The sequence below is a fragment of the Strix uralensis genome, chromosome 22, assembly GCF_047716275.1.
Source record: "Strix uralensis isolate ZFMK-TIS-50842 chromosome 22, bStrUra1, whole genome shotgun sequence".
Classification (NCBI taxonomy): Eukaryota; Metazoa; Chordata; class Aves; order Strigiformes; family Strigidae; genus Strix; species Strix uralensis.
In genome coordinates this window covers 9,186,930-9,255,178 of record NC_133993.1, presented here as the reverse complement: position 1 = coordinate 9,255,178, position 68,249 = coordinate 9,186,930, and the positions used below count along the sequence as shown (strand labels likewise).

The 68,249-nt window shown below is 47.2% G+C and overlaps 5 protein-coding genes across 11 annotated transcripts; 2 read left to right on the top strand and 3 right to left on the bottom strand.

Moving 5' to 3' along the window:
- Positions 1-27,329: 27,329 nt before the first annotated feature.
- On the bottom strand, positions 27,330-40,349 carry CALCOCO2 (calcium binding and coiled-coil domain 2). Of its 5 annotated transcripts, none has more exons than XM_074891749.1 (15): positions 39,655-40,349; positions 38,124-38,332; positions 37,169-37,271; positions 36,665-36,798; positions 36,069-36,194; positions 35,463-35,581; positions 35,261-35,351; positions 34,440-34,565; positions 33,842-33,969; positions 33,640-33,730; positions 32,753-32,875; positions 30,669-30,764; positions 29,852-29,969; positions 29,413-29,447; positions 27,330-28,887 (listed from the first exon to the last, which is right to left on the bottom strand). In XM_074891749.1, the coding sequence occupies exons 2-15, from the start codon at positions 38,301-38,303 to the stop codon at positions 28,711-28,713; spliced, it is 1,647 nt and encodes a 548-aa protein (XP_074747850.1). In that variant the 5' UTR covers positions 38,304-38,332; positions 39,655-40,349; the 3' UTR covers positions 27,330-28,710. The 5 variants fall into 5 exon arrangements, with proteins under 5 accessions (XP_074747850.1, XP_074747849.1, XP_074747851.1 ...); XM_074891748.1 differs by having other exon boundaries at positions 38,124-38,312; XM_074891750.1 differs by having other exon boundaries at positions 38,124-38,312; positions 40,039-40,349.
- Positions 40,350-40,539: 190 nt separating this feature from the next.
- On the top strand, positions 40,540-43,118 carry ATP5MC1 (ATP synthase membrane subunit c locus 1). 2 transcript variants are annotated; one of them, XM_074892291.1, is made up of 5 exons: positions 40,540-40,633; positions 41,179-41,227; positions 41,820-41,897; positions 42,154-42,329; positions 42,894-43,118. In XM_074892291.1, exons 2-5 carry the CDS (start codon positions 41,189-41,191, stop codon positions 43,006-43,008), a joined length of 408 nt encoding a protein of 135 aa, XP_074748392.1. In that variant the 5' UTR covers positions 40,540-40,633; positions 41,179-41,188; the 3' UTR covers positions 43,009-43,118. The 2 variants fall into 2 exon arrangements, with proteins under 2 accessions (XP_074748392.1, XP_074748391.1); XM_074892290.1 differs by having other exon boundaries at positions 40,620-40,700.
- Positions 43,119-45,203: 2,085 nt separating this feature from the next.
- On the top strand, positions 45,204-57,274 carry UBE2Z (ubiquitin conjugating enzyme E2 Z). Its single transcript, XM_074891871.1, has 7 exons — positions 45,204-45,592; positions 47,418-47,490; positions 49,283-49,470; positions 51,417-51,528; positions 52,121-52,233; positions 52,776-52,866; positions 54,688-57,274. The coding sequence occupies exons 1-7, from the start codon at positions 45,270-45,272 to the stop codon at positions 54,856-54,858; spliced, it is 1,071 nt and encodes a 356-aa protein (XP_074747972.1). The 5' UTR covers positions 45,204-45,269; the 3' UTR covers positions 54,859-57,274.
- Positions 57,275-57,561: 287 nt separating this feature from the next.
- SNF8 (SNF8 subunit of ESCRT-II) lies at positions 57,562-61,762 on the bottom strand. 2 transcript variants are annotated; one of them, XM_074891872.1, is made up of 8 exons: positions 61,688-61,762; positions 61,151-61,201; positions 60,466-60,604; positions 60,056-60,160; positions 59,264-59,336; positions 58,468-58,609; positions 58,245-58,319; positions 57,562-57,804 (listed from the first exon to the last, which is right to left on the bottom strand). In XM_074891872.1, exons 1-8 carry the CDS (start codon positions 61,739-61,741, stop codon positions 57,667-57,669), a joined length of 777 nt encoding a protein of 258 aa, XP_074747973.1. In that variant the 5' UTR covers positions 61,742-61,762; the 3' UTR covers positions 57,562-57,666. The 2 variants fall into 2 exon arrangements, with proteins under 2 accessions (XP_074747973.1, XP_074747974.1); XM_074891873.1 differs by lacking the exon at positions 58,245-58,319.
- Positions 61,763-62,532: 770 nt separating this feature from the next.
- GIP (gastric inhibitory polypeptide) lies at positions 62,533-67,679 on the bottom strand. The gene is made up of 5 exons (XM_074891874.1): positions 67,606-67,679; positions 66,398-66,544; positions 65,929-66,060; positions 63,671-63,763; positions 62,533-62,684 (listed from the first exon to the last, which is right to left on the bottom strand). The coding sequence occupies exons 1-5, from the start codon at positions 67,677-67,679 to the stop codon at positions 62,675-62,677; spliced, it is 456 nt and encodes a 151-aa protein (XP_074747975.1). The 3' UTR covers positions 62,533-62,674.
- Between the last annotated feature and the right edge of the window lie 570 nt (positions 67,680-68,249).

The following is a 68,249-nucleotide window of genomic DNA, read 5'->3' as shown; positions in this document are numbered from 1 at the left end:
CATGCACCTCACATTTCACATCTCACACACATCTCACATCTCACACACCCCTCCACACACCCCTGTATGTGGTATATGTGCATCGCGCACTGGGGCTGTGCATCCCCTCCATCCCACCCAGCCAGAGCAGCCCTTTCGCCTGAGCACGTTTCCCTGTCGGCGCCGAGCCCGGCAGCGTGCGCCCATCGCTGCACGCACCAGGGACTAACTCTGTGTTCCCCAAGTTCCTGCTCGGCTAAAGCAATTTATTTCAGCTGTTGTGGGAGAAAAGGGGAGTTGCTTTGGGCTTGGCTTTTAAGCCCTGCTTCTGATGTTTAATTCGTTAGGAGCCGTCAGGATCCTTTGCGCTTCCCTGCTGCTCCCTCGGCTGCTGGTGGGAGCCTGCAGTGGGTCGCGCAGGCAGCCTGCGAGGGGGCAGAACTTGACCACGTGCATGGAGGGGCTGGTGGTGAGCCCCATTTTTGGTGCAATCAAAAGGATTTTGAGGCTTGTTCTCAAAAATGTGCCTTGTAGGAGGCGAATCTGGTGGTATCCAGCCAGGGCAGGAGCAGCTCTCCTGTACCAGACATGTCACTGCCGGGTTCCCCGGGGCATGGGGCAGCCTGGAGGTGGGAACCAGAGGAATCCCCCTCCCTCATATCATAAACCTATAGACAAGCCTATAGGCTGGACCGTGCCTCTGCTCCAGCGCAGCTCCGCTGCACTCGATGGGTTATTGCTCTCTTTTCTGGTCTTGCTACTAGATCAGAGATTCCTCCCTCAGGCAGAAATCCAGACATGAGGCCTTTGTTTTTTGGCCCGAGCCATCAATACGGTGATCTCCACTGAGGGCCAGGCCCTGACTCGGGTGCCTGGTGTGATTCATGCCCTATGCTCAGAGGAGTCTCACTGAGCTCAGAATCACGGATCATAAATCGCGGCCAGATGAGCGATGGCTGCTCCTAGTCCCAGGCTGGGCACGGAGGTGCTCAGGCTGGCAGGATGGTGACAAGTCCCCAGGCCTGCAGTGACCACTGCAGGGGGAATGATGCCTCCTGCTCTTCATGGCAAAGCTTTCCCAGGCCCTTGGGGCTAAGGTCTTCAGAACAGGTAAAATAACGGGGATCTGAATCTCCCCAGGACAGCCACGCTGGGGAGATGCCCCATGGAGGTGTCTGGGGAGCAGCATTGCTGCTTTTCCAGCTGAATCTTGTGTGTTTCTCACCTGTACTGCAGGGAGAGATCTGTGTATATCCAAAAAGTGGTCAGAAGTGCTTCATTCAGGCCTCTTCTGCCTTCCTGAGCCTGGTGATGGATCAATAATGCCTGAAGGTGGTTACCGACAGGCACGGGGCTGGGCTCAGCACTGCCCAGGCAGAGCAGAGATCATGGCAAGTGTGTTGGGAGACTTGGGGATCACCAAGAGATGACTACAGCCGCTGGGAGATGGTCCCTGCATTGCCCTCAGCACTGCCATTGCCACTGGCACTGCCAGGCCAGGTCTGGGGAGGTCTCTCCTGCCTCTCCTGCCTCTCCTGCCTCTCCTGCCTCCCCTGCCCACTGCACTGCGGCGTAGGGTGACTCCCAGTGAGAAGAGATGGATGCAGCATGGAAAGATGGATGCAGCATGGAAAGGCACTGAGCATCATGCCCGGATCGTCCCAGAGCTCTGGTGCGCCCTGGGCTGCAGCATCGTTGGGGACAGGGAGAGATATCCCCGTCCTGGTGGGTCTTAATATGTTTTTACACATTTCTACTTATTCTGTAATTCAAGGGTTGAGAGCAGGGTCTCCTCGCTGTCTCACTCTCAGCCCCTGAATCCAGTTTGAGATCCTGGCGTGGGGCGGGAGGAGTGATAGGGACAGACTGAAGCACAACGTGAGATGTGCATCGCTGGAAACCCTCTGAGGCCAAACCGGGTTTGCAGAGATCCTCTTCCCTGACGCTGCCCTGGTTTCCTTCACCTCCCTCGCTCACCCCGTTGGGGGGGTCCAAAGCCCCCCGTAAATCAGACGGGGTGGGCAGCGAAGTCCCCCCCAGCATCCCGGCTGGTGGCTGCACTCCCCCGGCCTCTGCTTCCCTTCGCCATTTGCACCCTGGACCTCGCTCCTCTCCGCAGGGCCCATGGGTGGGTCGAGGAGGGCGGGGAGCCCGGGGGTGACCCCCACTCTGCACGCTCCCCCCCCCCCCGGGTGGCCCTGAGCGCCGGGCCCGCCCCGGCTCTGCCCGCAGGACTCCTGGGTCCCCGCCGGGCTTGGGCGGATGCCCGGGGAGCGGGGGGGGGTTTCAAAGGTCACCCTTTCCCCCCCCTCCGCCACCTTCCTTATTGCAGGGGCGGCGGCCGGGGCCGCCCGGTGCGGCGGGGCGGAGGAGGGTGGGGAGAAAGGCGGGGGGAGGCAGGGAGGGAAGAAGGCGGTCGCGGCGGTGGGGGGACACACACACACACGCAGCCGCCTCCTGCCTCCCTCCCAGGGCTGCAGCCGGGGCTTGGGGGGCTCCGGGGTGTCCAGGGGGGTCCGGAGTCCTAAACAGCTTTTTACCCTTAAATGGAAAGAAACCGAAATCCAAATCCAGGTATTTCCTGGCATTTTCAACGCTGAATTCACAGCTTCCCCGCGACTCGTTCCCGGCGGTTAGGACTAGCCAGCTGATGTCGAATTCATTTGGTTTGGGGAATAAATGCGTTGCCGTGAATCTATTAAATGCCCAAACGTTACTTGCCAGAACGGTGGAAAAAATAACGCCAAGTATTAGCCGATGGGTGAGGGAATTGTTTGTTTACGAGAAGTGCCAGACTGCATCAATCCCACGCGTGAATACAATGGCGGGGTTGTTGGTTTACGAGAAGGACGGGGTCGGATGCTTTATATTCTCCTTTGCCGAAACATAATTCCGTAATTTCCAAAGGGCAAAACACAGGGGAACCACCTTACCCGAGCCCGACGTTTACAGTCGTTTTTCCTCCCATTTTTTGCACCCTAGGAGGGAGGATTGGGGGTCCTCTCCCCACCCCCGCCGGCTGTGGGGGTGCGCGGGGATTTCTCAGGCCGTTTGCACTCAGAGACGGTTCAAAACCCCGCAGGTTTCCGCACACACCGGGGGGAGCTGGGCCAGGAGCTCGGGCAGGGCTGGTGGAAGAAGCAATTCCTGTCGATGCAGAAATAAGTGCTTTGGGACTGAAGAAATCACGTCTGAAGAGTTTAACCGCAGTGGCAGTTAAAGAAAAAGTAGCTGTCCCTTGTCTACACTTCCGATAAATAAATCCAGCCCCGAATCAGGGGGGGTCGAGGCACAGGAGTTCCCATCTCCGTTGCCTCCGAGCCGGATGAAGGCTTTAATAGTCTCTGCTCTTAATACTCTTAGTCTCTGCTCTGCTCCTGATAAATACGGACCGTGGCAGAGCAGTCAGGACGTGGCACGGCTCAGACCTCGTGGCAACATGAGCATCAATGCCCCGAGCTTTTTTCACTCGTTTTCTCCCTAAAAAGCCAGGAAATTCCTTATATTTTCCCTTCGCCGCTGCGCAGCAGAGTGACACCTCAGGCGAGTTGTGTTGCAAACCAGCCGGAACGATTACCATGCCCAGATCGCCATAGATTTTTTTTTTTTTTCTTTTTGACCAAATACCTTTTTCGACCCGGTACCGGATCCACTCACACCGGCCCAGAGACCCCCCGAGCCCGTTCCCCACCCACTTTCCTCTCCCTGCACTGACCGGTTTTCCCGGTGCTGGGGACACGGAGCTTCCCACGGGGGGAACCCACTGCCTTCCACTGGCCCGTGGTATCTTAATTATGGTATCATAATTAAGACCTTCCAATTATAATCAAGACCTGTTATCCCTTTGAGAGCTTCCCTGAGAGGTTTATGTAACTGAAGTGCATTTATCAATATATTATAAGTATACGAATAAATTTTAATACCAATCATTAAATTAGCATTATTAATATTGATACAGTAATAACTATATTGCAAAATATTGTCATATTAATGAATTATATGTATAATAATAATAGTAATTAACAAAACATAATCCCGACAATCTTTTTATTTAACACCTGTACCCGCATACGAACAAAGGAGCGTGCGGAAAGGCGCCGTCAGGGCTCTGAAGGTACCGTGTTACTAAAGTCAAAAATACACTTTTTCTCTGTTGGAATTAACGCAGCGGATCGGAAAAGTTTCTTTCTGTTCCTTCCCTTAGTTGATTAGTGCGTGCCAAAACACACAAAACCCCTAAAACAACAAAAAAACCCCCACCCCAAAACCCGCTGGGGTTTGAACAAAGTACTGAGATAACACTGCAAATCAGAGAAATAATTATAAAATCGGTTAAAATTTTTTTAAAACTTTTTTTTTCTCACTTGGCGCCTGTGTTGCCCGGATTACCCTAATTCCCCCCGAACGGGAGAGGAGGTTTTCCCTTCCTCCCTCTCCGTACTATTCCAGCGTTACCTGTTTTTTAGCTGTCCTGGGAAAACAGTGGATTTTTCCTCTCCCGTTTTGGTGCCACCGACTTTGAGGTTCCCCCCGGGCAACCCCCGCTGGGCTTTGGGGGTTCACTCGCTCCCCAAAAACCCTCCCGCGGGAGGGAAGGTGTCCGCAGCAGGGACTGATCTGCCGGTGCCCGCTAATAACCAACTTCTCTCCTCCCTCGGGGGCTGACAAAGGGATCGAGATCCCGTCCGCGAAGGCAACTGCCTTGTTTTACATTAATTACCCGAATTATTAAAAATGAGCCAAAACTGAAGGTGCCGCCAAGGTGCCCAGAAAGGTGCCAATACAGCCATTAATTTAAGGAGAGTTTTGTTTGTGAACGGCTCAGCTGGGACCACCTCCACGGCTAAATTGTGGTTTATTTTGGTTTCATTTTCTTTATCTTCTTCCCGGTAAATTCACCCTGTGGGGTCCGGGGGTCCTTGAGGGGGACAGACCCTTGCGTCTGGTTGGAAAAACTCGAAACTTTCCCCGGTGAATCATTCGTGTCCTCATGAAACGTTAATGGAAATGGAACAATGCACCTTACAGCAACCTTTCCCAACCCGATTTATACCTTTCCACATCTTCATTTCCAGGCGATCTCTACGGCTTCTTGTCCTCCAGCAAGGAGAATCCATTTTCTTTCTTAATTATCAAACAATCAGGATGTAAAAAATCAAACGGATTACAGCACAATCATAAATTAAAAAATAAAACACACAGGCACAGCGTTAGGAAAGTTATATGCAAACTAGACATTTTTTCTACCATTTATTTCTGTCTGCACCGAAGTTATTTTGCCTTTTTCCCACATTTCTCTCACCCAGAGAACTCTCTGTGTCTTCATGCCAGGTGTTTATGCACTCTCTGGAGTTGTCTACAGATCATGATTTGCCTTTTTTTTCTGACTTTTTTTAGCTTGCACGGTATTTTTAAAAGTCTAGATATTGGAACACACAGCGTCAAAATTTTCAGAGTTGTAGGTTTGACATAGGCAGCTCCCGGCACGCAGCCATACACCCGAGCTCCCCGCAGTGATACCTCACAGCCTCCCTGGGGAACCGGTCTTGAGCATTTTGGTGGTCTCAGACTATATTTTTCCTTCTCATTTTAGTCCAGTCCTTGCTGCTGATCGATGCAGTTGGGGAATAACTCATATTTTCAAAACATAATATAGGGAAAAAAAGATTCACAATGCCAAGGTTATTCACTGCCACACTAGAAAGTCCTTCAAAAAACCATTTTCAGTCATTCCCTTTGGCAAATGTCCTTCCAACATCACCCAGACCAGTTTTTTATAGCAAAAGAGGTTGACCACGTGCATACACTTGCACACCCACACAGCAGGAGACTGTAGCTGGCTAGTCGTTCTCTTCCCATTGCCAAGATAATCTAGACTTTTTGATACCTGTGCCCACATCATTTTATATTCTCCAGGAGAGGCAGATCTGGGTTTTCCCTCCTTGCGGAGTGTGTGCACCACATCGGAGCACTTTCCAAGCACCCGTCTGACAGATGGTTCACAATTAACGTTGCCTTTCTACTGTCATTATGTACAACTTCTCCTGCTGACTAGTCACGTACCACAAGACATCAGGCAGTGCCAGATCATTTTTATGAATGCCAGGACCAATAAATGCTGCTTGCTGGTCCTTGGTGGTTGTGAGCAATGTTACCACCCATGTGACTTCATGTAATCCTGTATTTCTGCACCCAGGCCCCAACTGTTAAAAGCAGGCTGTGTGACATTGCCATCGGTGGCTTCATATTTTCCATTCGTTACCGAACACATGTCAAAACCATTATCGGTTGTTGCTTAAGAAAAGAGATTAAGAAGTAAATATTATTTCTTCATGGCTGGCTTACTGTAATCATCTCTTCGCTTGAGCTCCCCCTTTTTTACTGCTTGTAGAGAAGACATTTTTCTCAGACCATAACAGCTGGTACCCTTTCTAAAGGTAGGAGGGTTTCATCTTGGATATTCTAAAAAATCTGTATTGGCTCCCCCTGATCCCTACACTTCTTGGGTATAACGACCCAAGGATTTCAGACACAATTCCTTTTCTGGCTTTGCTATGGCGAAGGAAATCTAGAATAGTTTCAGCAGAAAGGAGTCAGAGCACTCCACAAGCTACATCCCTCCCTGTCTCTGCTAGAATATAAATCTTCAGATATATGTTGTAATGAAAGAAGCTGTCCCATATGCACTGGAAGTAATTAAATCCCAATCACATGTTCCCAACAGAGGGGATGTGCCTCAGGAGCTGCGCAGCTCCTCCACGCACACAAGCGGAGACTTGCACCTTCCTCCATTGGCTGGTAGGTGGAATTACAGGCCCCTGAAAGATGCTGAGCAAATGTTTTGGCTCCTGACCTGTGTTAAGCCTCCGTTATTCTGGTTTTGCTCCTACTATTACCTAAAGCTGGTGAGGGTATGGCAGGTGTGTCTTCTGCTGCTACGCTCCCATTTCCACTTGTTACGTGGGTATATCCTGAGAGCCCTGCCCTAATCCTGCAGCAGGTTATCCACATTGCTTGTTGAGTTGATGGTTATGATAGGACTGTATTAAAATGGAATTAACTGATGGTCATTTGTAGGATGGAGGAGGACTGACTGGCAGCAGCTGAGCCTTCGCAGACCAGCTGTCTAAGAAGGGGCTCTCTGAACTCAACCCAAAAGGACCAAAATGCCCCCGATGTACCATTTCTGTTGGGGAAGCAGGCAAAATGGAAGCTGAGGTTTGTTGTGCTCTTGAAATGAAGCTATCAGAGGATGAATATTATCTACACCAGCTGAAAAGCAATATGAATGGAAACTGATGCAATTTTCACATGCAGATAAACCCTTTAATCTCATTTTGCATAATTGTATTGTTGCAAAGGGATTATGCACTATTGAAACTACAGATATTCTTTAGCCTGGATCATTTCTCAGAGCCTTTAGTTGACAGTATTGCTGTATATAATAATTATAGCTCATGATCATCTTACTTTTCCCAGCTGTTATTGATATAACTCATCAGCCAGACGTTGTTCTAAAAACATACTACTAATAAATGCCACTGAAACCTGCGTGCATACAAAATATGATGGAGTGCAAAATAATAAACCTGCTACAGTGAATGATCAGAACAAAGCAATAGTCACATTCAATGAGATCTGAAAGCCTTCAAGGCAGAGACATTTACTGGAATTGCTTCCAAAATACACAATTCAAAATGGGCAGAACAAAGGAGGTTTGGTTTATCTCAGCAAGGAGCCAATTTATACCAGAGAAATCAAGGAGATGTTATTTGATATTTGTACACAATAGCATATCTTGGCTGTTTTAGCTGTTTGCAGCTCCTCAGCTCCTGAGTTTAAGTGGCACCAAAGGAGGGGTGACAACGTCTCTGCTTTATAATAGATGAAGCTGCCAGCCTATTCTCGTGGGGACCTTCCCCCCCGAAATACCCCTTTTCCTCGCTACCCTGTAACTCCTCTTGGCTAGCTCCCATTTCATGGGAGTTGAAATGACAAAATGGCATCAGCTTCCTTCTGCCAATCTGACTTTCAAGCGGGAAGCGCTGAAAAGTCAGCACGGTCCTGCCTCCCCCCGGGATGAGCAGCAGGGAAGTGGCACAGGTACAAGTGCAGATATTGTAAAACATTCCTTCCTAGCCAAATGAAGTGAAGACCACTGAACCTGTACTTGCCCTTAGCTGAAGGGCAGTGTCAAAACTTCATTTTCTTTTTGATTAACCCTCAGATTAAGTAATTTAAAGGGAAGGAAAGTGATTCTGCTGAGTGACGCTAATTTCAGTCTGATTCATTTTACAGTGTTGTAAAAACAATTATGTGCCTGGCACCCTCCAGAACATTGAACACTGTTCAATAACCATCAGATCTACTGAGATGAAACTGATACAGCTTGTTAGAGCATAAACTTATTGAAAATGGGCTTTGCAGCCAGACCAAGCGGACAGTGGCTTTTTTTTTTTTTTTTTTTTTTTGTAACATGAGCTTGGCTGGTTTTTCTCAACTTAAACAAAAAGGTGCCGTTGCTATAGTCACTTTTGATCAGATTTTTAAAGGAGTCTAATTCTCATTTGCGCACTGAATTGGATTAATCTGATTTTTCAGAAGTATTAACAATCTGTGGAATTATGTGTTAGGGGCTTGCAAGGGACTAAACTTTTGTAACAGCTTGGAACAGATTTTAAGTATGTAGCAATTATGTAGAAGCCAGAAATGGCCAACTTCCATTTAAGCTGTGAAATAAAGTGCATTCCCAGTACAGTTGCTCCCAAGGATATCCCATCCTGTCCTAACAGCACACCAAAGAACTTTCAAATACCCAGTTCTTCTGAAACTAGCTGCTTTGATTTGCTGTTTCCTACAGCATGACTATATTTACAAATCTGGCCATTTTAATACCTAAACCGATATCACTATTAAACAAAAAAAATGAAAGAATTAGTTCTGTATCCTTCTTCTTTTTCCACAGTGACACAAGACAATGAAGAACTGTACAGCTCAGACTCTTCCTTTTGTAGACATAGATCCTCTTTTACTGAAATTCTGCTATTGAAACAGCTTACTTAGAAAAATAATAGCTCAATGAAATTCACTTTTCCAGAATTAAAAGGTAAAGGGTGATGGATGGCCTGAATATATCCGATAGCACCATGAAGGTTCACTGTCAGCTCTGAGATGGTCAGACCAAGGCTGTAGAAAGGAATGTTATGGGATCTCACACTTTGTCCAAGAGTCAGTAAGAGCTAAAGCCCCTCAGGGTTAGCTTTGCTATCGGCTCCAAGCCTGTGCCATTAGCAGCTGGAGCAGGAACCCAAACCAGGCTGAAACTATCAAAATTACCAACTTCACATTGGAGAGAAGGAGATTTAACTCTGCTCCTCACTCTGTGGGTCACAGAGAAAGTTCCAGAGAAGTCCAGTGACACAGAGGATCATCTCTGCCAACTAGCAACAAGCTCAGTGCCTCAGTTTCCCTACACACAATACTGTTTCATAACCATATTTCCCAAATCCATTAGTGATGCTTTGTACCGACAGTGTTTCTAATATACCATGCTTCATTTCTCTGTGTACATTTGGCTCCAGAACTGAAGGATGAAAGATAAAAGAAAGAAGTACTAATTGCCTTGATTGCTGCCCCTCAACCTTTAGGTATTGTGCTGAAGGAGTGTTTCTACCTTCTCCTTTATACTCAAATGTTCTTCTAGTATTTAGAAGGTCTCTGGAAAAACTGAAATTTCTCCCTCCACTTGCCTTTCAACTCAGAAATCCGTCTACCTTCCACTGTGTGGGTACTCACAGGGCAGCGGATCACTGCGCTGAGAATCTAGCTACCAGGAAAAGAGCAAGGAGGCACTTCAGGACCCCTTGCCAGGCTCACAGGATCCTTCCCACAGCAACCTGATTAACTGCATGTCGTATATGTGGTAGTTTCCAGTGACTTACATCGTATCGTATTTTTACATAGGAACAGTTTTGGAGTGGGTAGCTTAATTTCCACCAAAATTTATATTAAAATATATGAAAAGATTAGTATTTTATTGGTGTCGTGCATTGGAATTATCTTCCTTAATGCAGACACATCTGTCTCACAAGGCTAAATAGCTTGTATCAGGAGCTGATTCAAAATCAGATTGATGGCACGGACTAAATTCATTCTTGGTGCAACATTGCTGAGGTCGGTGAAATGCAGGGCATCAGCTCAGTCTGTGTTAAAAAAATGAGCTAAAAAAATGTGAGGATGAGACACTGGTTACCTTTTAATTTTGTTTCATGTTGGTATTCTGCTGGGGCAGAGGTTTTCATCCTTTGCTCAGTCAGCTGCTCATTCCCCACCTTCCCTCAGTGACTGCCCACTTTGAACTAAAAGAACTGAACAGCGAACAGTTGAACAGAAGACAATGGAACAGTGTCTGTAGCTACCTCTGCAGCAGATCCGGAAAGTGCTTTTGTTAAAAATCACGAAACAACAGCATTTTTCTAGCATAATTTCACAGGTGAAGTTCAAAGTATGAGCGCGTTGTCACAATTAACAGCAGTAGGCTCCGGACACAAGGGTGAAGATCAGGCAGAATGAGGCACTGGATTATATTTGTTCTGTTGCTGGTAGAGGGAAGACGAAGCAATAGCCTCAAATCCTTCTTTTAGCAGATGTTGTGAGTGCTTCAGACAGGGACAGTGCCTCCTTATCTACAGTTTTGTTAATATGTAGTAAATAAATGTACATTTTCTGAAATCGAGCTTGAAAAAGAAATCGCCTTATCCAATGAAGCAATTTGTCAGACACATGAGGTCTCTTTCTGCCTCTAATCAGATGAAAACTAGGCCAAGGAAGGGCATATCTGTGAGTAGTCGAGTGCTCTCTTAACAGGGTTAAGTGCAAAATGAATGACTCTCAATGGAGCAATATAAACAACAAGCCCTGCCAACCCTCCAGACGTACAAGATCACAGTTGGTGTTCCTCATTTTGGCCTCTTCCACCCTTTATTCTTCATGAGCCTGAGAAGTAGTAGAATTACCGTATTAATGTATTTATTTTTATACTCTTTACAGTCTTATGAAGAGTCATAAATGTACAGGTTTGGTTTAAACCTGTCTTGCCTTGTGAATAGCAAATTTTCAAGACGTAGTGCAAGCACTCAGCTGTTCAGCTGAAGTTCAGCACAGAGAACTTTTTTCCTCACTAACTGGATTCCACTAAGCAGATCAGACACCACACGGGCATTCTTAGCAAAGGATTTTCCATTGAGCAAAACAAGAGCTGGCAGCAATCAGTTACCATCATAGCAAGCATATACACATCAAGTTCCACTACAGCAGTTTCACATCAGGACACCCACAAACTCCTGACATTTCTTTTTTAAAGGCAAATTTCAGGGGTCATCTATTGATGGATGTTATGTGCTAGCAAAGCTGGAAGAATGGAAGCAATTGTCAAAGAGTATATTTAAAAAAAGAAACAACAAAATGGTTCTGTCAGTTCCCAGTGAACAATATTGTCTACAGAAGAGGGGATCTCTCTGATTTGTGGAGACAAAGATTTTGGGAATAGAGGTTTGTTTAAGCCCCATAAGAAAGGAAATACAGTAATTAACATATTAATGGTATGTCCACACTACAGGCTGAACCTTTAAATGACTGAACTCACATTCTGGACGTCGTATAGCTAAGGCAGAGCTGCATGTACATTGTCAGTTCTCAGAGAAGTAAGTCAAAGATAGCTCGGATATTGCTTCACAAGGGGGTTCCCAAATTAGCTTGCTCCTCCATGCTACAAACCTGCATGCAGGAAAAGATGTCATTATTTTGGTGGTATTCGCTCAGCATCACCTGTGTGCATTGCTCACAAAGGCATCACAGTTTGAGCCCAGCTACTCCCTACTACCACTAGACGACTGCAGAACAGAGAGATGCTTTGGAAGGAGACTGGTATCGTACAGCGAAAGCAAGCACACCCTTCCACACCAGCTTGTGACAACCCTCCCACAGGTTCAGTTAAACGTGTGCTTGAGACCACTGAACAACTTGCAAAACAGATCCCGAAGATCCTCTGCCTGGCAGTGTATTTGTCCTGCAGCATCTCCAGTAACAACATGACAGTCAAAGTGAAGGCAGCAGAAGCTAGCACCTCCCTTGTCAAGGTTTTCCCTTCTAAATATAACTTCTATCAAGTCAATACTTCATTTCTGAGACAGTTATCATACGCTGAATATTGCTGATTAATCATCTAGCACAGAAAGCAAATTGGTTCCCCTCTTAGCAGTGTTCAATCCTTCCTTCCTAAATCACTTTAAAATTAAAATTAGGAATCTTTTGCTTTTTCAATGTTTTGCCCTAACATCTATAAATGGTATACCGAGGATACAATGCTGAGTTAGAGGAGAAAAATCACCCACTGACTTACATCTCTCCTTACTACACGATGAAGTCAAACCTAGCAAGTGATGGGGCCCACTGACTTGCACCCTCTTCCACTGAATGCAGTTCACTCCTGGCTGGCTAGCACCCACTATTTGCAGAATACTTCTGGAAGGTGATAGTCCTTGGACAGAGAGATATTACCACCTAGTTTCTTCTTCTCCTCTTCTTTTGTCCTCAAATTTATTTGTAGCTTCCACTGTTTGTAACGTAGGTCACACTACGCTACTCCTTGCATCAAATAACTAGTATGCTGCTGCCACAAGACATTTAGTATTCTCATAAGGAGATCAAGATTTTAGAGGACTGGAAGTAGAAAACAGAAAAAAACCCCCAGTTAATATAGTCCTCTGAGTGTTTTTTACTTGCTAATCTGACTCGCTGATCTGTTGCAGGGTGATGACCACACACTGCACGATCTCTTGGGTCTGGATTGGAGTTGTAGCCATCCAGTGGCTCCAAATCTTACTTGATATTTGCTAAAAATCAAACCCAGTCTGGAGCAACAGAGACAATATTGTTCAGCATATCTGAGTTCACAGATGAGCTAAAGAAATGGGTCTATTCCACACCCTAGGGGTTATCTCAAGCCCCCATACTTGCCTGGAGTTAACTGTGCTTGTATTGTGTGGCTCCAGGAAATGCTAAAGGAGAAATTGTGAGCCCAGTCTATCCCTTTGCATGGAACTTTTTTTGCAGAAAGCAGAGCCCACAAACTGGGCCCTCTGTCTGGCCCCGCTGCTTTTATTACTAGAACTGGTAAAATACAATAACTGATGTAAAACCCTTCCTAAAAGATCCCTCATCTACCTGCCTCAAGCTGCATCTAAACTGAATTTCTATGCAGTTTGATGGCTACCTAGAACACAGTACGTATGGTGCATTAGGAAGTTAAATATAGCTTAGAGGTGACAGAGATGTGCGGAGCCAGGCCAGGAGATGCACTGTGCTTGATCCCAGCATCTAAGGTCAGAGGTAACACAGGAAATCTGGAGTTTTGCTGCTGGTTTCAACAAGGATTTGTGAACAAGTCACTTAAGCTGGAAAAAATCTCTTCTTATCCAGCCAGTTCTTGGTATGGTGATGCCAGCTGGTTTTTATATATATTGCACAGAGGGAAAAAAATAAGTAACACACTCAGTTTGAAATTACAGCCTGAGGTTGAATGCAGAGTTGATACCAGTCCGTACGTGCTGGGAGCAGAAGAGGAGGAACTGGCATTAACTTGCTGTGCTCTGAGAACCACCTTCCATTACCCAGTAACTTCCACCGAGGGTAATGGATAACTCTGAAAAACTTATGGATGCAAAGAGATGGAGTGGAGCTGGCCGCAAAGGTGAGGCCTCCTACAGGCAGGCGACGCTCCCCGCATGTGTCCGGGAGCACAAACCCGGTTTTCCCCCCGATTCGGTGTAGTCTGTCCCCCTCTGCCGGCCACCCACCCGCCATCCGGCTCCGGGAGCCCTGCGAAGAGCCAAACCCACCCGAAACTGGGGGCAGGAGCCCTGCAAAGAGCCAAACCCACCCGAAACTGGCGGTAAGAAAGAGGCTGATAATGGCAACCAACAGGCTGGAAAAGAAGAAGAAAAAAAAAAGGCAGTTAATACATGATCATGTTGCAGGATCAAGGAAAGACTTTTATCAGGGTCCTCAAGCAACTGGGGCTTGGATTTGTGATTCAAGATAACATCAAACCCGCGTATTTCAAAGTGAGCACTACCCCGGTGTGGCTGGGGGAGCAGATGTGATAGTTATGCTTCATAATTGCATGTGCTGTCGCCCATATTTTAATAATAACATCTGCTATATGCAGCCACATCTGGCGGGTATCACAGCCACATTTCTGCGTGCAGTTATTCAAAGTGGACAGTTTTCTAGAAAGGGCAGGATACTGGAAACTTTGATAACAAACAGAATGTAACTGAATTTGGCGTATTTCTACCCTGATATTGCAATAGCTCAATCTCTGTACTGCTTCTTTATATCATTATAACTGCACTCATGCCTGGAAACTCTTATTGCTCAGACTAGTACTGAGTTAGAGCAATCCCATTTCCTAGTACAGGAAAGGAGTTAGGAAGCAAAATGTAAAGAAATGTATGCTCCTGGATCACCTCATAAGACTTATGCCTTGCACATCACAGCAGTACAGCTGATTTATTTAAAAAGAAAGAACACAGAAGGAACATTACAGGAGAAATGCTTGCAATAGGAAAAAAAATATTATGTCTAAGTAAACTAATATAAAACTGCCTATCACAGCTGACGAAGATAAATACAGTGAAGGTGTAGAATTGTTATGGCATAGTGATCTAAGGTTTCAAGCAAAATTTGGAAGAAGTGGTAACATCTTATTAGACAAATCAGTGTGCCTAGGAAAAGCAGGCAAGTATTTAATCTCAAGACAAAAATTGAAACAAATTCAATGTATGCTGTCAAGCTGGAGTACAAACTCCCCTTTGTGGAGTTTTCTCCCCAATTTTGGTGTCCAATTCTGTTAGTCATCTGACTTTCTTCACCTGATTTATTCAACAGCAAAATATACAGTGCCTTGGGGAAACTAGAAGACTTACATCAAGCATATGAAGATGTACAAGAAAAGGTAAACACTACCCCCTCTGGGAGTAGCTTAGAAATGTTCTCTCCTTTTTACCTCTTACTTCCAGTGTCTTTTTCTCTGGCAGAATTAACTCTGTTCTTGTTAATGGAATAATTTGTCAGATGCACGCATACATTATCCTGTAAATGAATGAACAAGATGCAGGGTTAGAAAGGTATTAGCCTCCTCCCTTCTTCTCTACATGATCCTGGTCACACTGCATAATGTACAAAGCATCTTAATTAAGTACAGAAGATTTAATGGCACTAAATATGATCAGCCCTATACTGATCCCATTACTCTAAAGAACCCAATAAATGAGGCTCAACAGTTTCAATTTCACTTCACTGCAATCTCATCAGCATTCCAATTCCATCACTTCTGAGAAATCAGCAGTTTCAATGGAAGATAACCCTCTTTCTCAGTCAGGTCCCATTCTACAACCGCTTATTAGTGGAGCTAATTCTGTGTTGGAATGATCCAGAACTGCATACCAGAACCTTTTCCAGCCTTCAGCTAAACCACGACTTCTTTTCATAAAGTAAACCAAAATATCTTAGCGTTTAGGACCTTTTTTCCTTCCAAGACTTCTTTTTCTCATAACTATATTTTTTTCACAATAATGCTTCATGAAAAATAGTACCAGAATAATACAGAAAGTTAATTAGGTGTGTATTTATAGAAGTACTCACTGTGCCTAAACTTGTATGTAGCACTGATCTGGATAATATAACACATGCCACATTCTACTACAGAATCTGCTCAAATATTTCATGCACAATTTTGTTTATGGCACTCAGATACTACAAAGATGAATTACTAGTATTTATGAAGTGCTTAGAGATTCGCAAGAGAAAGATGCTTCGGACAGTCGAACCATTATGATTTCTCTGTATCTCTGGTTGCTATATGTATTGAACTGTCATTAACTTCTGCTAATAGGCTTGTTTACTTTCCAAGCTATTATGCAAAAGGTCAGAGGATGCTGAAGTAGCAAAATGTGTAAGGTCCTCATTACAGAAAAATATCCTCAGAGGGTCACAGGATGTCACCAGCACGTAAATCCTCAGATCAAACTCAAATCTACCAAGAGTAAAAGGTTGGAAGGAGAACTTTAAGCCATTTTGCTTCTAAACTTGCTTGAAACACATGAACAACACGGGTAACTCATTAATTGCTATAGCAAAGGTGACAAGCCCAGCTGAACCTTTCTATGCCAGGTATGCTTCCACCATAGTCTAGCTTGGCGCTGAGCTGGGAAAGACACTGGAAATGTCTCATATATGTGTTCACAGGTTCTTCACTTAATTTAAAGCTGTAGCTGGTCTTTGTACAGCTCAGCAAGTGTTTGAAGTTCACTTCAGGCATGAACATTTGAAGGAATGAAACATTAACAGCATTAAAGGTACCTGTGGGTCCGTTCACCCTATCTCCTGCTCAAGAGGATCTGATTTCCTACTTTCTTTTTCTCCGAGCCAGAGGCTCCAAGCGTCCTCCCTTCCAGGTCTTTTTTCCCAGTCATTCACAGACTTTCATTCTTTCCTTGGAACGTTCCCTAAAAAATAACAATGAGGTCAATGCAAAGTCAAACAAATTTGGCCCATAAAATAAAGTATGTTCAAAGGTCAACAAGATACCAACGTAAATTAAGCTTTTGCTCCTCAAATTATTGGAAGTCCAAACTACTAGACGCTTACAGAAGTTTTTATATTAAACTTCATTAGGGACATGACTTAAAAGCATCAATCAAAACCAACTTTGGTGAGACACTTGTTTGGAATAGGACGATACGGCTTAATGGGACTCATGAAAAATGAGTATCTTTCAAGTGCTCATTCACTGAAGAGGGATAAAGTTTTCCTTGTTCAATTCATCTACCCTGAATGCCCTGAATTCTTCTCAAGGTGATTCTGCCTCAAAATATTAGAAGTCATTTCTGAACAAGAGTTTACAGAATAACATGTAAAGTGGACGTTTTTCTTTTGACAGCGATGAATTCTTTTGACAGTGATGAATCTCAAGAAAATGACCAGTGAATGCTATTTATGGCTGACTGACCACATCAAGGCAAGGCTAAGCTGGATATTGAAACACCAGCTCAGTGACAAAGCAGCAATCTTGAAACATGGAATGGAGGGATTACCCTTGAGATGTAGAGCTGGCAGATCATATCCTGCCCAGGTTTTATGTCCTTCTCAGATTTGGTGATGAAGATGCCTCTGCCCTGACAGCCAGAGTCCAGTTTACAGATAGAAATCTTGTGTTTCCTTGATCTGTTATAGGGCTACAAATTGTCATAACTATGAGGAGGGTAAGAGAAGAGAGGGACACTAGAAAAATTATGAAATAATGCATTAAAGCTGCTTTCTAATGTAGATTTTGTAGGCCTAGGTTTTTGAACTACTGAAAGAATTTTGTAAAAGTATAACTTTAACTGTAACAGCAAATAGGATTGTAAAAATATTGTAAGATTAAAGAATTGAACTACCTTCCTTCAGTCCTTTGAACTTAAAAAAGTTCTAAGTCACAATTGCTTCTTTCCTGTTTTGTTTTTTTTTTTTCCCCAGCACTAATTTCAAACAGAGAAAACTATTTGCTTTCCTCTAGCCCAGCAGATTAATCTTTGCCTAGTATTCAGAGGCTTCTAATATGCTGGAAGTTAGCCCCTTCTGACATGCAAATAATAGAATTCAAATCTAATAGCCAAAAATTGATTGTGCCAAGAAGGAAGCGAGGCTTTAAGGGCTTACTCTGCAGGAAGACACTGGGAAAGAAGTTGAATTCTTTCAGGAAGAGCTTTACCATCCTAGCCAGCAAATATTTCCTACAGATCTCACCCCTTCCAGCGAAGTAGCTAATTTTTTGTGGAAAGAAGTCCAGGGGAAAAAAAAAGCCATAAACAAGTATTTTGATCTTCACCTTTTTGATTGTAAAAAACCAATAAAGGGATCATCATATGCATATAGCCTAACCAACTCACACTCATAAGCACTTGACTATTTTTCATTTCCATTAACTGATCTGTTGAGACGGTATAATGTCCAGCATGCGGCTCACTCCTCGTTATCTCTTGCTCCCCAAAAGCCAATCCCGCTGGCAGCTCCACACGCTGCATCACAGAGCAGCAGTTTCAAGAGAATGCAGATTTGTAATTTCAAACTCTCTGTTTGGACTGAGAGGGAGATGTAGAATCGCCGTTCAATTAGACCTTGGCAATCAATCAAGGTGGATTGCTTTTGCTCACTGCGGATGTATTATTTACAAACTGCCTGCTTTAGATGATAATCTGGGCAATTAGTCATAAATGACTACCAAACAAACCAACAATTTTTGTTTCAGAAGCTTCATACTAGCTAGCAATAACTCCCAGAACAAACAGTTCCATTGATATTTCTGATGAGTGGTGAAAAAACAAAGATTCCTGGAATACGACTCTGAATAATGCTTTATTTGCGTTGGGAACGGAGCCATTTACAGTGCTTCTTCATGTTCTCTCAAGGCACGAATCCAGAAAATACTGGCAAGAGCTCACAGGCATATTAAGTTTTGACTTCTTGCCTAACTTCAGTCATTATGAGAGAAATATGTATAATGATCACAAGCTAGTACTTCAGAAAGATTAAACATTAGGGATAGTACATCCTTGCAAAGAGCAAGTGTTAGAACAACTGGGGACACTCTGGGGCCAATAAAGAAATACTCTAATGACTGGTAGCACGTGTCTGAAGTCAACTGCATCAATGGGGGAATTCCGAGACAGGCTGCCAAACTTTCTGCGCAAAACAAGACGCACAGACACTAAAGCTTTTGATTTCTAACAATTCAAGTGCTGTGTTAATGCTGTGACCCCTGCGCAAATGTAAATTTACTAGTCCTTTAGGAATTGACTAAACCACAATTATTTTGGCTTCCCCCTTCAAGAGGCAGTGGAAACGATCTCCCAACGCTCCACCCTTGCGCCAGGAGCAGACTCTACAACCCATCTTACGGCTACAACACAACTTTTGAGGCACTTTTTTTTTTTTCCCCCTCAAGGTTTCATCCCTGCAGTTATCACGTAGGACCTGACATTAACTCAACGCCACTGGGAGACTCCCCAAGCAGGAACTGACGGCCAGGAGCGCCCTTACAGCGACAGCCATTCCTCCCCCCGCCCTCAGCAGGCACCGCCGAGCTCGGAGCAAGGAGAGGGGGTCGCACCCCCCCGGCCTACACGGAAGCACGGGCAGGGCCGAGCCGGGAGGGAAGGTACCTCCGCGGAGCAGGCGGGAGCGCGACCCCATCCCGCCCCGGCAGCCGCTGAGGGAAACACCAGGCCCGCAGCAGGCTGAGGCGAACAGACCCCTACCCTTCCCCACCCTCTGATTGGGCAAAACGACCTGCATATCCCCCTTCCGCCCCGCCCCTTTATTAACATATTGCCGCGCCATTGGGCCTAGCGGTGAGGAGGGTCTCTGATTGGATAAAAACAGCAAGGGGCGGGGTGGTGTTGTTACGGCAACAAGAGGACGCGCCGGCGTCACGGGCATGCGCCGGGGTTGCACATGCGCACTCCAGCGCTCCCGGCCGCCTTTCCCGCCCCCAAACCAACGGCCGCTAACGGCCCCACCCCGCCCAGGGAGGCGTGGCTTCATTTGAACGGCCACAGCCAATCACAGCTGTGAACAGCGAGCTGATTTGAATATTCAACGAGGTGCTGCGCAGGGGCCTCTGGGAGGTGGCAGTGAGGCGCTGCCTGGGGAGGCGCTTTGTGAGGGGGGTGGGGGTTATTTCGCCCCTTCTCCTCATGGCCGGGAGGGATCCTCACTACAAAAAGGCCATTGAATGACTCGAGCGTGTCCAGAGAAGGGCAACAAAGCTGGTGAAGGGCCTGGAGCACAGGTCTGATGGGGAGCGGCTGAGGGAACTGGGGGGGTTTAGTCTGAAGAAGAGGAGGCTGAGGGGAGACCTCCTGGCCCTCTCCAACTCCCTGACAGGAGGGTGCAGAGAGGAGGGAGGAGTCTCTTGAGCCAAGGAACCAGCGGCAGGACAAGAGGGAATGGCCTCAAGCTGCGCCAGGGAAGGTTTAGACTGGATATTAGGAAGCATTTCTTTACAGAACGGGTAGTCAGGCATTGGAATGGGCTGCCCAGGGAGGTGGTGGAGTCCCCATCCCTGGAGGTGTTTAAGAGTAAAGTTGACTTAGCACTTAGGGATATGCTGTAGTTGGGAACTGTCAGTGTTAGGTCAATGGTTGGACTGGATGATCTTCAAGGTCTTTTCCAACCTAGACAATTCTGTGATTCTGTGGTGCAAAACCAGTCGCCAGCTCAGAGCCCTGCTTCCCTTCGGCGGGCAGGCTTCGTGCAGAGGGCTGGCGGCGGAGGGCTCTGCCTGGGGGCCGCTGAGGGAGGCGATGCTGGGGGGCCGGAAGGTGGGAGGTTGTTGTGGGGCCCACAACAGCTTCAGGTGACGCAGCACACCAGAGTTCTCGACAGAGCAAAATGGGGATCCCTAAACAGCAGTGGGCATACAGGATCTTCCCATCAAGAGTCATCGCCCTCTACAGCTACCTGAAAGGAGGTTGCAGAAAGCTCGGGATGAACCTCTTTAACCAAGTAATAAGTGACAGGACAAGAGGGAATGCCCTCAAGTTGCGCCAAGGAAGGTTTAGACTGGATATTAGGAAGTATTTCTTTACAGAAGGGGTTGTTGGGCGTTGGAATGGGCTGCCCAGGGAGGTGGTGGAGTCCCCATCCCTGGAGGTGTTCAAGAGGCGGGTTGACCCAGCGCTGAGGGATCTGGTGGAGTTGGGGTCTGTCAGTGCTAGGTTAACGGTTGGACTAGATGATCTTCAAGGTCCCTTCCAACCTAGATGATTCTGTGATTCTTTATTCATGAGGCAACACGCCTCAGCGTAACGCTATTGCAGCTGGTTGGGTGGGATTTCACGACTTGGTATTAAACAGCCAAAAGTTTGCAGAGCGATCTACACCAGATGTCAATGCTATCCTAACTCTGGGCTAATGGTAGTGCGACCTTGTCTTAAATCAACACAAAAACCATCCTAAATAAATAATGAAACAAAATTACCAGCTTTGGGAAACCGAAATTAAGACTTTGAGGTCTGTTGGTGCTGCAGACACAATGGGTAGCACCATTTACATCCAGAATTTGCAACAGTTGTACAATTTCAGTTCCTGCTGCCATGGAAACAGACTGCTAAAAATGGAGCAGGTTGTTCTGAGCTAATTGTTCAACACACATGCACAAAAGCTTGGATTCCCTTTTCTTTTTGTGATACTGATTCCTTTAAACTAACCTGCTCCATTTCCATGGCAGCCAGCAGCAGATTTAGTAGAATTAATTTTAAATTTTACAATCCTGATACAAGGTTAAGGGTTTTCCAATGTTTTCTATACAATTAAAGATTCAGTGAGCTCCTCAGATTTATTTGAGCAATCTGTAGCATACTCAATATGATGCATTCAAGTGATATATAGGTGTACATATAGCTTCTGCATTCAAGCAGCGTATTTTTCTCTTCCGCTGCTTGTAAACACAAGGGTTGGAGCCTTTACTGGAACTAAAGAAATTTTCATTCAGGATCCCGCAGTGATGCGTCTAGTCTATCTTTTGTCTCTCATTGGGCCACATGTTTTAGGATAAAGTGCAAGAATCTCATGTTTAGGGGTTGTCTTAGAAAAGTTCACTGAGAGATATGATTTAATATCTCTTTCAAAGTTAATGTCTCTTCCAAAATATGTGTGTTAGGATTGTAACTCTGAGTAGTATTATAAGATTTCTTCCTTTAAGAGCAGAGGGGTTTGGTAGCTTGCAAGAAAGTTTATTAAAAAACCCACCAGTGTAAAGCAACAATAACATCTCAAGGCACAGTTTCTAGGTGTAGTTCTGAAAGGACAGAATACAGGTCATTAAAATTACCTTACACTAACAGAGAATGAACTTCCTGAAGGTGTAAAAACCATGAGCTGCCTAAAAAAATACTAATGTTCTCTGTTTCATGTAATGAAAAGCCCCTCTTCCAAACCTTTCCTACATTTTGGATCAGGTCTATCCTAACAATAGCCCTCTTTAAGGAAGGATCGTCAAGTCTAATGACTCCATTAAGGCAAGCGTGGGTTCATAGATACTGCTACAACCAAGTAATAACTCTTAGGAATTAAAAATCCATATGGCTCTCTCAGCTGTACTACATAACATGTGCAGCAGCTGCTCACAAAAATATTCTAACTGTTATTAAAAAAGGAGTTAACTACACTGTATGGCTTACGAAACTGCAACTTATTATTAAATAGAAACAAATTTAGTGTAAAAAATGATTGGAATCTGCAGGCTGACCATCTTTTTTGTCTTTTTCATTGTCACTATTTGTTTCTGGTTGCATTTAGATGCCGTAATCATGACCAAGGCCCCACAGGAATACACATTATGAAAGCACATGCAATATTCTAGTCTCATCCTGTTAGTGGGGAAGGGAAGCAGGCAGGGGACGAGACGTACAGATGTAAGTGCCTCAGGGCTTGAGTTATCAACTCACTCTCGAAGCAGCTGCTCCCACTGGCGAATCTCTTATGGATCAGTAGAGGAGAAGTACAGCCTGATGAACCCCACCAGGTTTTTCAGGCTGGGAAAACCATTGGGAAGGGTTAAAAACTCCCTCGAGTCTGAAGGGCATCAATCCCTTTTGGCAGCCATCCACTTTTTCTCCATACTGGCTCACTTCTTGTGCTGTTCAGCTTCCCTCAAAATGAATGTTAAATCTGGCAAGGGAAAGGGGGATTATGCCACAAATTTTCTGAGTGACTTTGGCCAAATTCCTTCATGTCTGCATAACTGTTTCCCTGTCTGTAACACAGGGGTAATATTTAATTAGAACATAAGTCTCGTAAGGCCTGCTTCTTCAGAGCTTGTCATGTGAGGTTGTGATGTGAAAGGAGCTATATTTAACGCCATTAATTTAGGATCTGTGTTGCTGATGGCTTTGCTGTGTTTTAGACTCTCAGCGCCAGACTAGTAATTATTTAAGACTATAAGCCCTGGGCATTCTGAAGCTAGTAGAAGCTTTGTCACCAATGTAATTTTTATTTCTATTACATGGTAAGCCAGGGTGCAAGCCTACATTGAAGCCTGAACTGACCTTGCATACAGATTTTAATGAACTCTGGCACCTCAGAAGGCAGAGAGTCCACACACTCGTTTAAAACGGGCCCCTGTGCAGTTCCCTCTGCTTGGTGAGTGCAATGGGCACAAGCACGGCTGTGCCAATCATAAATATTCCATAATATCATATAGCCAGTGAAGAATGGATGAGTGAGCTCAAGTTCCTTCCTAGAAAGCTTTAGTGTTGCCTGCAGCAGGGTGCTGTGATCTGAGCAGGCTGCTGAGCTGCAGATATTTGGGGGATGACTAAGTCAAGGGGCATAGTTTGTAGTAACCAGATTCTGGTCAGATGCAGTGAACTACAGAAACACCGCTGTTTGGATCAGGACACGGTGTCAAATTTTCCCCAGAGGTAGTTTGGACTGGCTAGGAAGGTTAAAAAAATTCATCTTGAAAAGTCCCCTTTGCCTAACAGCAAGAGACAGTCTATGCAGTACCACCGCACTAGCTCCACCACTTAAAATGTGATCAAAACCTAACAAAACCTTCTACTTGCTGAGATTTACTGCTTCACAGACCAACGGAGCGAAATGTAAACTGCACTACATCCGTCTTTATTCCACAAGCATCCCTGGTTCTGTTACTCCCCTCTCCAGCCCCCCTGGATGAATGGCCCTTGCCCCTCACCACGCTGAATAGGCCAGGTGACTCCAAAACCGGCCACCCAGCAGATGCTTCCGCAGTACCAACTGTTCTGAATCCCCCACCCCATCTCCAGCTTTTTTTTTTTTTTTTTTTTTTTTTGCCTCCTTCCCCCGTGTCCTACCAATCTAGGCTGCCTGGCACATGCTGCAAGCTGCAGTCCCACCGGAGTGATATTGTGATGGAAATGAGGGAGGGGATGCAGGCAGAACTGCACAGATTTACAGCACTCCAAGGGTTTCCATTAAAATCCTTGACAACTTGTTATTTATGAGTAGACCAACAGCTCTTCTAATATCCAGGGCCTAGACCCCATTCACTTCAATAATGCTGGTTTGGAATAAATGAGCCAGAGGATGGAAACCAGTTCTGTTAGTATAATGGAGGAGGCTAATAGCTGCTTAGAGAAAACAACTGATGTAATTCTGGGACCCAATCCTTTCACCAACAAAATAAAGGTTCGATTCTTCAGCGCATTTCACGTAGTGATTTAATTCAGCACAAAGAGGGTGATAAATGGCAGCGTTTGGATTTTGTGCCGTTATATACCCACTAAGCACTCTCTATTTGTACTAGTGCACTAGAGATAAAGGGACTCATTGACTCCTGTGCAAGCAGGAATAGGTCAGTCTGGATCTCCACAGCAGAACAAAGATAAAGAATGTGTCCTTACAAAATAATAGGAGCAACAAAAAAACCCCTCTGTGTAAGAGTAATATCTTCATTTTTCAATCTCACGGGGGCCTGTGAGCATTTCCTTCCCCCCCACCTAACCAAGTGTGGCAGTCTGTGTGTCATTTCAGAACATTTTTTTCCACTATTCCCTTCTCTGCTCTCTTCCCCTGCCCGTCGCTGACATGCCAAATACAGAAGCACCTCCACTTACTAAGTAAGCGCAGGACTGATCCCTGAAATAAGGGCTCCGATGATCAAAACACTTTAAACCCTAGAGGTGCATTCTGCTGCTGTAAAGAATTATCGATCTCTTCCGCTGTGTCTTAAAACCAAACTGGCAAGTTGATTACTGAGTATAACCACTCAATTGCTGCCTTTCCTTTTCCTCGGTTCACCTGCATCTTGCCTATTTACATTCCTTTTGTCAGGAATCTTTTTATTTCCTTTCAGCTCTCTCTGCTCTCCACGGGAGCCTCATTAAGGTGATGTGAAGAGAAGCAGCAGCAGCAGCACTCCCAGACTGCTCCACGCCTCTGCCTCCCCCTTGTCTGCACCCCAAACCTCAGCACTGTGTTTCTGGAGGAGGTTGACAATGCTGAAGGTCCAAATTGTTCTGCAGGAAGAGGAAAGAAGACACGATAGATGAAGAGGAACCAGAAGGAGAATGGGTGGAGGAAAGAGGCTGTTCGAGTGAGGAAGGGGACTGTGGCTGAACGATTAGGAATCGCTTCCTGGAAGAAGCGGAGCCACCAATCGGTTATTTCAGCATCCTTGCAGACTTTCAGGGCTGAAATAGGTTGGGAATCTGGAATCTGTAACCGTCTCCCTTGTGGCCAGTCTCTCTCTTTTTTTCTACAGCAAAAAATAACTTTTCCCAGGCAAAACGATGGTCCTTCCTATGAAATGAACCAACATCAGTTGGTATGTGATGCCCTCTCTGACCAGTTAGCAGCGTCTCTTTGCAGCTGAAAGAAGTTACCATCTGGTTTGCATTTACACATCAGAAACATACCTGTTAATTGGAAAACAATGTGCCGTGGACAGGGACAGATAATTCAAAATATACTCTGTATGAATAGGAGAGAAATCCCAAGGGAAGAACCAACTTCTCGGAAAAGGAAGGCAAAGGGTCTGACAAAAATGAGGGAGAAGCGAAAGGACCAAGCAAAGGGAGAAGAGCTCTCTGGGGCTGAGTGGTTTTGCCTGGATGAGGGAACAGAAAATGCTACGCAGCATCCCAGCAGTGATCGCTGATGGAGAGCAAACTGGGCCCGTTCCTAAGCTGGACCAAACTGATACGCCCTGTAAAGAATTAAAAATACATATATTCACAGCAATTTGGCTCACAAAGTATGACTTCTTCCTTTTTAGATACATTTCTCATGAATTCCCATTCAGATGCTACATCAATTCGGGTATAAATTGTGCCAAACCCCTACTGTCCCTTTTGAAAATTTATTTCAAGGTCCTTACCCAATACATATCAATGTAGTATTGGATCTCATCCAAAGTATAACTATATCTAATTATCAGCCATTTGAGCTTCTTCTGTGTTAAACCATAAAATTGAGATAGGATTGAAACCTCTTATGATTCCAAAGGCTAAATGCAGCAGTAACATAAATAATGCTGTAAGTTACAAGCAAAATGAAAACTTGGTCAGAAAATATATGATGTAATTTGTGCTTAAGGGTAAATTGGTCCCTGGCCGCCCAGGATAGGGAAGGTATGACCTGCATCAGGCCGAAGTATATGGCTGGGAGTCTGAATCTGTGCCATTATTACAGAAAAAAAAATGACATACCTTAAAATGCTTCCAAAAGCCAGCATCCTTATGAGATTTATTGCAGTCTGACCCCCTCTGCCGGTCACCCGCTCGCTGCCTGTGTCCCAGGGCTGGCACCTCAACACAGGCACTGAGATTTGTAGAAATGATAGGAGCAGGCAAGTGGAAAATGATAGGTACCCGTGTAAAAGGGATGGAGAGGCAATTCGGGGGCACCTGGTAGCTGAAGGACACAGATAGCATCGTGACATGACTAAGCCCAGGTTACCGGGTTTGGGTTTAGGATCCAAGCTGCTAAAGCCAGTACTAGCAACAGTGTAGAAAGGAAAGAGGTCTGATAACTGGCATTTGGGTGAATTACCAGGGTTTTAGTAAAAACTGCTTTTGTGTCTTTCCATGTTTGATCTGCTTCTGTCAAGACGCAATGCAGTAAAAGAAGCAAAATGTAATTTAGCATGAAGACGTACGGGAAAAGGTTGGGGGGGAAAAGCATTTTCTTGAAAAACAATGGGACTTTTCCTGAGGAAACAAGTGTTCGGCTAAAAATGAGCCTCATTTTGATGTAATGTTCTATTGTCAAAATTGGCATAAAGCTATGCCAGGAATGTTGAGATATACTATAGTAATCAAATAATGTCAAAACATGTACAATACCGAGTATTTTTTAAATAATATTTTATCATCCTGAGTGAGGGGGTTTTCAGCTTTTCCTCCTAGCCTAGGGCAGAAAGGTGTTGATACACTGGCCGTTCCTATGACCCAGAAGAAATTCGCCAGCTCTAGCTTTTTAGATCAGCACTACTGGGAATGGATATAAATAAACAGATCCCATGCAGCTCATTTTACTTTCCTGATTCATTCTCCTATCCCATACTATCCTTTGGCCTTCATGATATATTCCCATGCTGTGAGGAGCCACAGAGGACAAACCAGTTAAAATACGTGCTTTTTGTTAAACAAAACAGTCTTGCTACCTGCAGGGATACCATGTTGCATGCTAAAAGTTATTCAGAGAGGTGCGTAAGTACTTTGTTAGAAGCTTCAGCAAGTAATGGAAAGCCTACAAACAGCTGCCTTAAGACCTCATCAAACCCTCCAATTTATTTCTTTAAGAATGAACACAGACATCTTTTTTAAAGGTTTTATCCATATAGCTTTGATTTTTTTCACTCTTATTTTCTTTTACAGGTTTTTTAAATAATGCTTACCAGTTAGTACACCTCAAGAGAGAAATACTCTATTTAAACCTAGACTGATAAAAAGTTTGTGTAGAATAAAAATATCAAAAAAAAAAAAAATTGAAGCTTTTGTTACTCTCAATATTCTTAAAACTCTATATAAACTTCTCAGTATTTTCTATTGCTTCAGTTATTCAGCAGGAAACAGTCTAATACAGCTGGATATTAAATCTTTCCCCATTTGTGTTTGCATGGAAAAAAGAGCTGTTAATCATAAATAGAAAATTCTGAAGCAGAAATACAAATAGTAACTGGGTAACCTGTGCACAAAGCACTAACATCCCAAGGCACTTAGTTTTGAATCACAATGTTTTGGTTTGAGAACAGCTTCTTCTTGTTAAATCAAGAAGGTTTAGAAACATAAAAGAGAAAGAATCTAATTGTATAATTTCCTTTAAATGAGGATGCCCAATTTCTGATTGAGAGGCTATTTATCCTCTGTGCCACCAAGACAACTCAGCTACTGCTTTCCTGTGGGCTCCACGCCATAGTGACCTTCCCCATTTCAGAAATTTCAGGTTTTCCTCATTCTGAGATGGATGGTGCCTCACCCTACAACAAGCTGTGCTGCCTACTTTGCTGGAAGGAGGGCCCCAGACCTTCAGATCTTCAAGCAGATATTTAGTCTCTTTATAAACATGTATCTTTCACTTGCTTTATGACTGATGGTAAAAGATGTATTTTTATTTAGGCTTTTTTACTTATTAATAATTAATTCTACTGAGCAGGACTGAAAGTGTGATTATACAATGTTCCTGGTCTTTGGTTAGCAATCACAGTGCTATATTAAAGAATAAACCCATTATAATGCAGCTGTATCAGCCAAATACAGAAAACTGCTGTACTGCAACCCATCAATTGGATCCCTACCTGAATGAACAGTTACAGGGCCAATCCTGTTCTAAAGAACTGGTACCACATTCAGCTAAATTTGAATGAGGATTTGTAACTCATTTAACAAGCACATATACTCGGATCCAAGACAGAGGACTTAAATCTGATGACAGTGATTCAGTTTCAGGATGTGCACGTCTGACCTGATTTATGTGTTGGTCGTATGCTACATGGCACAGAAAGCTCAGAATTACAGTGCTAGTGGTATAGTCAGTCTTGTCTGGGTGATCTTAGCATGAATTAAGCCTACACAGTGATTTTGGTCTATTCTATACTGCGGCCTCTGCCACCTATTCTACAGAGCAGATATAAACTCAGAATTATTCCAGGTCATGACAAAACATATGGTCATCAAAAACCTGCTTATTGGACTTTTCAAAGGTCTCGCTGCAGAATGGGCACTCCAGCAGATGGCTGTGCACATGGGCCTCATACTGACTTGTCTCAATATCTTCAGGAAATACTTCATTGCACATGGGACATTTCCTTAGAGAAGCCTGAAGTACAAAGCAAATGCAAATAAAGTCAGTTAAAAAATTATATTGAAAGAGAAGAAACAGAAAAGTTTAGTAGACAGATATTATCACTGTTGGACAAGTCTTTCTGACTTCTAACATTCTCAAGCTTTCAAATATCTCCAGGCTTCTCTAAATAGCATTTAAAAGTCAAGAGCTTCTGTGAGGTGCCCTGACTTTCCATCCTTCATAGCACATGTCCATGTCTCCAGTACGAAACAAGGTTTTGAGCAGTTGCATGCTGCTCATTCTGACATTAGAAGCTGCCAAGAGCTGGGCCTTAAAGATTAAGGTCAACAGTTCCCTTTCTCTTCCTTAAGATATATAACTCTCATTAATTCTACGCGTTAAGCATCCATGGCTCCATTCTGCTGTCTGCTATCTTACGAGGACTAAACCAGTACGTAGACAATTGGCTACAGAGCTGAACTTGGAGCTTTCTATTTCAAACCACCAGTTCATGCGCATAAACACTAATTCATGTCCAGTTGTGTCCATTTTACTTACATCTGCAGCTCCTGCTCCCAGGTTTGCTCCTGCAGCTGGAAAAAGAAGTCCATTTAGCCACAGCAAAATGATTAACAATGTGATGTGCTGATAACTAGTAATTCCTGAAACATGAGGATGTGGCTCTGGATCTAAACCTCTATATTTAGGACTATCGAAACTGGATATAAGCCACAGAACTAACAGTCTCACAGCTGAATAAACTAGCTAATAGTTGTCTCTCTTGGCAGAAAATGAACAGACAGCTGATCACTTAAGTCAACTCTCAACACCTGGCAGCATTTTGCAGCTGCCAAGTCATCTGCACACATGCAAAGCTGCACAGAGGTGCTGCTAATAATGTCTTTTCTACAGCATTCAATTCAAGAGGGAGGATAATTTGCTGAGACTTTAACTGCCATGTATTTGCAGTTTCAGACAGAATGCCAAGTAATCTCACCATAATATGGATTTCCAAACAGAAGGCCTCCTAGTTCAGAAGCTGGAATTGAAGTTTGAGCTGGTGAAGAAGCCTGCGAGAGATGCCTCAGAAGATTGTCATTCTGTTTCCTTAGTTTCTGCAAAGGGACAGAAGGTCAGAATGAATTTCCAGAAGCTCAGGAGACCATTTCAGAGAAAAGTCCTACTTTGCACTAAAATAGATCCTCTGATATCAGAATCAAAATTGCTCTGAACTTCTTTTAGGTAGCTCAGTGTTAGTCCTGCTTGACTGAATGGGAAAGTGAGGTAAGGAAGGGCAAGGATCCGTTCTGTGGCCTGCTCGGAAAGGCAGACAGGATGATCACAATAGAGTAATACACTTTAAAAGACAGAAGATTATACTGAAGTCATGGAGAGTATGGAACAAATCTGAGCAGTCATTGCTTAGATTGGACAAAAATGCTATGACCATTTAAATGCGTAAGTCCATTCATACCAGTGGTGTCAGAATTAAGGTAACATTAGGGGCTTTTGAAAATCTCCGTGCTATTATGGGTCAACCAATCTATTCTGTGGTGGGGGAAAAAGGTGCAAGTTTTTTGACCCTTCCTCTTAGGTTGTACAGACGTGACAGCAACAACAGGCTGTGCGTGTACCCACAGAGTCACCTGTACGTGCCTGCAGACAGCCTGGCAGCCGGGTTTGGGTGATGGGCCACGTGCAGGCACGATTAGGACCCGTTTGGTAGAAGGGTTAATGGAACTGAACACTAGACTGAGCGATTAGTGTCATATTCAACACAGGAGAAAGGCGAGGGAGTTAAGCCACATTCTCACCTGATTTTCCTCATCAGCTTCATTCTTTCTTGCCTGCAGAACCCGAACCAAACCCTTCTGCTCCTCAAGTTCTTTAATTAAGTTGGAGTTCTGTTGCTGTGAAGGAAGAGTGTTATTTGGGAAACTGGCAAATAAAACAGTGACAGATCCAGTGCTTGGAGCTGTCTCATGCTGCACTTATTACCAAGAAATAACCCTTCACTTTCAATGGGAGTCTTACCACTTCATAGTTTGTCCCCTAGGATATCCCCACGTCACCACTCACACTCTATTTTCATTACAACGTGTGAGATGACACATGACCTCTGAAGGGTCAAAGAAAGAGGGAGGTTGAAGAAAAGGAACACAAACAGCTGAAAAATCCACCCTGGCAGGTGAGAGCTAGCCAAGTCTGCCGGGCTTCCTGGTGCTGCAAGGCTTGCATTGACGCTGGATAGCTAACACATCCTTAGGAATTAATCTTGTAGCTGACTCCTGAATTCAATCAGTAAATTAGGTAAGACGGAGCACTCAGGGATTCTGCAGTCATTCTCAAAGCATCACTCTGAGAATCCTGAACATTTGGCATCACAGCGGAGGTAATCACATCATCTATTTTAGGCATCTAATTTTCAATGTTGAAGTGAGGGTAGAGCCTCCAAAAGCCTCCTGAGTAGCACAGACAGAGGGAGAAGCACCTTTAGAAGGTCACTCAGGGCAACAGGCTAAAGATGATGTGACGGCCTCAGTCATTGCCAATGATGGTTTCTTCAGTGGAAAGAAATGCCACAGCATGCTGCCCTTTTATATCCTTCACATTCCTTCAAGGAGTGATTTCCAGTGCTGAGGTTTGTCTATCACTTCTAAAAGGTCTGCAGAAGCTACCTAAGAAAAGCAAGACTTTTGTCCATAAACTTGAATTTGTTATACACATAGAAATCTGCAACATCACAGGGAAATTGTGATGGTTCAGCAACTCAAAAGAAGGTGGAAAAGAGCGCTGTGAGTGAATCTCAGCTCCCCTGCACAGGTACCAGCAGGTTCCATACAATACAGCAGAGCTCCATGCTCAGCACTTTTAGGACCATCTCCCCATCTGCCAGCAACGCTGGGCACCTGCTCGTCCTGCAGACAGTGGGACAAAGTGAGAGTTTGGCCTCTGACCCCTTCAAGTTTTCCATGCAATGTTCAAGCTCCTTATTTTGCTCCTTCTGCACAGAAATCCCAGATTTTCACAAGCAGAGTTGCAAAGAGGTGTCAGAGAAGGATGTGGGTGAGAGCACCAAAGTACGGAACAGAAACTTTGCATTGTTTACAGCTTATTTTGGTGCATTCTGAGCATATTGCATTTATGTTATTGATTATTAAATGCTAAATTTGAGATATTAAGGATAAGAAAGAGTCAAAAACATCAGGGGGGAGAGGGGAGAGGGGAGAAGAGGAGAGGGGAGGGGAGGGGAGGAGAGGAGAGGAGAGGAGAGGAGAGGGGAGGGGAGGGGAGAGGAGAGGAGAGGAGAGGGGAGGGGAGGAGAGGGGAGGGGAGGGGAGGGGAGGGGAGGGGAGGGGAGGGGAGGGGCAAGGTTGCTGCCTCACACCAATTACTAGTCAGCTTCCTGTTGGGAGGTAAAATTAACAGCATATAGTCTGGGCAGATTTAGGGTAACTTGTTTTATTCACCCCTAAGTCCCAGTCCTGAAACAATTATGCTCAGATGCAATGACTTGCAATCAGCCGAATATTAATCCTGAATTTCCACCGATTTACTTTATCCCCTGAGCTGACTCAAAAGAGATCAAGACAGAGACTGAATGTTCCTGCTACAGAGAATCAGAATTACAATCTCTAGTTATACAGATGTTTCTTCCAGAACTAAAATGTATGTGTATACTATAAGAATAGATGTAGACTGTAAGAATCTTCAGATGGTGTGTTCACAGAACCACCTATGAGGACACTCACGCCACCATGGACACTTCTCTTTCTGTCACGGAATCCCTTAGATTCTTGTAAGATTGAGCAATATTTGAACGTGTTCACTGCTGAGGATGCCTCAATCTCTCCACCCTGGCTCCTCCAAGCACCGTGATAATCAGGGAAGGCTTTACCTGTTGACTTCTACTCATGCGTAACTGCTGATTCTCTTCCTTTAAATGTTCAAGCTCCTCTGCCTTGTCACGGTCCATGAGAGACAAGTTTTCCACTTCTTTCTCATAACTCAACACCTGAGACTAAGGAGAGAGATGAGTGGGCAAAAAGTGAAGATCAAACAGCACAGGCACCTTTTGCTACAGAAGGCAAAGCTCCAGAAACTATGGTCGCTTGAATTTTTTTTCTGCAAACATTTTTTCATTAAAACCTTTGCAGAAACTGGAGATATACTGGAGCTGATGTATTCATCAGAACACAGTATTCATTCATACATTCTGTGAAGAGCTAAGTTTCAACACAACACTTCTAGTCTGGGAAGTCAGAGGAGAGAGAGAAAAACAGAGACTCTATAGCCTGATGGTTAACCCATCATTCTGGGTCTCCTGTGTCCCAGACCTAACAACTAAGCTATTTTCAATCTACCTTCTCCCTTCACACACCTCCCAGCTAGGCTTGTTTTCACTGAAGTACTGAATATAATTATCAAATGTTTTCTAAAACAGAAGTGTTTTCTGCCTGAATCATTAGCTAGCAGGAGGTAAACAGGGGAATTTTGATCAACTTCATGAGCAAGCAAAGGGGATGTTTTTAGAGAATAAAATCCTTACAGTTTCTCTTAGCACATCACCCTCAAACATTCCTTCCAGAATAGAGCATTCTTGAGGTTTCCTGGAGGTCAAATCATATCAAAGATTGACATTTTCCTAAAGAACCCACATAACCAAAAAAGAAACTCATACACCACCTACTTGTGCTCAAGATTGTTCACGCCTCTGTCAGAGGGAAACCGATTCCATCAGAGACAGTTTGTAAAAGTAAAGGTGAGCAGCTGTATGTTTGCTACCTGCAGCTGATCCATGTGATCCAGGGCTGTTTTCAGTCTGGTGTCCAGTTGTTCCTTGTCAGAGATCATGTTCTGAATTTGCGCTTTGAGTCTACTCAGAACAAATCAAAACACACCATACATTCACAGGTGGAAATTTAATCCATCAAGGCAAGGTGCTTACAGGAAATCCTGTTTTGAGATGTGCTGTAAATACACTTACTCGTGCAGTTCTGCCTTTCTGCAGTCATCCAGCTCCTTTAGATGTTGCTTTTCCTTTTTCAGGGAATTCAGCTCCAGCTCCAGATTCTCTGTGTTGCTCCTTAGAGACTCTAAATTGTTCTGCAGCTCCTGAAAATCACAGTGAGGTTAACAGGAGCTAAATGGGACCCAAGCACTGGAACTGCAAGAACCCTCAAATGCAACACTGCCAGGCAGCCCATGTGAAGGAGGAAAATCTCTCCTTTGCATCCTGACAAGGCTTTCAGCCCTTGATGCATTTATATGAAGCCCTGAGCAAAACTTCAGGAGGAAACGGTAGCGATAACGTGATTTCAGGACAGCCTACATAACATTTTTGAACACTCTCCTTCCTGTCCATTCCTGGCTCCCGTGCCTGAAGATGTCTCCTGTTCATCATTATCCTTCTTATTGCAGTAGAGGTGTCGTATGATTTGGTAAAGGATTAAACAGATAATATGGGGAGAAACCTCCTAAATTTTCTCCTGGAAGCATACAGTGAAACAAGACCTGACTCAGTCCCTCTTCATCCTTCAGGCTTACAGCTTATTCTAACTTCTCATATTAACTTTTTTGTGTACCTGTGTGTTCTTGAGCTCTTCCTGCAGATCGCTGTTTTGTTTCTGGAGACCTGCACAGCTTGCTTGCAGCTCCTCCTTTTCTTTAAGCAAATTTTTATTTTGTAGTTCAATCTTTTCCATTTCTCCCTGGCAAGAAACAAAGTCATGTGGTCATACAGGAGCACCGAAAAGCTCCATTCCAAATAGCACAGGGTGAAGAGCAAAGCAAGCTGAACCATGCACAGGGAACACCGTGTACCTCCCCGTGCCTTCACTACTAGCACAGACCAGACTGCTGCTTCCCTCTCCCCAGCCTGCCCAAAGCTGACCCTCAACCCAGTTCCTGAACACTGAGCACATACTACCCTGATCTTTGGAGATGCTCAACGCCTTCTGTGTCTGCAGAAGTCGCAGAGGCAGAGCTCTGGGGCTTTTTTCAGTTTGTTAGATCAGGACCATGTGTGCAGTCTAGTCATTAACAAAAGGGCTGCACACAAGACACTGCAAAGAAAGAGTGCCTGGCTTCACAGCACCTCAACTGTTGGCCATGGGCATGTGCTTACTCCGTTTAATGGCAGGCTGTTACCATAAAAATGACATTTTCATTTACAAATATTCAAAATGCCCTGAAACACTATGTTTTAAGTCACTCCCCATTACAGAGAGCTCACAAGACAAGTGAAAAATGGCAGGTAGAGAAGAAAAGGCTGCCCAGATTTGTGTGACAGATCACTAGCAAAGCTCATACACCGCATACTGGCTCAAGATTGTTCACTCCTCTGTCAGAGGGAAACCGATTCCATCAGAGACAGTTCATAAAAGCAAAGCTGTATGTTTGCTACCTGCAGCTGATCCATGTGATCCAGGGCTGTTTTCAGTCTGGTGTCCAGTTGTTCCTTGTCAGAGATCACGTTCTGAATTTGCGCTTTGAGTCTACTCAGAACAAATCAAAACACACCATACATTCACAGGTGGAAATTTAATCCATCAAGGCAAGGTGCTTACAGGAAATCCTGTTTTAAGATGTGCTGTAAATACACTTACTCGTGCAGTTCTGCCTTTCTGCAGTCATCCAGCTCCTTTAGATGTTGCTTTTCCTTTTTCAGGGAATTCAGCTCCAGCTCCAGGTTCTCTGTGTTGCTCCTTAGAGACTCTAAATTGTCCTGAAAATCACAGAGAGGTCAACAGGAGGTAAATGGGACCCAAGCAATACTCCTGCTCTGCACTGGAACTGCAAGAACCCTCAAATGCAACACTGCCAGGCAGCCCATGTGAAGGAGGAAAATCTCTCCTTTGCATCCTGACAAGGCTTTCAGCCCTTGATGCATTTATATGAAGCCCTGAGCAAAACTTCAGGAGGAAACGGTAGCGATAACGTGATTTCAGGACAGCCTACATAACATTTTTGAACACTCTCCTTCCTGTCCATTCCTGGCTCCCGTGCCTGAAGATGTCTCCTGTTCATCATTATCCTTCTTATTGCAGTAGAGGTGTCGTATGATTTGGTAAACGATTAAACAGATAATATGGGGAGAAACCTCCTAAATTTTCTCCTGGAAGCATACAGTGAAACAAGACCTGACTCAGTCCCTCTTCATCCTTCAGGCTTACAGCTTTATTCTGACTTCTCATATTAACTTTTTTGTGTACCTGTGTGTTCTTGAGCTCTTCCTGCAGATCGCTGTTTTGTTTCTGGAGACCTGCACAGCTTGCTTGCAGCTCCTCCTTTTCTTTAAGCAAATTTTTGTGTTGTAGTTCAATCTTTTCCATTTCTCCCTGGCAAGAAACAAAGTCATGTGGTCATACAGGAACACCGAAAAGCTCCATTCCAAATAGCACAGGGTGAAGAGCAAAGCAAGCTGAGCCCTGGACAGGGACACCGTGTACCTCCCCGTGCCTTCACTACTAGCACAGACCAGACCATGGGCACGTGCTTACTCCCATTTATTGGTGGGTTGATTCCATAAAAATGACATTTTCTTTTAGAAATATTCAAAACATCCCGAAACATTATGCATTAAGTCACTCTGCATTTCAAAGAGCTCACAATCTAAATGATAAATGGCAGGTAGAGAAAAAACGGCTGCCCAAATTTGTGTGACAGATCAGTAGAAAAGCCAAGATTAGTATCCAAGTCTGCTGAGTTCTATCTCAGCATCCAATTTACTGGATCACTCCCCGTTAACAGTGAGCATATGCCACGAAAAGCAGAGGCAGTAAAACGCAGGGGAAGAGAGGACACATACCTGTGTGGTAACCACCAGGATATCATCCTCAGCTTCTGCTCTGAACTGGAAAGGCACACTGGCTCCTCGGACCATGCCATCCTCATCGACGTAGCAGAACTGGTAGTATTCATCATCTTTCGGTAGGTAGCAAGCTTCAAAGAAACACAACAGCCTCATCATATGCAGCTTCTAATTATTCAAGTGTCTTAACTACACAGCACAGAAAGTGAGAACCCCAGAAAACTGAGACATCCTAGTTCAGTATTGTTCCTGCACTGTGAGTAATTCCTTGTGGCAGTGATAAGAACAGTATCACTTAGTCAGGATGGCAGAATTTGGCAGATTCAAAATTTTGTGATTTATTATGGCATTTGAAATAAGTCCCCCAACGCATGATCCTACAGATATTCTGTAATTCCGAACGTAGAGCTTATTAGTGGCAGCAAAGTGGGAGTCTGCCTGTGCGTGGCTGTGTGTGCTTGTGTACATCCATTCCCCGAGTGACCCAAGCTCCCAACTCACCTTTGAAACAGATCTGTTGCTGCACAGGGGTGTCCCTGTGGATGTCACCGGGCAGAGGAGCCCACATGAATGTGTAACATTCCCGCGTTGTTTTCCATCCCACCTGCAACAGCAAAATTGTTATATGGCATCACTCAGTTCATGTTTATCCTATGGTAATGGGACTGTATTTCCATATAGATCAGTTACTGGGAGGAATTTTGCACTGATATCCTGACTTCTGAGAGTTGTGGTCTATGCATGAAAGAATAATCGGTGTTTGCTCAGCCTTGAAGCTCTTCAGACCACAACAGGTCTGGCACTTTGTCCCTAGGCACAATAAAGATGTTCCATTACACCAGGTTATTACTGAAAGTTTTGGGCCCCTCACCCCAAAAAGGCCACTGAATGACTTGAGCGTGACCAGAGAAGGGCAACGGAGCTGGTGCAGGGTCTGGAGCACAGGTCTGATGGGGAGCAGCTGAGGGAACTGGGGGGGTTTAGTCTGGAGAAGAGGAGGCTGAGGGGAGACCTCCTGGCCCTCTGCAACTCCCTGAAAGGAGGGTGCAGAGAGGGGGGATGAGTCTCTTGAGCCCAGGAACCAGCGGCAGGACAAGAGGGAATGGCCTCAAGCTGCGCCAGGGCAGGGTCAGACTGGCTCTTAGGAAGGATTTCTTTGCAGAAGGGGTTGTTGGGCGTTGGAATGGGCTGCCCAGGGCAGGGGGGGAGTCCCCATCCCTGGAGGGGTTGAAGAGGTGGGTTGACATAGCACTTAGGGATATGGTGTAGTTGGAAACTGCCAGTGCTAGGTTAACGGTTGGACTAGATGATCTTCAAGGTCCTTTCCAACCTAGATGATTCTGTGATTCTGCGAAAAAAAATCCCCAACCCTGTTCTATCAAAGCCCAAGCTATTTGTTTCTGCCTACTGCTGCTTCCTCACACTTGGCACAATCGGTTTCACAGTATTCACTCACCTGGAAGATTCCCACCCAGTCCTTCCCGCGAGGATCAATGTTCTGTGTGAGGGTGTAATAACAGGTTATGTCTTCTCCGGGAACATAAAACTTCTCCACGTTGTTAAAGATGACCTGAGAGAAGTAGCAGTTGTCTAAGAGGACAGCAGAGGTGGGAGGCTCATCGGAGGTCCCATTCATCTTGGAAGTCTACAAGAGGAAAGAATAGCCTGAAAAGCAGGCAGAAGCTTAGATGGAGACTGCAGGGCTGTGCTCAGAAAGGAAAAGGTATCCACAGCTGTGAAGAGTGGTGATAACGGCACTGACAACGGCTGCCTCGGGAGGACGGAGAATTTGTCCTGCTGGGAGCGGAAAACAGGGCAGACCATAGAAATAGGTGTGGCACAAACATCTCTTGTCCCTGGTGCAGGACACCCAGGGCTGCAGTTTCACTTTTAGTTACCTCAGTAAAGCGAGGAAATGGCGTGCGATTCACCAACTTTCCTACCCTGATGTGCCTTTATGATTTACAGCTCCCAAATGGCAGGGAACTCTTGACAGCCACCAGTCAGAAAAAAGAAAATAAAGCTTCAGGACAGGATGTGAGCCCTTGCTGCCACAAGGCTTAAAAGTAACTTGCAAAGAAAATGAAAGAGTCAGTGCCTGGGTGCAGCAAAACAATGCATTCTGCTGCAAAAAAAAAGATGTTGGTTTTGGCAAAAATACTTGAGATCTTGAAGGAAAACACACCCAGAGGCCGTGCAGAGTGAGCTGATGGCAAAGTCTGCAGTTCACTTCCAGGAAAAGACGACAGGAAGTAGAGTGGGGAGGACATTTCATTAACGTTGAAATTTTTTTACGTGAACAGTCTGTAAGTCATCAGTGAAGGCAGGAGAGGCCCTGCGAGGCCACTGCTGCCCCCCGAGGGGATGGTGACAACCACACCTTCGGGGTGTCGGTAATTATCGGACAGTCCCAGCCCAGAGCCGAGCTAATGAGGTCCCGTTACAGCTCACACGGAGCAGAGCGGAATAAATAACGTTTCCGCCGGTGTTCACCGCCGAGCCTGTCTCCAGGGACTTTCTGTTTTGTTTTTTGCCTTTTTTTTTTTTTCCATTTCTTTCGCTGTTGCCGTTTCATCTTTCATTAACCTGCAGCGCCCCGAAGATGCAGAAAAACCCGGATTCTCCCTTCTCAAGTGAGACCAACTGCCAGCCGCGGTTGGTCACCGGGACACCGTGGCTCGGGTGCACCGGGCAGCTCCCCCGCCGCCGGCAGCGTGTGCCACGGGGGTCCCCGTTAGCATCCCCCGTGTGCGTGGATTGCCGGCGGAGGGCGGGGAGCGGACCGGGCTGTCCCCCCTCCCCAGACCGGGCACCCTCGACTTCGCCGCCAAGAAACGAAAGTGAAAGTGTCGCCGCCGTTTCGCAGCGGCCCCCCCCCCGCCCTCCCCCCACCCCCTGGCCTCCCGTACGGCCCTGGGAGGGGGAATCAGACTCCGGGAAGGGTATACGGGACCCCATCACCACCGCCCCCCCGCCACCTCACTCACCGAGAGGCACGGCTGGAAACCTCCGCGGCTGCGAGGAGGAGGTGGAGGACTAGGAAAGGCAGAGCCCAGCCAGGACACCTCCCCCTGGGCGGCCCCGGCCGCGCTGCTGGGACTTGTAGTCCGGTGCGGGAGTGCCCCCCCCCCCCCCCCCCCCCCATTGGCGGGGTGGGGGAAAACCGGGGACACCAGTGACGGTTGTCCTGGGCCGGCAGGCTCGGGATGGGGGTGGATAAAAGGTCAGGGAGTTTGGAAAAGCATGAAATTAAAAGTCTCGGTAACGATCTACGGCCCTGGGGAGGCCCCTCCAACCGCTCTCCTCCTCCGGGGCACCCCGGTGGGCGAGACACCGGCGACCTTGGGCGGGCCCACCTCCCCTCGGCTCACCCAACGGCGGTCCCCAGCGGTTGAGGCTGCCGGTAACAGGGCACGGAGCCGGACCTTGCCCCTGCACCACGGCCGGGCGGCGATCCCCCTCTCCAGAGCCCGAGCCCCTCCCCGGGGCGACGGCACTAAACCTCAGCTCCAGCGACGCTCAGCCACGGCTGAACCGGGCACTTTAACAAACCACGGGGAAAACGTTCAAATATTCGAAATGATCTTTTAGGAGAGACTCGGAAGGGAGGCGGGTGCCGGAGCGGGCGCAGCAGCCACCGACACACCGGAGAGGGCGGCCGGGCCCACCCCACCGCCATCATCCCCCCACCTCTATGGTAACTCTATGGAGCAGCCCCGCGCGCCTTATGGTCCTCTGGAGGACTTCCGGCGCTCCAGCCAATCAGCAAGCACGCAGGGAAAAAAACGAACCAATGGTGGCCCGTGCGGCGACACCGCCCTCGCGCTCCGTAACGCTCTGCCGGATCCTGGTGGGCGGTGCTCGCTCGGCGGCAGCCAATGGGGAGAGCGGAAGTTGTCCCAGGATGCATCGCGCCGTGCGTGGCGGCAGCCAATGAGCGCGGAGGACGCGGGGGGACACGGCAAGGTGAGCGGGGCGGGAGCGCCGCGTTCCTCTCGCCGCCGCCGCCGCAGCTCCGAGCGGCCCCGCGGAGGTGGGACCCGCTCGGCCCGGCAGCTCCCCCTGGACACTGCGGCCCTACGAGTAGCGCGGGGCGAGGGGGGGCTCTGCCGGCCGCGGGGTAGCACCGGGCCCGGGCGGCCGGTGGGGTCGGCGCCCGGCCGTGCCCTTCGCTGGGAGGCGGCAGCCGCGGGGGGCGAGATAAGCGTCGGCGTGTCCGCTGGCCCCACGCACCCCCCGGGGCTCGGGCGGGCTCAGTTGACCCTTGAGGGGAGGCTTCGACTGTGTTGGGGAGGACAAAAATGCGCCGTTGCGAGTTTTGTCCTGGAAAGACGAGGATTAATGGAGGGAGGGCGGTGGGGAGACACGGAGCCATGCGTGGGGGCGGTGGGGAAAAGCCTCAGGGACGTGGCTCCAGGCAGATGTGTGTCAGTCCCGGGAGGGGCGTGTGGGCTGGTGGCAATGGCATTGGGGTTCCCAATTCCTTTTCTTTTTTTCTTCATTTGATTTAGGTTAAGCAAAATGCAGGCTCCTTTGGCTCTTGTCAGCTCTCCAGCTTTGGTAAGTTGCCTTTCTTAAGCATAATAATTAGGTATAATAATTCTTAGTGGGAATACATGCTTGTGAAATCTTTCTCTGTGGTGCTTGGTTCAAAGTACTGTCCTGGCCACCCTCAGCTGAGGTGAGATCGTGTGGGTTTGCTTTACTGTGGATTTAACAAGGAGGGGAAACAAGGTGACCTCTGGTGACCGGAGGGCGATAGCTACCATCTTTGTAGATGTGCATTGAACTGCAGGCCTGAGGGTTTCTCCAGAGATAAATTAACTACCATAGAGACACTCAGTTGTCCCTTTCTCTCAAGGTATGCGTTAGCAAGAGAATGTAGGGAATTGTAGTAATGACTGAGTTGCTGTAGCAGAGATGATGCTCGTTGTGCTGCAGTGTGTGGTCTGTAGTAGTACTGCTCGTGGACTTAATCCAACTGGCTAAAGTAGAAATATCCTAGACTTGCGTATGCCTTTGCTTTTTAGTCTTGTTTCATTCTTAAGATGTTTAAAAAAATTCTAAGACATTCATAAAATAACTGCTCTTTTCTGAGGATTAGTGCAGATGTATCCAATTATAGACGTTAACTGTCTGTGTTTCACTTCAGTTCCGGTGCTGTTCCAGGGCTCTGGCCAGACCAGTTTCAGTGTCTGTTTTCAGCAGGCCTGAGGTTCAGACTGTACAGGTGAGAGTCTTACGTGGTAAACTGGGTCCTGTATTTCTGTGCTTGCTGCCTGTGATATGTCACGGTTCCTCCTGACGTGGAGGAGTAAGTTTGTATATCAAGAGGATGGCTTTCTAGCCCATGTTGGTGATGGCTTCGCAAGCTTGGCTGACTTTGTTCTGCCTTGAGTAGAGGATAAATGGTGATAATATTTTATTAAAAGAAATATTTATGATTAAAAGTGTCATTATTGTGTTTCTTCTCCTGTATCCCACAGCCAGCTGGCGTTTCCCATCCGCAGCTGACGCGCCGTGAGTTCCAAACCAGTGCTGTTTCCAGGGATATCGACACTGCTGCTAAGTTCATTGGTGCTGGTGCTGCCACGGTCGGGGTGGCTGGGTCAGGAGCGGGTATTGGAACGGTGTTTGGCAGCTTGATCATTGGCTATGCCAGGTAAGTAAGATGCCAGGCTGGCTTGAATTTATTCCCTTCTTCCAGCACTAAATTCAGTAGATTAGTAGAGCTTTCTCTGTAATATATGTCTGGCTCTACATGCGTAGTGTATATAAGCAGATACTGCATTTAACTGAATATAAAATGGTGGTTATAGTCCATTATTCTATTAAAATAAATAAGAGAGCAGCTGTTTGAATCCACCCTATACTTCTGAATGATGCAGCTGCTCTGTGGAGCTCTGCCTGCCTCTAGAAGAAATGAAGGGCTAGTTCTTAGCAGGAGCTGTTGCTTGGTACCACCAGGGTGTGTGGAACTGGCCTTCAGGGTTCAACATGTCTACATCACTAAAACCAGCGGAAAATCATGGCTTTCTCATTCCAGCTGATGGCTGCCTGCCATAAAACTGGTGTGTGCTCCAAAATCCGTTGCCTATGTGTCATAATCCTGGCTTTCTGTGATACGGGCTCTGGTTTGGTTTTTTTTTTCTCACTGTGGAACTTTTTTTTTTCTTTCCCCCCCATCTCTCTCTCTGGTTTGTTCCGCACCTTGTACAACCTACAGGAATCCGTCTCTCAAGCAGCAGCTCTTCTCCTATGCCATCCTGGGGTTTGCCCTGTCTGAGGCCATGGGTCTCTTCTGTTTGATGGTGGCATTCCTTATCCTCTTTGCTATGTGACAACTTCTGGTCCTGGCTGCGGCTTCCATCACTCTGTCCTCTGCGGTTTGAGTCTGCTTCCATCAGAGCGTTCCAGACTGACAATTAAAGAAAAGATTTCTCTAAATAAACTGGTGGCTTTATTTTTTCTTTTTTTTTTTTTCTTATGTTCTGGTCCAGTGGTGGGGAAGTACTTGGGGAAATTGGTGTATTGACTGAAGAGGGTAATGTCCCAGGTATGGGGGTACCCACTAATAAAGGAGAAGAGGAATATGAAGTGGTGGTGGGAGGGGAGGAAAACTAATGTGAGTCAGTCAGATAAGAGAGGATGGCCTTGAACAGCTCAAATCTATGCAAAAATCCCAACAAGCATTGCCCTAGTGAAGCAAATACTTCCAGATGAGCTGACAAAGCGTTGGTGTTTTCAACTTACTGTTGTTGAAAATGCTATGCCTTGTTTTTTTTTTTTTGCATCTGACTATGTAGAAAAGGTGATGTGTACAGGTGAAGGTGCTTAGAAGTCTGTTAATGGAGTTTGCTTAACTAAGTTACAAGGACATGAGGATATGCACTTGCCATGTCTGAATTTTCTTCCTTAGTAAAGAGCTGCTTTCAAGGTCACACTATTCATGCTCCTTCTCAAAGCATCAGTTTGCACAAAGAACCACAGCGTTATTTCCTCCCTCCCCCAACAGTTACGTGCTTCAACTGTTTTAGCTATTGGGATATAGTAGAGAGGAGAAATGCTAAAATCTGACCTGAATCTCGGACCTTGTGCCTTGTAGGAAGGTGAGCACTGGGGGAGCTTGTCTTGTTATCTGCTTTAGGTAATTGAATTAATGCAGCTACTGTGTGTGTGCTTAAAACCTCTGCAGCGCGGTTGTGACCTCTTTGGGGGTAGGAATGGGGTGCAGGAGCTGCTCTGTAGTAGCTGCTTACTGTGAGGGGAAGAGGGGCTGAGAAGATTTTTTGACTTGGAAAAACTGTCTCTGAGACTTCTTGGAGAAATGTGGCTCTGAAACCAAAAAGAGCTCCAGGGAGACTTGCTGGCTCGGCTAGGGAGGAAAAATCCTACATCCGCAGCCAGGAAAACAACGCTGTTCCATGTGTCTCTGTTTATTCTCCCTTACAGGCAGGGAACTGTGTGTAAGTATCTTCTTGTATCCATGGTGAAACAAAAGTGACCTTGGAACTGGAATCTCTCGGGTGTGGCTGTACCTTGCTCTGAGTAACTGAGCGGTGCTGGGGGGCTCTGGCAGGTGGTGTGGGGGTGCGATGGTTCATGTAGGCCAGAAGCAGAGCTGCTGGGTTTCTGCGAGCTGGAATAATGGCTTCCCCCTCTCCGGACAGGCCATTTTGCTTCCTGACCCTTTCCTGAGGGCCTGGAGCACATGTCGTATGAGGAGCAGCTGAGGGAACTCTGGGGGGGTTTAGTCTGGAGAAGAGGAGGCTGAGGGGAGACCTCCTGGCCCTCTCCAACTCCCTGAAAGGAGGGTGCAGAGAGGGGGGATGAGTCTCTTGAGCCAAGGACGCAGCGCCAGGCCAAGAGGGAATGGCCTCAAGCTGCGCCAGGGCAGGGTCAGACTGGCTCTTAGGAAGGATTTCTTTGCAGAAGGGGTTGTTGGGCGTTGGAATGGGCTGCCCAGGGCAGGGGGGGAGTCCCCATCCCTGGAGGGGTTGAAGAGTCGGGTTGACCCAGCGCTGAGGGATCTGGTGGAGTTGGGAACGGTCAGGGTGAGGTTCACGGTTGGACTGGAGGAGCTTCAAGGGCTTTTCCAACCGAGATGATTCTGTGATTCTGAGGCCGGTGGGGTGAGGCCGGGCACCCTGGGGAGAGCTCTGGGTGCTGCCTCAGGCCGTGGCTGCGCCTCACTCCGCTCTGTAACGCTGTCCTGCCACGTCTCCACAGGCCGAGGCGAGCTGAGAGCGAGGCTGTTGAGCAGCCGCTTCCCAACAGAGTTTTTTCCACCCAAAAAGCCCCAAACTAGTTATTTCTGCTGCTTCCAGCCCGGGACACCCCCCCGCAGCAGGAGGCGCGCTGCTCCCGGCGTACACTCTAGCCTATGATGAGGCGTCTCTATGGAAGGGGCGCTCTGGCGCCGGAGGGGGGCGAGACTCTATGGTGGGTGGGGGGAGTTAGTGGCGGTAGTGGGAGGGGGGAGCGGGGGAGGCGCCGCTCTGGCCGGCGATCGGTGGTGGAGGCGAGGGGCGGGGGCCGCTCTGGCCGGCGGACTCGCTGGTGCGGAGTCCCGGAAGCGGCGTTCCCCGAGGCCGGGCGCGGAATGGCGGAGAGTCCGGCCGCCGAGGAGGCGGCTCCGGCCGCGGTGCTGGCGGCGGCGGGTAGCGGCGGCGCTTCGGCCGGCCCGGGCGGCGGCGCGGGGAGCCCCGGCGTCTTCATCCCCGCCGAGCTGTGGGCGGCGGCGGGCTTCGGCGCTGCGACGCCGGGCGCCGGCGTCGCCCCGGGGAGCGGCGGGGCCCCCATCGCGGCGGCGGCGGCGGCCGCGGGGGCCGCGCTCCTCACGCACTCCGCCTTCTGGGACCCCACGGTCAGCGGCGACTGGGACAGCGAGCGGCCCAGCCCGGCCTGCCTCCTGCGGATCAAACGGTGAGAGAGCCGCCCTGCCCGTGAGCGGCGGAGCCTCCCCGCCCCGGGCCCGGGGGCTGAGCGGCGCTGCCGGGTGCCGGTTCCCGTAGCGACCTCGGGGGTGGCTCCGGTCCTCGCCTCTGCCGACCTCGCGGGGCTCCCCCGGGCCTAGCCAGCCGCGGGCCGGGGAGCCCCCCGGCGTGTGTTGGGGGGGCAGCCCGGGCGGAAAGCGGGCTCGGAGCCGAGGCTCATAACGCGGCAGAGGCGCTTGGCTCGGCCCCAGTACCCTCGGGGCGGTAACGGTCCCCTGGGCCTCACCACCCCCTCACCAGCGGTCCTGGAGAGCTGGGTTCGGGCCTGGGGACAGGCCCTGGTCCCTCCCTGTGTCCTAGGGCTTTTCTGGGGACAGACCCGGCTCCCCACCAGGCCCCAGGACTCACCTTGCCCAGGTGCTTGGGCGAGGATGGAGTCTCGCTCCTTGCCTGCCCAGGGGCCGTGGACCTCTGTACCACCATCCGGGGTCTCTTTCTCCATCTGCTGTCGCTGGGGCATTTGGCAGCTCCTTGGGACACGGCGCTAATCCTGCCTCAGGTTTGCTGGCTGCTCCTCGGAGGTGCTGTTAATTGGGGAAGGGAGCTGGCTTCTCAGTCCCCATCAACGGTTGAGTTAAGATATTTATCCAAAACCTGCGTGTAGCATCCTCCTTCCTGCTGGTGCCCACCCATTTGGCTGCTCAGGCTCTTTAAAGGATCGTTTAGTTAAACCTGGCGTGTCAATAACCTTTGATGTAACGAGCAATATGGTTTTGTATTGTTAGACATGCTGGCACTGTTTCAACAAGTTCTTCCTCTTCCTTCGGAGCAAGTAACACTGCCTGCCAGGCTCTTGCTCATCCTTGTTCTAGAGCTTGTATAACGTCTTCCAAAGATGGCACCAGATATTTGGGCACTTTCCAATCCAAACGCCAAAAGCACTGACTTCGTAACCGTAGGCAGGAAGGCGAGGCGCTCCTGTTGCTCTCGCACTTGTTCTCGCCCTGAAACCTCTCTGAACTCCGGTTGCTTCCCAAATGGGAAGGTCGAGTGGGAGCTTGTGCTGGAGCTTGGCACAGCTCCGATTATGGGAGGGAGGTTTTTTGGTGATGAAAGGTAGTGGGTGCCATTTGGTTTATCTGTAGACTGTTGTAGGTGGTTTGTTACTTCTCCGTTCATTTAGTCCACATTCCTAAGGAAACAAGGCCATTGTGATCAAGTCTGTATGTATGTGTGTGCATCCTAACTACTCTTGAACCTGCTATCTGGTTAAATCCAAATTTGTCAGAGCAGTAATGTTCTCAACGCTATGTTTGGGAAAAAAAAAAAGACTGGGTATACGACAGAGACGCTGTCAATAGTCTTGAGTGTGAAGAAGGAAAACATGAGGCGGGAAAAACATCCTTTGAACAACAAAATTCACCTAGAGCATCTTTTAAACGACTATCTTATGGAAGGGTTTATGGTTGGGGAAGTTTATGGTTGAGGTTTTATGCACTGGAGGTGATCTGTGGTAAAATATGAGGCAGCAGGTAGTCAAGGTGCACTTGGTCTGATGCCTCGTGTATTGATTCATTGAATGTTGCTTGTGCTTTTGAAATGCCCCAGCTGTTCTTGGGGATGAGTTGAAAGAGCTCAGCCAGAAAAGTCAGAGGCAAAAGAGAAATGTCTAGCTCTTTAGGAGTTGCAAATTTCCATCTTAAAAGTCTGTCCCTTTGCATCTGTGCACAGATTTGTCATCTAGAACGTTCTGTGCCTCGAGGACTGATGAACGCCAAGGGAGATCTTGACTAATTCCTGTTTCCTTTGTTCAGGGATATCATGTCCATTTACAAGGAACCGCCCCCGGGAATGTTTGTTGTGCCTGATCCCCACGACATGACCAAGGTAAGAGAAGATTTGGAGCTGGTTCAACTTTCCGCTTCTCTGTATGTTGCTGTTGGTGGCTGCTTTAAGGGTTTGCCCAAGTGGGAGTATTCCCTTAATGTTTTGAGAGAAGTCAGGATGAGTCTTGAAAGAGCATAATGAGGCTCCACATTTCTTGGTGACACTGAGATGGGCTGCATTTAAAATGGGAGGAGGCTTTCAAGAAAACTGGCTCTGTGGAGAGATACCATCACAGGGATCTGAGGAGCTTCCACAGATAAAGCCATCTCTGCTTTAGTGGTCCTGTGAAGAACCAGTGGGCTGCTGCTCCAGCTCATTTCACCCTACTGATGGTTGAAAACAACGAACAGAGCAGCTCAAAGAAGAGAGAGCCCCATGGAAAGCTGTTGGCCATGGGGTGCTTCTCAGAGGAGCTGGAAATGAGGAATGTCCATTAGCCACAAGCAGTGCTGGAGTGTCTATAATCCACCTGTGGAAACTGGGGGTGTTTAACTGTGAGCTGGTAGAGAGATGTGTCCCTGCCCCCGCCTGTAGAGCTGCCGCCGGGTTCTCACAGGCACCAGGGTTGCGTTGCAGGTCTGACCCAGGCAGCTGCTCCCACCACGCTGCCTCCAGCAGACCCGCTCTCTGGGGACACAGGCGCGGCTGCAGCCTCTCCTGCCCCAGTTCTTCCCCTCCTGGCTCTTGGTGTTTTCCAGGACTGGGAATTTCTGATTATGTTGGAGAGAATGCAGTGTGTTGGGAGACTCAAACCATGTTCTTGACCCAGTGTGTTTTGTGGCTGGTGCTGCCCTTTCTCCAGCCAGTGTCACCTGGTCTGGTTGTGCTGGTTTCTGAGACTTGTGTGGGAGTGTGTGTGAGGTTGCTTTGGTTTTCCTCTGCTGCACACTTCTCCCACCCCCCTGACAAATGCGGCATTCCCCAGATTCCCCCAAATTCCCTCCATGTAAGCACCTGCCTGACTTAGGGCCCCTGGGTTTTTGGAGGTAGCACAAAGGGAGTGTCTCTGCACAGCCAACCCCCACCTGGGGCACTTAGCTGCAGCTCTGCCTTCCCTCAGCCTCTGTAGCTGAAAGTGCCAAAATGCCCTTCAACGGGAAATGTGGGTTTGTAGAACACCAGCCTTGAGGCTTTTAACTGAAATCCTGGGGAGGTAAGAGGATCATTAAAGGAAACTGCTTGGATCACTTGGGGAGTAAGCTTCCTTAATAGCCCAGAGGGAGTAGATTTCCTGGTATGCAATTGGGATCTATGAGGGTAATTAGCATGGAGAGAATAGGGTCTTAATTTCGGATCCTGGCAGGGGAAATTGAGTGATTGGTTTTAATAAGACCGAATCAGCACGAGACCATAAAATTGAGGAATGCTCTAGTTTTGGCAGAAATTCTGAATTTTTTTCTTTCTAAAATTAGATATATTTTTTCATATTTGAAATCTTTTTTTTTTTTTTTTTTTAAGCAGAGCTTACCAGCTGAACTGTGATTCAGCCTGGTTTGGACTGTATAGAGATGTATGGGAGGCAGCTGTTGTGGACTCTGGCCAAACCTCGCCTTGGAAACCTGCTTTGCACGTTGAGTGTGGCAGAGGGGAGAGAAGTGCGCAGCAGTGGCTCTGGCTGACGAGGGGAGGAGGGAGGGTTAAGTATGGCCTGCACATGGCGTGTGCTTGGGGAAGACGCTGCCTCCGTGCTGCTGCCTGGGTGGAGGTTTCTTGCCTTCGGTTGGCTTTGTTGAGGATTTGACGGTGCTGCACAATTTTGAAGTGGTGCGCAAGACGGGCTTTTGTTTTCCAGATTCATGCATTGATCACAGGCCCATTTGACACGCCTTATGAAGGGGGTTTCTTCTTGTTCCTGTTTCGCTGTCCTCCAGATTATCCCATCCACCCACCAAGGGTCAAACTGATGACAACGGGAAATAACACAGTGAGGTTTAACCCCAACTTCTACCGCAATGGGAAAGTCTGCCTGAGTATTCTAGGGTAAGAGGAGACTTTGGCTGTTTTATGGGGAATCAGGAGGTGGCTGCAGGCTGTCTTCTGCCTCACGCATCCTTCTCAGCGCTTTCTGCCCTGATCTTGCCCCAGACATGTGCTTGGATGCACCTTTATGCTTCTGTGAAGTCATGTGCAGAATCAAGAGACGTAAAGCAGCACAAATCCCTCTACTGAAATAAGAGTCTAGCTTGTCTTTAAAAGCACCTGAGAATGGAGCAGGGGAGGCACAGAGTCCAGCAGACACTGCCCCTTTTCTCCCACTTCCCTTTGCAAAGCCTCAGACCAAGCACTGCGTTTCTTCCGCTTTTGCGCTTTGCAGCCTGATCCTTAATGTTGTTTGAACGTAGGGTTTTGTGGTTTTAATTTCCTCTCTCTGTGTGGGTTTAAAAATAAATAAATAAAATTAAAAGCCGCTAAGAACTTCCTTGAGAGCCATTTGACTGCTCTGGGCTTCCACCTACACATTGTATGTGGGGCTGAGCGGTGGGTGTAATGATTTACAAGCGCTGCTCCCATGCTGCCTGTTCAAACAGGCTCCACTGCTGCAAGTGCTTGTTGTTCCCCTGCTTGATTTTTAAACATGTGAGAGCCCCGATTGATTGAATGGCTCTTACGGCTCTGCCAGAGGAACCCTGGCCCTGGTGTGATATTCCCAACCCCAGCTGTGACAGTTTCAGTTGCCAGCAAAGAAAGGCTTTTGCTGAGACTCTGCACTGGTGCAGCTGGGTTGTCAGTACCTGATTCCTTCTGCTGCAGAGAGGTAGTAGCGACAGCCGGGTGAGGAAGGGGCAGGGACGATCGCTGTAGGGATTTGATCAACCAGCATGAGTCTGAGCATGGATGTGGTTATAAACCAGCTTTTGCTGGGATGGTTTCAGCAGTGCTGTGCATGCGCCTCTTACACCAAAGTTGGTCCAAGTAGCTGATGCCCAGGAGCTGATAGATACTGGCCCAGGGCTGGTAGAGAGATGGGTTGTGCTGGGAAACACTTTCCTCAGCACAGGAGCCTTCCTGATCCAGTGAGCTGGATGCCGATGCCTGCAAAGCCCTGAGATGTGTAGGGCATGTCTATCTCAGGGGTCTAAATGCCCAGCAGCTCCCACGCAAGCTGCCTTGTTGCTCATTGTTGCAATTGTAGCCCTGGCATGGAAACTAAATTATTGAAGAGTGAACAAAGAACCTCGGCCTTAGCAGAAATGGGAAGCGCAGAGGGAGCTGCGAATGAAAGGATTTAGGAAGAGCATATGTGGGTCAGCACATCCTTGTTCAGCTCACAGGGAGACAAGTCTGTATCTGGAACTAGGATATTAAGGGCAAGCAGCAGAACAGCTTTTTTCTGCTTATGCCGTTCTGTGCAAAGGTTTTTGCTACCCTGTGTGTATGAAGCGGGCACCTTATTCCTGTAGCAGAGCATCGGTTAGTGCGTTTGATGGCAGCCCTTGGGCTGAGCGTCTGCAGTACAGACGGTACAAGTGATGGTCTTGTTTGAGTCTTGAAAATCAGCTTTCAGTTCTTAAGAGTTGTTGGGTTTGACTTATGGTAGTGCTGGTAGCTTGTGTTGCTCCAGGCTGCTGTGCGAGATGATAGCCACGGCTTTAAAGTTCCCTGTAAAACGCTCAGAAATGTTACATTTCCTCAACTCATGTGTGATGCCCTCTGTGTGGTAGCAGTGGAGGGAGGTTTACCAACCTCTCTTGTCTTGCTCAAGCCAAAGTACTCATTTGGTTGGGAGAATAAACTACTTTGACCCTGAAAACTTTCTCAGTGTCCAGCGCTTTCTATATCTGCAGCAGCTGTTGCTTTTCCCATCGCATTTCTGTAAGGTGTAGGTGTGCTTTCCTAAGCTTTCTGATCTTTGCTAGTTGGAGGGATGGCGCTCACTGGGCCAGTCCTTTGTTGTTAATTGACGCTTTTCTGTTTTAATACCTCAGCACTTGGACCGGGCCTGCATGGAGCCCAGCACAGAGTATCTCTTCAGTCCTCATCTCCATCCAGTCTCTGATGACTGAGAACCCCTATCACAATGAACCCGGCTTTGAGCAGGTGAGAGTTTGAGGTGGATCATCTCTGGTTCTGCAGCTATTTGTCTCTTCCCTCCACCCTTGCTCCTGGTGGCAAATCACATTCTGGAAATGGGGACAAAAGTAGGTTATGTCGCTTGGCTCTTTTCCAGCCTGTTCTGCCTCTAGTCAGAGCTTGAGGGGGAGTTGCCAGCCAGCTCTGAACCAGAGGCTGCTTAGCTCACGTACGTGTAAGGTAACAGAAGAACATGAGAAGTTGCCGGGGAGATGGGATGGCTCTTCATTTCTCTGCTACATGACTCCTGAAATGGTTTCCTTGCGACCATGCAGGAACCAAACTTCTCAGGTTTTCATGGTCTCCAGCATCTTGCAGAGAGGCAGATTTCTGTGCGAACTTTATCAGTTGACCTGTCTCCACAGCTGTGTGAGTCCGAGGCTCTGGAGACGTGTGAGATCTTGCCAGTTTTTCATTTGCAGTATAAATTAGCTCAGCATACACAGAACAGACAAAGCTGTAGTGGGTTCATGCACCAGTGAAATTCATCGGGCCCGGGAGGGAGAGACGAAGAGCCATTGCAGTCCTGTGGACTCAGTGGCCCAAATTCTGTTTCCAGGAGAGGCACCCCGGGGACAGCAAGAACTATAATGAGTGCATTCGGCATGAGACCATCCGAGTAGCAGTGTGCGACATGCTGGAAGGAAAGTGTCCCTGTCCTGAGCCGTTACGGTACGGAAAAGAGGCATGGAGGGGGTATAAGAAAGTGGGTGTGGGGAAGCAGGATAAACTTCTCTGGTTGCTGTTCTTGAGATCCTGAGAGTTGCTTCAGGGAAGAGCAAATCTTAAACTCTCCCTGGTCCAGCGAAGAGTCGTTTTGATTCCCCTGAAGTGGATGGCCGCATCTGTGCGGCGCCCAGGAGCTGCGCATTGACAAAGGCTGTGTTAATGTGCACAATGGCTGCATCCTCTGACTTGTGTTTGAGAATAAATGTGCCTTGTCTTATGGGGAAAAAAAAAAAAAAATCTCGGAGGGAGGGGAGCACAGCTGTTGTGGAAGCATGTGCAGAATCTCTTCAGCTGCAGTGATGCTGCAGTTTGTTTCGCTCTGTGTCCTGCCTCGCTGGACCCTGTTAGTTGTCTGGGACGCCCCGTACGTGTGTCCCTGCTGACTACATGAACCGGGGTTCCGTGGGGATGGGGTGACCCTGGGTGATGTGACAGTTGTAACACTGTTGTTTTGTGTTGATTGTTTGCTCTCTCATTGCATTCAGGGGAGTAATGGAGAAATCCTTCATGGAATACTACGACTTCTATGAAGGGGTGTGTAAAGAGAGACTTTATCTCCAAGGACAGACAATGCAGGTGAGTGGCAGACAATTTTCTTGTGGCTAACACACTGCCTTAGACAAGAGTGTGTGGTTAGTGACAATCAACAATGTGCAGTACCTAGATCTACATGGGGTGGATCTGGATTTTTTCTATAAAATGTATATTCCAACTTTGAATCAACCATGAAACTGAGACCTGAGACGTTCCTGTGGATAAAACCCTACCGTCTCCAAGTTCAGAGTACACACGCAGTATTTTCAAGGCTGTTAGATTTCTGAGTGCTGGACCCAAGACACTCCCCAGGCAAGCAGGTACTTCTTTCAGTAGTCGACCCAGTAGTTTGCTTTCATGTGGATTTGATGTTAAGCAGGGAGGGCACATGCAGGTTATCCAATACTGGTGGCAATTGAACTCCATTGCAGTATTTTCCTGTTGGGTCACTGCTAGAGTTTCTCTTTTTCTGAGTTTCCTTTGCTTATACAGCAGATAAGAACTTTTCTCTGACACTCCTTGTTCTATCAGGTGAGATCGAAAGTGGCTGACTGAGTCAAAAGTTACTCCGGGAGGAAGAGACGGAGGAACACTGAAAATATGGCAGACACATCTAGACAGGTTGAATACAGGAGCCTGTTTCTGCAGGAAAGTAGACTTTAAAGAATAGATTGCCAAGCTATTTGCATATGAACAGATGTGTCTTCCTCCCTCATCAGCCACCTCTTGTCTGACTCATTGAGAAATTCCACTGCTAAGAAAAGATGGAGGTGGTTGATTTAATGATCTGGTGTCTCTGAACCCTTTTTTCTTGTCAGTGCCGTCACTGGCAGTGTAATTCATAAATAGAAAGCATTCCCAAAGCAGGAGAGTTCATGTTTGGAGTGAGAAATTCCCATAAGGAACTTCTGTGCCTGACTTACAGCTGCAGAGAGTACTGCACTGAAGGCTGTGTAGCGAAGTTTGGTGACATTAGAGGATTATCAGGTGTCACCCACTCTTGTTCCTTCTTCAAGGAGCCAGGGCTCAGTTGCTTTCTCCAGGGTTTATGAAGATCAGTGTGTTGTGCTTGGATCCCAGAGGCAGTGACTGCCATGGCTGGTTTTCTGTTCACTTGTAAATGGTAGTGCAGGAAGCATGAACACAGTGTGCTGGAGAGATGGTATTGTTGTCTTCATTCACCTGTATTTAAAATGAAGTCACTCCAGGCTCAGTAGCAGTCGAGTGTTTGCCAGATGTGGTGTCTTGTTAACTCCAGAGCCACGTGTTGACTTGTACCAAAGATTCCCATCAGAGAAGACAGCGTAAACTCTACCACCACCTTATAGCCCTGACAATGTGTCTTCGATCTGGGATGGCAATAAAAGCAGCAAATGTTGAATAATCTCCAAAGACTTTCTGCCTTTGACTTGGCCACATCTCAGCTGGCGGCCTTGATTAGAAAGGCTCTGTAGCACTAATAAAAGTGTGGTCAAGCCTTTGGTCTCTGGATTTTAGAGACTTATATTTGTAATGTTTTCCCTGCCTCCCTGGAGTGGTCCTGAGACCAAATCTCTGAAATAGTTTACTTCCTCAAAACTGGTAGAAGAAATCCAACCCATGTCTGCTTGGCCTTTCATCTGTTTTTAAAGTTTGTTTGGGTTTGTAAGGTTTCCCAAAAGAGACTCCAAACAAAAATTATCATCAGTCTTCAACCTCTGCCACCACAGTGGGAAGTTAAGGGCCCTCTTCATCATAAGATGGGATTTAATCCTTAAGTCTTTGACCATTTGTTGCCCAGTTACTCTGCAGCTTGCTTCTTTCTGCCTCTTGCCGGAAGGATAATGGTCTGTATTAATGAGCTTATCTATGGTTTTCTTCCAGGATCCTTTTGGTGAAAAACGAGGCCACTTTGACTATCAGTCCCTATTAGTGCGTTTGCAAGGAATTCGGCAGAAGGTGCAGGAGAAACACCAGCAGGAGAATACAGAAATAGACTCTGAGAGCAGCTCCTCCGAGACAGAGACAGACACTCAAGGTTGCTCTAAAGCTTAGAGCTGCGTTAACAGTGGAGAGGCCAAGCCGTGGGGATGTTCTGTCTTCACACTCTAGAGTACCCCTGACAAACTCGACAACCAAACCAATGCCAGAGCGGAGAAAACTTCAGGATATCTTCTGTCTCCTTTTACTGCTCTGGTGGATAACGCTGAACGAGAAGACTTCATGCTAGACAAAGCCAAGCTTGTGACAGGCTACTCTTAAAAGGTACTTACTATGCTAGAAAGCCGGAGCATGTGGCATCAGGTTAATTTTTGGAAACACCTACACTGGTTGGTTTTTTTTTGTTTTTGTTTTTTTTTTGTTTTTTGTTTTTTTTTTTCTCCATTTGATTAAAGAATGAGATCTAGACTGCGAATCCTCTTTACAGCTTTTCTGTTCCTAGACAGTGAGCCCTTCCCTGGGGCCATGCTGAACGTGGAGCTGTAGCTGTAGGAGCGCTTTGATGAGTCCAGGGTATGACAGGGCCCACGTACCGTGTGCCCAGGCGAAACCTTTTTGTGCGGGTTGGGAGAGAGGGAGCCTCTCTGCTCTGGGGAGCCCATCTACCTGATGTCTTTCTTCTAGACACTGTTCTAGACAGACCAAAGATAAAGAGCAGTGGTGGAATCTGGGCTCCTTTCTGAAAGCTTTACTCAAGCCCTGGGTGACTTCGTCCACTGAGACTTCGGGCGCAAAGGGGCGGATGAAAAGTGGAAACTGCAAGAATCCATAAATCAAGTGCAGGTGTGTTCATCCTGGCATTTTGGGGAAGGGAGGTTGAGAAAATAATTGGTCAGAGATGGGGGGAGCACTTAAAAATAAGTCTAGTTTGTGTATTATTTTTTTAAGGTGTTGATTTGAATTTAGCATTCTAGAAATATTTTATTCTGGCTGCTCTGAACGGAGCTGTTTTGTTTCCTTAACTGAAGTACTCTTTGCTTTTCACCTCTCTAGTCAGTGTAATATTTTATTTTCCTCCCTTCTTCCTCCTGCCACCTCGCTCCCCACTGCTACCTTGATCCATTGATTGAAACGCTAGAAAAAGGGGCAATTCTAGCTAAGGAAGCCACTGTTTCTGGGTGGAGTTCTGCAGAGGTGTACGCCTTGTTACTGACAAATTCCTTTGCCAAACTTGGCTGAGCGCAAGCTAGCCGAGTGTTGTAAAGTTTAACACTTCAGTGCTTTGAACGTTATAAACAGCAGCTTTTTACTGTGAGCGAAGGCCGGCCTCTTGGAGAGGTGTCTGCTGGCTGCGAGTGCCATTACATTGAAGACGTGTTCAGTGTAACTTGGGTGGAGGTGAAATACCCAGAAATCACCAGGTAAACGAACCTGGTGATGATTGATTGGAGCAGTATGTTTTGTTGATAAAGAGTTTGATCTACTTTTTTTTTTTTTTTTTTTTGTTATTATTTTTACGGGAGCTTTGATAGAAAGCTTAAGCACAAAGTTGCACATTGTCCTGGGCCCTCTCCCAGTTTCCTTAAACACCTTCCCACCAGCTCGGCCCTGTGTCAGACTCCTGATGGTGGTGGGAGAACTTCCAACGCAGTCATCTTTGTTCTAAAAAAGCGCAGAAAGAGGGGCCAAAAGACCCCCGCCGTGCGCTGTACAGAAAGGCAATGCCCCATGCGTCACTGAATTATTTTCAGTCTCTGTGATTTATATCAACTCTTGCAGAACTCAGAAGCCTGCACGCGGCTGCTTAAGCAGCTCTGAGAAGCTGAAAGGTGGAAACATTTCTGAATTGTTAAGGTGCCATTTAACAACTTGGGAACCTTTTTTCCCTTGAGCAAGCAAACTTCCCTGGGTCTGTCATTGGCTTGATTTAGACTTAAACCCTGTCTTCCCTTGAGGGAAAGCTGAACTTACGCAGGACTCACTCAACACATACACCAGATGAGAGTAAATTAAAGCGGTGTTCACCTTGAAATGAGGTCTTGGGGAGGCAGCGGGCTCTCCCGAGAAGTCATGAGCTGTGTGCTACTTCACCGCCTCTTTAATCCCATTGTAAATGTCACGTTGTTTTTCACCATTCAGTAGCATTGTGGGTAGAGCTGTGACTCTGCTGCCTTCCCAAGGCAGAGCTGGTTCTGAAATCTGTTTGTGATGCATGTGGCGTTACCATCCACCGATACAACGAAACAAGAAAATGCCTTATTGTGGACACTATTCACATAACTAGCATGTGGCTGTAAAAGAGTATTAGTTTTATAGCTCTAATGTTGTCTGTCCTACCATTTCTGAATGTTTCCATTTCAAAGTGACAATCCTCAAATGACTGCTCTAGGCAGAGATGTTTTAGCAACAGATTTTTAGACCTAATTGAGTTGAAAATATATGCACAAGAGTCACTCTTAAGATACCTTGTTTATATACTATTGTACATAAGATTTTTTTTGTGCAATAAAGTTTGTTTTGGCAGAATCTAGACTGTGGTACTCCTTAGTGGAACAACGACTCATTCACAGAGCAGAGAGGACTAGAGAACAGTTTCTCAGTGTCACTGCTGGCTCCAAGATTCTTTAGCCAATTCTTTAGACAGAGTCACATTTGCATCCTCTGAGACAGTTGCAATAGCAGCTTAGATAATTTTCCTCTCGCTGTGACAAGGTAATCAGTTGTCTGTAGTATTAAGTGGCATGTCCACCCACAACAGAGGAGAAAATTCAGAGGTAAGCAAGTATGAATTAGCCCTATTAAACTTTTCAAGCTAGACACTTTTTACAAAACTTTTATTTGAAGTCCACTGTCCCTGTGTTTCAGGTGATACGCAAATAACCTCACAAGAAGAATTATATACAGGCACAGAAAGCGTAGCAGTCAAGGTATTGCCTCCTTGGCTTCCTCTGGAGTGATTTCCTGAGAGTACAGCTCTGTAAAGAGAGCAGGCAGCCAGTACTGAGGTTCTCCTGCTGCCTGCGTATCCAGCCAGGCCATTCCTTCCTTCAGCAAGTGTTCCTGTACAAACAGAGTAGAAACTGTGAGTGAAACTTAACTAAACGGCTGAGAAGCCATTCGCAAGTGAGGCCTGACCCCACATTTATTCTAGAGTAAAGGAGGGTGTAGAACTTGGACTACAATAATTTTTACTCAACTTGACCAGGAGAAATATAGTTCAGACACCCAGCCGTGTCTGCCCTGCGTGTTCTGTAAGATCTGAGCTAACAAGATCCAAGTTTTACTGGAGATTAGTGAAGCCACAGGAATATCTGCAGCTTCTGAGATTCTGCTTTCCTTAATCTATGTTTACACAGTGTGCAGTCTGCCTCTGGTCTACCAGCGAGCTTAGGATCCCCCGTGCATGCCGTGATAACGTGGCCCCAGCCAGGCGTCGGCTGCGGGAGCAGTCGCTGCGCTGTCACTGAACTCCACTGTGCACGTGAGACGTTCGTACGTACCAGCACTTGCTTTGCACGTTCCGTCTCCCACTTCAGGCTGGACCTGATCTCACTGACTGTTACATAGCCCTTTTTCTGAAATAAGAGGAAAAAGACTTAAGTCTGTAGTTCAGAAGAGTGTGGATAGTTTTGCCTACGGGCCTGGTCTAATCACAGTTTCCCATCACAGAAGCAATAAGGTTCTTTCAAAGTGGTTGTATTGAGCCAGGAGATTTTAAAATACCTCTGCCAGCTGCAGGACGACAGTGTGATCCATGTTCAGTTCAGCTGGTACCGACTGGACCAGATATGTTCCACCAACAGGGATAATCCCAAAGCCATTCCCCAAGACCTTCAGTTTCTTGATTGCACGAAGGAGATCATCCCTGAGAAGCAGAGGTCAATGCAAGGCTTTAAAGCGAGAGCCTCTCTCAAAACACACACTACATTTTGTAAATGAGGAAGACTCGATGTGCAGAAGCTATGAGCAGTAACAGCTCCTTGGAGCTTGCTGCAGTTTCAGGTAATCAACAGCTGAAAAAATTTTTTATAAAGCAATTTAGAATTAGTTGGCATATCTGTGCCCCCTTTCAGAAGCACAGACTTGCAGTAGAGTCACACTTGTAGCACCTGAGCTGCAGGTGCTAAATTCTTTAAGATTCAGCCCCAATCAGTGATCATGGTGAGTTGTGTCCTAAAGTCCATTTCTGTAGTGACACCCATCAGCCCCTTCCTTACAGCTCAGGAGACCACAGCAGCTTCAGCAGACTGGGGCAGAAAGAGCTGGATTTGCAGGGAACTGTCTCCAGCTCAAGGCAACAGTCCTCTATGCCTCAGGGCTCCTGGAGAAAGCACGCTGCTGCTTTCTGAAATGGTCAGGTCACTAATTGTGGATCACGTGTTAAGTGGCTCCATTGCTAGAAGTCAAATTTGAAGTCCAATTAACAGCAGCGCCTACAAGTGCTGCTGAGATCAGTCACCCCCCTTTTCTTCCCCGAATGCTACTTGATTCCCCTTTCCTGTAACATGCAGACACTCACTGGCTGACATCCTGAGCAAACTTCCCCCTTCCCTTCAGCACTTGCTGATGAAGTTCTTCCAGTGTTATCAGACCTAGAAGTCAACAAAAGGAGATAGGAGAGCATTACAAAAGTCATCCAGCAAGAGCAGTCAAGGATCCTTTGTGCGTTTGGCGCTGGCTCACCCCTGCCTTCCCTTTTACAAGCGGCTGTTCATTGTTCCCAGTATCCAGCCTCGGGTGAGATCAGCATCGTCACTTCTGTTCCCAGAACTAACATGCAGCTCAGCTGTTGCCTTCTCCCACAAATGTATCGGACTCAAGTTTCAACGGGCTTTGCTGTAGCCCATTCCTGGTCTCAGATTGCCCTTTTGGAGTGAAGAACATCTACTATCTTTTCATGAGGCACTTATCACTGGTATTCCAACTCTTCGGGATATTGCTGTGATCCTTTAGAGACAATCTTACTGCCAGGCTCAACGCCGTAACTTATCAGTTTTGTACTCCAAGATTGTCATGGATCCCTGCTCCTTCCCCGCGATCCTGTGAGTTATGGTTTTGTTACCTACACAGGGCAGAGATGGCTGATTTCTGCAGGAACCAATAAAGCTGGGTGATTACCAGTGGTGTAGCTGTAACATGTTATAGAAAGAAAACAAAGCTTTTTGGGGACAATGAAGACAGAACTGCCATTCAGTAATTTGTGAAATCTAGTAAAGAGCACTACGCTGAGCCATGCGCCTCATTTTCCACAGGGAAAAGTATCCTCCCGTTAGCTGTATCTCCTAGAAACCAGACACGGTGGGATCCTCACCTCCATTCCGGTGTTTCAGAGCCAGGCAAACTTCAATGATCTGCACACCCAGTTCATAGTAAAAGTCTCCAACTCCCAGCATCTCTGACCAGAATCCCTTACCAGCTGTGAAGCGAGAAAGAGGAAAGTGATTGGACCACTGGCAAAAATATCCTTCCTTAACAGTTCCTCGTGTGACACAGACTGCTCACAAACCTCGCTGTGAGGACTCTCAGATCTGTCGGAGAAGAGTCTCCATTTTGGTTACTATTTTCCCCCACCCTTTTAAGTAAGTAACACCCAACAGTACATTACACTGATTCACAAACCCCAGGAATCAAAACACCATCAGCTCTCCTCAAGGAAACAGTTTACAATATGAGAACAGTGCGATGAGTCCTTAGTCATTAACCCCAGTGCCTGTTCCTCACATGCCAAAGGATCCACTCCGATTGTTGCACACATATCCTGGAACTGGACCCGGAACTCGGGGTTTTTACGGATCTCTTGCTTGTGTTTGCTGGCAAACTCTTCTAAGTTGGTCTTAAACATGTCCAGCTGCTTAGACATCTGAAAGAGAATCGCAGAGAAGTGTTTCTGTCTTAGCACTTATTTTATGCAGTTTTTGCATAAACACAGCCCCCAACAGGCACTAAGCGAGCAGAGTCCTCAAGAAACACTCAGGGCTCTGATGTGCTGCCTGCCCAGTGATCTTAAAAGGAAGGAAACCAGATAAAATTGCTTGATTAAATGAGAATTCTCCACGCTTTTAACACTGAATTCAAACCAGTATCAGACCACAGCGGAGATAAGGCAAAGGGCTGTTCTGATCGAAGAGACAGGCTGTGAAGGGGGGCAGCAGTTATTCTGTGGTGTACACAGGGTAGAAACAGTTCTACAAAAATGAGGTGTCACTGAGGTCTCGGGAGGCAGAGTGAGACCTGTAGCAAACATCACAGCTCTCTGATGGCAAGGCAGCCTAATGGGTGCCGTCGTTATCCACACCTCTCGTGGACAGTGCTCCAGTCACTGAAGCAGAGGAGGAAATGAAACCCAGGTTTGCTGGGCTCACAACCACCGTTATTCCTGCTGCCAGGGCAGGCGTGAATCTCCCACCTGGGCCAGCTGGTCCTCGGCCAAGACCGTCCCTCGCTCCTTGTACTTCGCCTGCAGGAGGAAAACACGATGATGGAGACAGTGCTGAAGGGCAGATGGACCAGAAACCAGAACTGGATGAGGGAGATGCTCCTTAAGGAGGGATGAACCAGGAGGACACAGAGCCTCGTGCCCTGGGCAAGCAGGGAGGCTGCCAGGAAGCTCGTGGCACCGTGGACGTGGCGCAGGGCTGGCGCCGGGCTGGGATGGCTGATGTGAGGCCGGGGATGACCCCACACCGAGCCTGGCACCCCCCACCACAGGGCAGAAGGGGCCTAGCCCCCCTCACACGGGCCCGATGGGGCCTGGCAGCTCCCCCCACCCGAGACTGGGGGGCCTGACCCCCCCTTACACGGGCCCGGTACCTCCCCCCACGGGCTCCGTCGGTCCCGGTCCCCTCATACGGGCCTGACACGCCTCGCACTGGCTCTGACACGTTCCCCCCCGCCAACCCAGCCCGGGCCGCCCCCTCCCCAGCAGGGTCCCGGCGCCCCTCACCTCCGCGAGCTTCTTCTTGGCGATGGCGCCCGCGCCCACCCCCCGCCGGTGCATCCCGGCCCCGCTGCCCGCCGCGCTCCGTCTGACGTCATCACTCCGCGACGGGCGGCGCCGACGCACGGCAGGGGTGGGGTGTCCCCCCCTCGTGTAACGGGGATCCCGCCCCGGGGTCACCCTCCGAGGGCCTGGGGGGGCACTGAGGGGCCTCAGACCGCGCGGGGGGTGTGTGTGTGTGTGTCCTTGTGTGTGTCTATGGGGGGGTGAGGCCCTGCTGGGGGTCTCGGTCCCCTCTGTGGGAGGGTGACCCCCCCTCCGGGGGGGGGGGTAGCTCTCACTGGAGGGGGCTTCAGTCTCCCCCGGGGTGGGGGGGAGCCCTGCTTTGGGTAAAGGTGACCCCCCAGATTTTTGGCCCTGTTTGTGGGGCTGGGTCCCTTCTGTGGGATGGTGTTCTCTTCGGGGGGGTGCGGGGGAGCCCCGGTTTTGGGGGGTCAGGAGGGAGGGTGAGTCCTCAGGACCCCTTTGGAAGGGTGGGCTGGCTCCCAGGTGGCTTTCAGCGGGGCCAGCCCTCGGCCAGGGTTTGTTTCCCTGCAGCCTAGGCTGGACTTCACCCCCCACAGCTGATGCCAACATCATTTTTTAACTCAGAGCCCAGTGGCGGATCCTAAATGCCTGAAAACCTGCAGTCGGGATCTTTCAGTGTTGGGGTTCAGTCAGCTGTAGCCCAAGTCACTGACACGAGGTGTGTTATTGTGACCCTCACGATCCTTGTTTGGGAAGGATGCTTATTTTTTTGGCAATTTAGTAATCTTTTATAGCCCATCCCCCAATCAAGTCTTATTTGCATCTTATTTCAGCATCAGACTAAACTCTTTATTGCTTGCATTAGCAAAACAGACAATATGCACAGAACAGAGTGAATATAAGACATCTTCCTCCTTCTCATGTGTCTTGATAGGGTGAGGAGAGGTCCTCGGGAAGGTCCTGGAGTTACACAGACCTGACAAAGCAGAAGAGGGAGAGAAAAGCATAAATTCCTGTGTACTGCACTTACCCCATTTTCATTTGGTTCCTATAGGAAACACATAAGTCACGGCCTTCTCTACGCTGCAGCCCCCTCTGACACCTTGCAAATCCATTCTGATAGCAAGACGTGTAGCAAAGTGAGTATCTAATAGTAAGCACCTACAAGTTTTGAGAAAAATCAGCAACTGATTAGAGGAGAGAGATGCAAATAAGTGTTTCTCTGCAGGAAAGGCTGCAGTATGAGCTCAACCGTTATTTGTTTTCTCTGGCCTGCTGGCTGGCCACTCGGCTCACATTGTCTGACCAAGCTGCATGGAATTGTCTGTAGCACAGAGCTGCCTCTTATTTCCAACCTACATTTATTCATGGCCAGTTCATCCCTTTTTGTTCTTGTGCCAACTTTTGCTATTAGCATAAACAGCTCTTTTCTTGCTCTGTTTTTTTATAGATGGTGACTTTGTGTCTCTCAGCCTTCATTTTACTCAACTAAACATAGAATGGGCTCGTGATTCCCTTGAGCCTCCTCAGGGCCCTCCCCTGCACCTTTTGCATCGCAGTGTCTTGTGTGTCTCTCTGAATGCCTTTCATAGCAGTGTACAATGCACAGAAAAAAAATATTTCCTGTAAGTGGTTTGATGAACACCTCATTTTCTCATTAAAAAGAGGGGAAAAGGATTTACTATCCTCCCTTCTCTAGACAGTAATTTTTTGAAATTTGTCTTCCCCCATCTTTGTTGTATCAACAGTCTGAAGATACTTTTGCAGAACCAAATTCTGGCCAGAGCTCTTACCTCTCCAGTCAAATCCAGCTGAGCTGTGCCATGTAAGCACTCAGTGTTTATCTAAAGAAATCCTAAATTTATTGATTGAGCACTGCAGCAAGAACCTCTGGGGACAAGGGCTGGGAAAGGATCTGTAGGGATGCTTGTAACAACAGGAACAGGTAGAACAGCCACTCACATCGGTCTGCAGAGATCAGTCAGCATCAGCCATGTCAGAAAATCCTGGCTCAAAACATCCTTCAAACCTTCTGAACCTTCCAGAGAAGTCAAACTGCAAGAAATGTGCCGTGCCATAACGACAGAGGAGAGGCAATAATTCAGATGCAGTGTACAACAGTCTGTTATCCCAATCCCCTCAAGTTCACAGGGATATTTTATTTTCATTGTCTTAGTATCTTTGACTCGGATAAACCCACAAAAAGCTTTAACCTCTTTTTGACGTGGCGAGCTCCTTGCACACAACAGTGCCTTGATCTTGGCACGTTTGGGCTGCCCAGCAGTGAACATGTCTGTCAGGCTTGGGGGACGAGAAGGAACAGTCCAGTGACCCCCCCCCCCCCCTCGCTCCACCTCCTCTCAGAACCAGCAGGCATCAAAACAAAAGCAGAGCGTGGGTGAAGCAGCATCTATGCTTCAAACTCACAAAGGAAACTCTTTGTTTCCAAGGAGGACTTTCCTCTGCAAGTTGCATTTTTTATTTGCAATTAAGGACATTGAGGGAGACACTAGAAAACATTTTATTTTTTTAAAAATGAAGCTAATCAAGCTGATTAATCTCTAGCATCAAAGGTTTCCCTTCCCCCCTCCACCCCCACCCCCAGAACAGGTTAGACAAACATCTGTCAGGAACAGTTTAGGGTGCATTGATCCTGCCTCGGAGCAGAGGTCAGACTAAATGACCTCTTGAGATCCCTCAAAGCCCTTGTTTCTTTGATTTTGTATTTTCCGTATGACTAGCAATTCTCGGTGTCTGATTTTCTGAGTGCTTGGCCTGAGACACCTCTGTGAACCATAACTGTGCTCATTTCCCCCACCCCGGGTCATCCCCCGCACCCTGGTTTCTAAAGCAGTTTTCATGCAAAGGCTGTAAAAGACAACAAATGCCCCCAGATTCTTGTTCTGGGTGACTGTCCCATGACTCCCTGTAGTTAGAAATTCCATTTTTTTTTTTTGCCAGAAGACACTAGGATTGCGCCTGAAGGATGTGGGCTGCCTGTGGTAAGTGCTTTTTTCCTTTTTGCCACCATTTTAGGACTAAGCAGCAGCAACCTGTTAGGTTTTGTAAAATCCCCTTCATGTTAAAGAAAGGAAATGTATCCCTCATTCATTTGTTGGTGTGTTGTTTTTTTTTTTTTTTTAAATATAGAAAGTGCCTGAGAACAGATTTTTCTTTGGACTCGTGTCTAATTTGCTGTTTGAACATTTGTGACATAAGCTAAGATTGGGGGAGGTGAAACAGGCTATTGACAGGCTGTGGATATGCTGACACAGCACAAAGCCACGCAGCGCTGAGATACACAAGTGTGCTCTCAGCCAGATGGCTCGGGGAACGAAGGCACGAGCTGCAGCAGGAGAGAGCTCCAGATGGACTAGGTTACCTTGCCCAGAGGTACCTGTTCCGAGCAAGCTCGTATCGCCATCGTTACCACAATCGTGATGATTTTAAGGTGATGACACCTTAAAAATCTGCGCAATTGGGGACCCTCAGATCAGAACCCAACTGGGAAATTCCTCCTGGGTCAGGCAGGCTGCGTGGTTTCCCCCTGCCTGGTTTCACGCTTAGATGACAGGCTTTTCATAATAAGAGCTTGGAGCAGCGATACGAGGAAATAACTGGTTTGCTTCTTTTTAAAAAAAAATTAACTAGTCCGCATGCTGAGAGTGTGAACGAGTAGGATTCCCCCCCCCCCCCGTGTGGGTTGATTTGATCAAATCAAAATGTTTTGCAGAAATGTATCAATTTCACATCATTTTTGCTGGAGAGTTTTCTTTTGAGAGGGTTTTGTTCCGAATAGGTCAAAACACTTCATTTTGACTTCTCCATTAGGGTGATGTTGGGCTGTTAGGGGACTGGATGCGCCTCAGCCCTGTCAAAAGTCCGTGCTTTGACCTTATCAAAGCGCTGGATTTTGATGAGGCTGTGCTGACCTTTGCAAAACCAAAAAAGACCCCAATCATCTATATTTTGGGCGTTTGTATTTTGCGAGAAATTTCAAAATTAGAGAGGCTTTTTTGGTCTTTGTTCTTTTCCTCACTCCTGAGACAGAATTGCAAAATGTGAAATTTCCTTTTGAAATTAAAATCCTCTTTTTTTCCCCCCCTATGTGAAGCCGTTACCATAGGTTCCTGCCCCAAAACATTCCTTCAAAAGTTAAACACTTGGGGACCTCATCCCTCCCTGCGACCAGACTTTCTCTTTTTACTCTCCCATCTCACCTCTGATTTTTCTTGGCTTTTAGAAGCCAGGCGAAGAAGTCTTTGGCTTCCTGAGTGCCCAGGTCCAACCTCTGACCATTCGCAGCTGATACTTGGGGCTCAGCTTCCCGCTTGTACGACTCGATGATGTTGCTGGAAAGGCAAAATGGGACGATATCAGCCCGAGATGCCACAAGAGGGTGCCAAAATGCTTCTTTTCCACAAAATCCAGCTCCCTCCCACTCCATCTACCAGCCAGAGAAGAAGGCGGTCTTGGACAGGGAGAGGGATAGTTGTGCTGTGTGCCGACAGACCAGAAACATTTCTAGGACTTAGAAAAATAAAAGAAAAAAAGAAAACCGACTCCCTAGAGAATCACTGCTGCAGTCCAAGAAAAATATCCTCGGCTCTACATTCTTGTGTAGCCATCAGTTGGCTGACGACAGCTGTGAGTTTGGATCGTAGGAGCTTTGAAAGTCTACACACTTACTCGCTTTTCTTCTCCCGTCTGGCTAGCAACCATTCCACAAAGTTCTTCTTCAGCATGTTATCCATCGTGCGGCTGTAATCGCTTGCCAGGGTGGCCTCAGAGTAGCGTCTTTGCACTGGTCTGGCACTGGGAGTCCTTGTACTTACACTGGGGTAGGAGCACAGAGACAAGAGTGAGTCCTGCACGGAGCGGGAGCACACGCTGGGCGAGTTTCGCTTGGGTTGCACGTGGTGGCCCTCGCGGTCCCTATCCAGCGAGGTTTTGTGGTCACTTTTAACGGTACAGGTGACCATTCCTGCGCTGTAACATTAAGGAGATGGCCGGGGAAGGGGCTAACATGCTCCTCAGCCATTTCGCTTGCTCCTGACAATTGCAGCTCAGATTGGAGAATTTGGGAGGAGATGAGCTCAGGATAGTTGCTGATAGTCTGGCGTCAGCGTGGCTTTCCCTGCCGTAGCCTGATTCACATGGACTTTGGCTCCGAGCTAAGGCACCAAGCATGCTCAGGCTCCCTCCTCCAGTGAGCTGCACACCTACGGCCAAGGAATCCTCCTCTTGAGTCCTCAAGAGGCTCAGGGTGGGTGGCAGGGGGCAAGGGCTGACCCTGAGACCAGTGATCTGACAGTGGAGACATAGCTGGTGGCTACCTAAGTTAGCAAAGGATTTCAAAGCTGACTGGTTTTTAGTCCTACAAGCTGGGATTGCAGCAACTCCTACTGCTCTAATAAGGATTGTTTTGGATCTTCTCGGGTAGTAGTTGGAAATTTTGTAGCAGGAGTCAGGGAAAGAGAGGGAAAGTCTTTATTATATACCTGCTTTATGTAACTGGTCATATTTTCAGAGGCTTCCAAATACTGGATGCCCCCTAACCTCATTCATGTGAGATGATTACATCTTGTTTCTAGTTCACAGCCAACCTTCTTCTCTTCCTGGTTTACTTCCAGCTTGTTCCTCCTAACCCAGAGCTATGAATTTGTAGGGAAAACTTGGGAGTTCCTGGCTCCATCTCAAAGGCTCAGGGCTTTAGTTTGATATTTCTCTTATCATTCCCTCATCTCTGTACACTTGGCTGTCTCTATTATCTGAGATCTACCTCAGGACTCATGTTCTCACCTACTTACCAAGATGCCAGTGGAAAAAATCCATTTGCCTCCAGTGGGGAGCTGGAAAAGGCTCAAAACACACTGTGAGCTTTCCAAAACACTTACCCCGAGATGTTTTCTTCCATCAAAACAAAACCCAGAGAAGCGAGGAGCAGAGAGAGAACTTTGAAAGACATCATTTTCTTGGCTGGTTTCTCTGTTCCAAAGCAGAGGGCAGTCCAGATGTCCAGCCCCTGTAACACACGGGACACATAAGGGGCAGGACAGCGAACCCAAAGGCATGTGCGGCGGTGGTTGGGCACGTGCCTGTGCTTGTAAATGTGCTCCTTCAGTCCTTGTGCTTCGAGCAGCCTTCTCCATCCTACAAAGCCCTCTTCTGCCGCTCCCAGTTAAATTACTTTTTCAATGCCAACGCTCTTTCCCACTGTGGTGTCTTTTAATGTTGGTTCCTTATACTTTTATTGTAACCATCAAATTCATTGTGGGTTGCACATTCCTGGAGGCAGGGGCTTTGTCTTCCTCCATGTTTACAAGCTGACCCTGTGGGTACCTCATTGTGCTTTAAGGGTCGATTCAATCTTGAGTATGTGAACGGGAATGTACGTTGGATCAGGCAATTCAGTAGCAATGGCATCCTGCTTATCCCACACTGTGGTTCTGCAGGATTTAGGAGCCTGATCTAATTTCTGGGAGGTTTTCTGTTGGGATGGATAATGCCTTATGTAGGGACTGGAGCCAGTCAGTGAATA

Excerpts from the sequence above, each read along its gene's own strand:
- CALCOCO2 (XM_074891749.1), bottom strand. The coding sequence starts at position 38,303 with ATGAATGGGACCTCCGATGAGCCTCCCACCTCTGCTGTCCTCTTAGAC. Across the intron at positions 36,799-37,168 it reads GCAACAGATCTGTTTCAAAG|CTTGCTACCTACCGAAAGAT; the intron begins GTGAGTTGGGAG and ends GTTTCTTTGAAG. Across the intron at positions 35,582-36,068 it reads AAGAGCTCAAGAACACACAG|GACAATTTAGAGTCTCTAAG; the intron begins GTACACAAAAAA and ends TGTGATTTTCAG.
- ATP5MC1 (XM_074892291.1), top strand. The coding sequence starts at position 41,189 with ATGCAGGCTCCTTTGGCTCTTGTCAGCTCTCCAGCTTTG. Across the intron at positions 41,228-41,819 it reads TTGTCAGCTCTCCAGCTTTG|TTCCGGTGCTGTTCCAGGGC; the intron begins GTAAGTTGCCTT and ends GTTTCACTTCAG. Across the intron at positions 42,330-42,893 it reads TTGATCATTGGCTATGCCAG|GAATCCGTCTCTCAAGCAGC; the intron begins GTAAGTAAGATG and ends TACAACCTACAG.
- UBE2Z (XM_074891871.1), top strand. The coding sequence starts at position 45,270 with ATGGCGGAGAGTCCGGCCGCCGAGGAGGCGGCTCCGGCCGCGGTGCTG. Across the intron at positions 45,593-47,417 it reads TGCCTCCTGCGGATCAAACG|GGATATCATGTCCATTTACA; the intron begins GTGAGAGAGCCG and ends TCCTTTGTTCAG. Across the intron at positions 52,234-52,775 it reads CCCTGTCCTGAGCCGTTACG|GGGAGTAATGGAGAAATCCT; the intron begins GTACGGAAAAGA and ends CATTGCATTCAG.
- SNF8 (XM_074891872.1), bottom strand. The coding sequence starts at position 61,741 with ATGCACCGGCGGGGGGTGGGCGCGGGCGCCATCGCCAAGAAGAAGCTC. Across the intron at positions 59,337-60,055 it reads TCTGAAACACCGGAATGGAG|GTCTGATAACACTGGAAGAA; the intron begins GTGAGGATCCCA and ends GTTGACTTCTAG. Across the intron at positions 57,805-58,244 it reads AACGTGCAAAGCAAGTGCTG|GAACACTTGCTGAAGGAAGG; the intron begins GTACGTACGAAC and ends CTGTTTGTACAG.
- GIP (XM_074891874.1), bottom strand. The coding sequence starts at position 67,679 with ATGATGTCTTTCAAAGTTCTCTCTCTGCTCCTCGCTTCTCTGGGTTTT. Across the intron at positions 66,545-67,605 it reads ATGGAAGAAAACATCTCGGG|TGTAAGTACAAGGACTCCCA; the intron begins GTAAGTGTTTTG and ends CTCCTACCCCAG. Across the intron at positions 66,061-66,397 it reads AGACGGGAGAAGAAAAGCGA|CAACATCATCGAGTCGTACA; the intron begins GTAAGTGTGTAG and ends TTGCCTTTCCAG.